General features: G+C 35.1%; 4 protein-coding genes across 8 annotated transcripts; 2 read left to right on the top strand and 2 right to left on the bottom strand.

Moving 5' to 3' along the window:
- Positions 1 to 13,630: 13,630 nt before the first annotated feature.
- Positions 13,631 to 20,800, bottom strand: LOC132645491 (transcriptional activator TAF-1). Of its 5 annotated transcripts, none has more exons than XM_060362500.1 (13): positions 20,585 to 20,798; positions 17,743 to 17,892; positions 17,504 to 17,548; positions 17,324 to 17,416; positions 17,125 to 17,205; positions 16,310 to 16,366; positions 16,008 to 16,168; positions 15,730 to 15,796; positions 15,572 to 15,620; positions 14,825 to 15,060; positions 14,606 to 14,683; positions 14,353 to 14,478; positions 13,631 to 14,246 (listed from the first exon to the last, which is right to left on the bottom strand). In XM_060362500.1, the coding sequence occupies exons 2-13, from the start codon at positions 17,800 to 17,802 to the stop codon at positions 14,013 to 14,015; spliced, it is 1,287 nt and encodes a 428-aa protein (XP_060218483.1). In that variant the 5' UTR covers positions 17,803 to 17,892; positions 20,585 to 20,798; the 3' UTR covers positions 13,631 to 14,012. The 5 variants fall into 5 exon arrangements, with proteins under 5 accessions (XP_060218483.1, XP_060218482.1, XP_060218484.1 ...); XM_060362499.1 differs by having other exon boundaries at positions 17,743 to 17,909; XM_060362501.1 differs by having other exon boundaries at positions 15,730 to 15,778; positions 17,743 to 17,909; positions 20,585 to 20,794.
- An 11,446-nt stretch (positions 20,801 to 32,246) lies between these two features.
- On the top strand, positions 32,247 to 33,017 carry LOC132599978 (uncharacterized). Its single transcript, XM_060313121.1, has 2 exons — positions 32,247 to 32,659; positions 32,750 to 33,017. Exons 1-2 carry the CDS (start codon positions 32,351 to 32,353, stop codon positions 32,867 to 32,869), a joined length of 429 nt encoding a protein of 142 aa, XP_060169104.1. The 5' UTR covers positions 32,247 to 32,350; the 3' UTR covers positions 32,870 to 33,017.
- Positions 33,018 to 63,424: 30,407 nt separating this feature from the next.
- On the top strand, positions 63,425 to 68,366 carry LOC132645492 (GDSL esterase/lipase At4g01130). The gene is made up of 5 exons (XM_060362505.1): positions 63,425 to 64,503; positions 66,163 to 66,372; positions 66,456 to 66,613; positions 67,100 to 67,370; positions 67,997 to 68,366. Exons 1-5 carry the CDS (start codon positions 64,260 to 64,262, stop codon positions 68,263 to 68,265), a joined length of 1,152 nt encoding a protein of 383 aa, XP_060218488.1. The 5' UTR covers positions 63,425 to 64,259; the 3' UTR covers positions 68,266 to 68,366.
- Positions 68,367 to 69,538: 1,172 nt separating this feature from the next.
- On the bottom strand, positions 69,539 to 70,885 carry LOC132645494 (uncharacterized). The gene has a single exon (XM_060362508.1). The coding sequence runs from the start codon at positions 70,521 to 70,523 to the stop codon at positions 69,606 to 69,608; it is 918 nt and encodes a 305-aa protein (XP_060218491.1). The 5' UTR covers positions 70,524 to 70,885; the 3' UTR covers positions 69,539 to 69,605.
- Between the last annotated feature and the right edge of the window lie 1,204 nt (positions 70,886 to 72,089).

Here is a 72,089-nt window from a genome sequence, read left to right on the forward strand (position 1 = left end):
ATATAATTCCCACAGAGAGTACAATGAAGAAATATACTTGTCAAGTGTAACGCCCGACTATTAATCTATATTTCAAGGGAGAAGGGGAGATAATCGTAGGTTAGTTGTTGTTTGTTCATTAAAGACTAAGAATGGTTACGAGATGTAAACTATTGGTGAATGGGACAAAGGTTGTGGTTCCAATGGAAAGTAATGCGCTTGGGTATCAATTCAACTTATTCATATGCCTAGATGCATTAAACCAAGGGTCACGCGAATCTTGCTAAACGTTTTCCAACCAAATTAGCTAATTTCATCGTAGGCTTTTCCAAGCCCTAGAATGTTTTATATGAGAACACCCATTTAGCCTCAACTAGCTTTCTTATTCCTAGCTCAAGCTATTAGATGGATTTGATCACAAGACATTAATGCTTGAATAGTTAATAGAAAACACCATTAGCATATAAATGAGGTATGAATATGAAACTCAATCACATAACTAACACATTTGGTCTCACAACCTTAGCTAAAGAGATTAGCTACTAATATACATTAAAGGTAAAGCAATAGTGTAAAGTGTATTCATAAAGTTTACAAAAGTATTGAATGGAGAAGATGACAAAAGCAAAGAATCTCCTAAAATTTCACCAACCAATAATAAATGAGCTCCACAAAAAGACAACTTAAAATCTGTAGAATAATGAGTCCAAAAACCTAGAAAATCTATTTATAGAATATCCAAAACGGGAACAATTTCCAGACAAAAATACCCCATGCGCATCTGGTGCGAATCGCACTTGGTGTTGCATGTGCAACCTGCGAGTCGAAGGTTGCACATAATTTTCGCAGGTATTGCATCTTCAAGAAGCTCTGGTATAGCATCTGCTGCATTAGGTGCGACTCGCATGTACCACATGCTACTCGCATGTGGTGCTCGCATGTGTTGCACCACTGTCTTCCGTTATAGCCATCTCTGTCACTTGATGCTGCAGCACCTGCGACTCGCATGCAGTACATGCGATTCACAGGTGATGTTCTGGTTCATTTCAGCTGGTTTTTCCAACACATGTTATTCTACAAATTAACACAAAAACATGAGAAACGACATCAAAAGTACTTGGAGATTTACAAAAGACTAAACAGTTGGCGTCGAATGCGCCGTAATTTCACGACACATCAACAACCCAATGGCATATAGTGAAATTAGAGAATTCTCATAATTTTCTACTGAATGAACTCAACTGGCAAGGTAATTATTACACATGGACAAATAAACAGACTGGTATTGATAAAGTATGTAGCAGATTGGACAGAGAATTTGCAAACCATGAATGGATGATGAAATGGGGACATATCAAACTGGTTTATGATTTACCAAATTTCTCTGATCATACACTTATGCTACTAACACTTCAGGATGATCAAACAATAAATGTGCCATTCAGGTTTTTTTAAAATGTATGGGCTGACCATAAAGACTTTCTTCCAAAAATTACTACCATATGCCACAAACACGATCAGGGAAATGGAATGAGAAGTATCTGGTTGAAACTGAAGGCAATCAAACCACTCCTTAAGAAGCTCAATCATGAAGAATTCAAAGCTACATCACAGAGGATCCTGAAAACTAGAACAGATCTCAAGAAAATACAGGAGAAATTTATCATCATGGGTTCTCAGACTTTGATTGAGCAAGAGAAGATATTGTTAGGGGAATTGGATAAATTGCTAGAGGTGGAAGAGAGTATCATGAGGCAAAAATCTAGGGCTCAATGGATGAAGTTAGAAGATGCAAACACAAAGTATTTTCTGCAGTTGTAAAGGAAAGAAGCCACATGATAGGAATAGCACATCTGAAGACTGCAGCAGGTATCCAACTAACTGAACCGAATAAAATCAGAGATGAATTTGCTGCATTCTATAAAAGTCTCATGGGTTCATCAGCTACATCATTACCTGTTGTTAACAAGATCATCACGAAAAGGTGACCAGTCTTGAACCAAGCTCAAAAAATAGATCTTTGTGCTCCCATAACAGATCAAGAAGTTGAGAAGACTTTGAAATCAATAGAGGATGACAAGGCACATGGTATAGATGGGTATAATGCTATGTTTTTCAAGAAGTCATGGAGCATAATCAAAGATGAGGTAACAAAAGCTGTTTAAGAATTTTTTCAAACTGGCAAATAATTTAAAGCTATCAATTGTACTGCTCTAACAGTGATTCCAAAGATAGATAATCCCCAAAGTGCCAAATATTATAGACCTATAGCTTGTTGTACAATGTTGAATAAATTGATCTCCAAAATCCTAGCCTCAAGAATGCAAAATATAATTCCTACCATCATTTGTGACACTCAAGCTGGTTTTGTTCCTGGAAGGAAAATAAGGGATAATATCCTTATGGCACACGAATTAGTTCAGTTTTATTCAAGATAACACGTATCCTCTAGATGTATGATTAAGATAAATTTATAGAATAGATGCATGATTAAGATAAATTTACAGAAGGCTTATGATTCTGTAGAATGGATCTTTTTAGAACAGATGTTGACTGAGTTGGGATTCCCCGAACTATTTACCAGATGGATACCTGAATGTGTCCAAACATTGAACTATATAATTCTAATCAATGGAGAGTCTAGAATTCCATTCAGTGCAGCTAAAGGCTTGAGGTAAGGTGATCCTGTGTCATATTTCCTCTTTTCCATAACCATGGAGTATCTTAGCACGTGTCTAGCAGGACTGAAAGACAATGCTGATTTTCAATACCACCCTAAGTGTGCAAAAGTCAATCCCACACACCTGTGCTTTGCGGATGACTTGCTTTTATTTGCCAAAGGGAAACTGAAATCTGTCCAGGCCCTATACCAATACTTCACTCGCTTTTCTCAAGTATCAAGTTTGCAAGCAAAACTGACTAAAAGCTCCATTTACTTTGGATGGGTGAATCAAACAATCAAAGATAGTATCTTGCAACATATAGGCTTTACTATTGGAACCTTGCCATTCAAATACCCAGGGATCCCTCTGTCAACAAAGAAAGTGACCCTCATACAGTGGCAACCCCTAGTGGAGAAGATAGTGGATAAAATATCTTCATGGACTGCTAAAAAACTATCCTATGCAGGTAGGAAACAACTTGTTCAATCAGTGCTCTTTGGGATTCAAGCATATTGGGCATAAATTTTTCTCATCCCATCCCAGCCAAGATCATGAAGATGATAGAGGGGTACTACAGAAGCTACTTGTGGTCTGGTACAAATGTTATAACTAAGAAGACATTGGTAGCATGGAGTAGAGTATGCACTCCTAAATCAGTAGGGGGCATTAATCTTCTCAATTTATAGGTATGGAACCAAGCTGCTATTCTCAAAACTTGTTGGGATGTTACACACAAGACAAATAAATTATGGACTAGATAGGTTCATGCATATTATATCAAGGATCAACAGTACATGGATATGACAGTGCCTAAACAGGCTTGCTGGATGCTTAGAAAGATTTTTGAAGCTAGATTACATTGGGACAACTGCATAGTTCCTAGATAATTAGAAAAAGTACTATAGGCCAGTTTTATAAGCAATTGTTGGGTGATCTACCTAGAGTACCTTGGAAGTGCCTAATGTTTAACAATTATGCAAGACAAAAAGCCATTTTCACTGTTTGGCTCCAAGTCCAACATAGACTGATGACTGTTGACAGACTTACTAAATGGGGAATGCGAGTGGATACAAAATGTGTGTTATGTAACAACCAGGATGAGTCAACTGATCACTTATTCAGGCAATGTAAATTTGCTCAAAGAGTTTGGAGTAGATTGATGGGATGGATACAAAGGAAAGCTCAAATAGACACATACCGAAACCAGTTTCTGCATAGAACTATTGCCAATGCCAAGGGGAAATCACAGGCTGCCTAGATATACAAACTTGTTTATACTGAATTTGTGCATAACTTGTGGTTAGAGAGGAACAATCGTATATTTGAGAAACATAAGAGAAGCTGGTAGAGTATTAGCTAGAGAGACTGATATAGTCTGTAATGTTAGAGCATCTCCATGATTTCGGAATTTACTGCAAAGTTATCAATTCTAGGATAGCTTGAGTTGGATGAGTTCTTATTTAAGATACTAGTCTGTGATGTAGTCTGGTATGAAGCTGTACATATTCTTACTTGGTGATTAATAATAGGGAAAAAAACGTATATATACATAGTAAGAGGGTATGTTTATAGAGCATGACGAAACTTTTCAGTTTACAAAATATATCAATAGATTTCTTACAAAATTTATACGAATCAGGTAAATTAAAAATAAGCAAATAAAGCACAGTAAATAACGTAAGGAAACTGCTTCCCTTATTTTATCCACTTTTCTCTCCGCATTCAAAATTAAGAGATATTGTTCCTTGATTTTCTTCAACTTTTTCTCCCTTATTTTATCCACTTTTCTCTCCCCATTCAAAATAAAGAGATATTATTTCCTAATTTTCTCCAACTTTTGCTCGAAAAGTCCATTCTAATCAGTAATTCTCTCATTCAAAATTCATACACAATCAATTTCTCGGTATAAATCAGATTCCATACAAAGTTCGTTATAATTTTTGTAATTGATACAAATCAGATTCCATACAAAGTTCATACACTAAAAACCAAATATGTATAACTGTATAAATTCGTTATAATTTGTAGGCTTAATGCATATGCGTCCCCCTAATTCGTTATAATTTTTATGTATGAAATATATATATAAAAGTTCTATGTATATTTTGATTATGATAAAGTACATATAAATTGTATAAAATCTAGTCAAAGTATGTATAAATTACGAGAGAAATATACATAATAAATTTGCAATTGATACAATCAGATTCCATACAAAGTTCATACTCTAGAAAATAAATATGTATAACTTTTTGTATGCAGTATGTATAACTGTATAAATTTTTATAATTTTTATGTATGAAATATGTATAAAAGTTGTATCTATATTTTGATTATGAATTGTATAAAATCTGATCAAAGTATATATAGTTTATGAGAAAGTATATATGTATAATAAATTCTCTAATTGATACAAACGAGATTCGATACACATTTCATACACATCAGTTTTCAACATTTTAAAGACTAATTTATATCGAATTTATTCGCATTTCATATACACTGTGCCACATATGTCTCACAAATGATATATAGCGGATTCCATACACATTTCATACAAATATTAGTTTTCAACAGTTTTAAAAACTACAATATATATAATTTATACAGATTTTATATACACAGGGATCACACATATCTCAAAATGATACAAACCAATTTTTATATACAATTAATACACAAATTAGTAATCAAAATGTTTCTATTATTAATGTATAAATAACTTATACACATTTCATACACGCAATTACAACACACATCTCATACACACATTTCAACTTTTTTATATGCTGCATTAAAGATTTTTTTTTCTTTTTTCATTAAACATATCATCACTCTCAATATCCCGTTGCTTAAATTCACAAGATTTTCTATTCATTATTTCCCACAAATAAAAGCCGAAGCACAATTGAAGTCTAACAATGTAGGATCGGAAAACAGTGTTGATATACAAAAATGACGATGGACAATAAAAATGGTGAAAGATTGGTTTGAAAATTGTGAGTTGAAAATACAGAATTGCTATCAGGCAAAAAACGTTAAAATTGGTGGAGAACTGTTCGTCGATGAAGATGAAATTGTATCATACTAGGAGAGAAGATGAACCAATCGCAAGGCTAGATCCAGATCCCCCATAGGCTGTTCAGCATGAGGAATGGCTGGCGGACATCAGTACGTTTAGTCCTTCTAAATTACCTAAATTCTACGTCAACTGCACCTGAAAAGGATGCCCGAATTGTATTTATGTAGGAGCCGTTGTTTTTGCTTTGTTTGCCGGATTGGTATGCATTCTTTTCTAAAAACCCTTCTCTCATAGATCGTTACATTTCAGGTTTTAGGTCTGGAAATAGTGTCTATCAACAGCTGTAGAGAGAGAGAGAGAGAGAGAGAGAGAGAGAGAGAGAGAGAGAGAGAGAGAGAGATCTTTTTGAAGAAAAAAAAAAGATGATTGGTAACTATCCTAAAATTAAGCCTACATTTAAAAATCAGATTCTCTTCCTAAAAATAAGCCTAAAATCGTGGGCATCCCATTAAGCTCAAATCTTGTATACTTTTTAATTTTGTTGGTATATTTTGTAAATAAGAAAAAGTATCTTTATGTTTTGTAATATAGAGTCTTAAGTAGTATTATCAGGTCATTTTTCCTTAATAAAATCTGATTAGTTACAAAAAACAAAAAGGGGACATCTGATTGATAGTATTAAAATAATAATCTCTTTATTAGTCACTACGTAACTATCCTCTCACTATTAATCACGATATAAATAGCTGTATAGTATAATCTTGGCCAGACGTGAACAAAAAGTAATAATTGAATGATTGAATATAATCCTCAAAGAGATCAGAGCTGCGCTCATAAATACGTACAGCTTGCCAGTTTTCATTTGGCACCATGAATGACTCATTCCGACAGCTTCATTTTTCAATTCTTACGTCTTAAAACACTTACACATGCACGGATCAAACACATGATATTTGCACACTTCACGACTGGATTGGGATAAGAAACTGGAAAAGGAAATAAAGTTTAATCATTCTTTTGGATTTTCGTACATAATACTTCTCGCTATGAAAAACAAAAGAAAATAAAAAAGGGAGGACAAATCAAAGGGTGGATCTTTCCTATTTTGGACTTATGGTTGTAATGACATTTTAATTCCACGGAAAATAATAAGACTTGTAGGGAGTCTCATCTTCTTATCATCGATTGGGATTTTTTGGTAAAGAAAAGACTTAAGATTCTCAAAATTAAATGCAGAATTAACTACGAACGGAACATGATGGTTACAAACAATGCTGAAGCAGAATTCTTCACTAAAAATTCAGCATATAAACAGATAAGCACACGAAGAAGTCAAGCGAATTTTACATCTTATACATAATAAAAATAAAATTAAAAAAATTGACCTTTATATGCAAAGTAATATTCCGCTAAAAGGATCCGTATAAACCCCTTGCACCCCTAGCTTCCCCTGGCTACAAGGGACCACATAAGCTTTATCAAGTACTAGTTCAGACCAAGGTTTTCATTGCCACTTACATTAGATCCGTGTGTTTTTCAAGAGTTTTGTCAATCATGATTCATATGTTTTAATCAAAATTCGGGGATGTAGTACTACTACATGAAATATATCTGGATAGAGCGAAATGAATACGTGTTCAATTCATATACCCAAGTCTCATTCAATTTGATTGATTAATTAATCATACAGAAAGAACATAGTCTATCTGGGTCATATGAAGGTCAAAATCAGAGTAAAAGAAGTTGGAAAAGGTACGGAAGTTTGAGGTTCACACATATCTTAAGACAGATATTTAAATAATTGCTACGTCGTCTTCTGCATGGGAGAGTCTTATAGTCTACCAGGTGCTTGTCTAACTTTGGCCCATGACATATAAACATGATTGTCTCTGGTTGTAATAATTATAATAATTTCTTAGATCTGTCATGTTCAGAGACAGAGACTTGCTACGTAAATCATGTTCTCTGATGTCTTCTAACTTTTATTGTAGTACCCCCTTAACTTGTGTTTGGACATTGAATGAATTTTCATCAAACTTGAGTTAGACTACTAGTACTATCCAACCAACAAAAGTTTTGTGCACGAGTCTTTCTGGTAAGCGTGTACGATAAAAAAAATGTTAAAAAGATCATCCCAAAAGTAGAGTTACTTAATATTTGAATCCTCTTTAAATCTTTAGGGATAGTTACTAATAGTAATTAAGTACTAATTACTCTTCAGTAACTTCATTTTTCTCTCTGAGAGGCTCAATAGGTTGTAGATTCTCCTTTCAATTCTCTCTTTTTCACTGGTCCTTTCAATTCTTATATCTTCCAAAACGCGAGTTTTGTCCCATACGAAATTGTACATTTTTGGGTAGCTATCTTCTCATCAATGACTCGTGTTTTTTCGACTTTTGGAGAGCACATGATGTTTGCGCCACTTCACCGCTGTATACTAATGAAGTATGGATAAACAACACCGAAACAGATTGGATCACACAAAATGTAATCATAGGCTTTATTCAAATTCAGTTAGGTAATGTCATACACGCTACAATGTAGGTGTCATATATAAGATTTTGCACTTTAGGGGTTACGCAGGTCAAAACGAAATTCTATTCCATCGTACTTCTCATTAGGAACCAGGGGTGAATTTGGAATTAAGGGTGTGCTTGGTACGAAGGAAAATGTTCTCTACCAAAAATATTTTCTTAGAAAACATTTTTCAAGAAAATAAGTAAGTTTCTGATTTATTTTCTTTTGTTCGGTATCCGAGTAAAATATATAATTCTAAAAATATTTGTATATAATATCGACAAATACTAAGGAAGGTAGTGGAGGTAGGGGTCTGAGGATGGAAGCTACGAGGGTGGGGGTAGAGATGAGGAGTGATGGAGCGCGGGAATGACACAATCAATGTGGAATAACACTTGTGAAATTTGTTTTCCCAATTGCTTAAACCCGTCAACCGGTTCGGTTTTACCGGTTCAAACCGGTAACCGGATCGGTAAAACCGGAACCGGAACTGGTTGAACCGGTTAACTGGTTCCGGTTAACCGTTTATTTTGTACCGGTCCGGTTTCAATTTTTTTGAAACCGGAACCTGCAAACCGGTAAACCGGTAGAATTTTAAAAAAAAAATCTAGTTTGTAGCCATTGCGGATTGAGCCCAAATTGGACCGTTGGGCAACGGTCCATTTGCAAAAATGGCCGTTGCCAAACGGTCCCCAACTCTTTTTTTCCCCCCAAACCCCCCAAACTTTTTTTTTAACACTTTAACCCATCCCCCACCCATAAATAAACCCCTCTCCATTTCCATTTTAATCCACACCAATTCACTCTTGTCTTTCTCTCAAATCTCAATTATAGTTACTTTGCAACAATTAGCTACTTTAAATTTCTCTCAAATAAATATTATAAAGTCTTATTATAGTTTCAATTATTAATTTTGCAATTATAATATTGTTGGTGGAGTTGGTGATTTTGCAACAATCCGAATTAGCTTTGTTGGATTTGCAATTATAGCCGCCTTCACTTTGTTGGAAATTAGTCCGGCAATTTGGTACCTTCGTTCCAACTCTATCTTTATTTTTCGCAATTTAATTCTAGCAATTTAATTTGTTGCAATTCATTTTCTTGTGATTTATCTGAGTGTGATTTAAATTAATTCTGTTTAATAATGGCGAAGAGATTTAGACGTGGTGCCGGTAGTAGTGGTATTGTTAGGCGTGGGCTTAATGAGGAAACATTTGTGGAAGAAACACCTAATTTAGGTATTGATATTGGTGGAAATAATCCACTTTTAGGTCATGAGGCAATGCAACAACATTATACCGATACTTTTAATGAAATTGATGATGATGATGATGATGATGAAACACAACCCCCCAAAAATCCCATAGGAGATACATGTCCTGCACAATCACATACACAAGACAAACCGCCTAGAACTCGTAAGCCAACCGCTAAAATTTGGAAATTTATGACTTAGGATAGGGAAAGTCAAACAGCTAAATGTACCCTATGTGGACAAATATTTACTTTTAAGCAAGAAACTAGTAAGGATGGTGGAACGGGTACACTAAATGGTCATATGAGAAAGAAACATATGGATGTTTGGAGAGAGCAAACGGGTTCAAATGTGGGGGATATTCAAATGACGATAGACCCACGAACCAGTAAAATTTTTAAGTATGACAAGAAAAAAGAGCGTGTAGAAATAGCTAAAATGGTAGCTTATGATTGTTTACCATTTTTCTTTCCTTCGGGTTTGGGGTTTGTTACTTACATTCAACGTTGTTATAATCCGTTATTTGAGGGTATTCCTAGAAGTACTTGTAGAGAGGATGTTATAGATTTGTATAAAAAATATAGATTTTATTTGCGCCATGTATTTATTTCTTTAAATTGTAATGTTTCTCTTACGCTGATTTGGGTCTTAGTCTTAACAAGTTAGATTTTTTTGCTATTACATGTCATTGGGTTGATGACAACTGGGTTATGCAAAAAAGAATTATAATTTTTTTATATGATGAAAGAAAAGGTCGTCACGATGAAAAAAATTTAGCAGATTCAATGTCTACTATTATGAGATTTTTTAACATTTATAGAAAAACACTTTGTATTGCTTTAGATAATGCTTCTAATAATACAAAGGCGATTGGTCTTTTAAAAAGATAACTAAACCCTCCGCTAAGAAATATTTTTCATGTAAGATGTAGTTGTCACATTTTAAACTTAATTGTTAAAGATGGTTTTATGCGTTTTGACGATTCTATTCAAAAAGTTAGAGACGCGGTTGCGTTTCTTTTTGGTAATGCTAATAGGGGAATAATTAGAGATTTTAAGAATGCTTGTGTGAAAAATAACCTTAGACCTAGAAAAATTCAAGTAGAAATTGAGACTAGGGGGAACTACACTTACATTATGCTACAACAAGCATATGAGTATAGGATTCCCATACAACAAGTTCACAACAAATATAATATTAATAGTGATGATTGGTTAAATTTTAAAGATTGGGAAGATGTTAAGGAATGTGTTGAACTCTTAGAAATTTTTTATAATGCAACTCTTGCTTTTTCTAGACAATTCTATCCCACGGTAACTGAAATTTTAGCCTAGTTAGCAGAAATAGCTAGAGTTTTACAAGAATATAAATATAAACCCGGTTATCAAGCGGCTATTTTTGATATGACAACAAAATTTAAGAAGTATTTTTTTCCCATCCAACTTTATTTATATTAGGTTCTCTTTTAAATCCTTGTTTAAAAGTGTCTTATACTAAAGCATTGGTTGGTCAAATTTATACATTTTTAGAAATTGAAGAGGGAGTGCAACCATCTTTAGCTGAAGCCGAAACCGCTATTGATGATGAGTTTAGAATTTTTTTTACTCATTATTCTAGTTTGGAAGAACATGCTACACCTGTTGCTCCACGCCCTACTACTTCTCAAAGTAGCAAAAAGGGTGTTTAAAAATTTTACATTCACATCCAACTCCTTGTAATGTAAACTTTGATGAATATCACTTTTATTTGATGCAGTCAAATGTGGATATCAAGGAACTAGATGAGTTGGACGTCTTAGCATGGTGGAAGAAATACAAGGCAAGTCATCCGATACTCTCAAGAATGGCTCGAGATATCCTTACGGTTCAAGTATCAACCGTGGCTTCGGAGAGTGCATTTAGCCAGGGAAGACAATAAATTGGAGACCATAGACACTCATTATCCGGCTTTAGCTTGCAAGTACTAGTGTGCATTCGCGATTGGATTAGATCGGAGCGACACAACCAAAACTTAAAAGCGGAGGAAGGCGAAGAGGAAGAGATTGAAGATCTGATAGCAAGTGGACCGGACCAAATGGAAGACTTTGAAGATATCTCCATGGCCGAATATGATATGGGGGAAATTAACCAAATGATTGAGAATTGGTGATTTTATTATTCTACTATTTCTTTGCAACTCATGTATTATTTGCAAGTTAAAAAAAACTACAACTTGCAAATAAATGTTATCCAAGAATGAATAAAATATATGCTCATTGAGCTTTCTTCTATTTACTTGTGTTCATATTTTTACTTATATTAAATTAGGAATATACCTAAAACATACTAAGAATATACTTATAATATACATCTACTTAAATTAAAAACTAGAAAGTTATATACTTGAAAAATAACTAAAATATACTAAGAATATACTTATAATATATATTATACATATAACTTAAACATATATGTACTTAATATATACATGATACATCTACTTAAATTAAAAACTAGAAAGTTATATACTTGAAAAATAACTAAAATATACTAAGAATATACTTATAATTTATATTATACATATAACTTAAATATATATATATATAAGTTATATAACCTAAGTATATTGATATATATAAGTATATTCTTACTATATTTTAGGTATATGTAGTATAACTTAAGCATATAACTTAATATATATATATATATATATATATATATATATATATATATATATACACACGTATATGCTGTATTGCTGACTTGCTGTTAGCCTGTTAGTCAGTAAATATATAAACTTTACTTATAAACTTATATAACATATGTAAATATATCTACAATATACTAATAAATACTATAATATATATATACTATACAAAAAAACAAAAAAAAAAAAAGAGGTTTTGGACGTTTTGAACCGGACCGGTTCCGATTTGGAGTTTCAAACCGGTAAACCGGAACCGGTGTCAGGTTCCGGTTTTTAGACCGGAAACCGGCCGGTTTTATAACCGGTTGCCGGTCCGGTTCCGGTTCAAACCAGTTGACACCCTTACAATTGCTACTAGAAATGTCATTTTCCTCATTTTTAAGGAACTTGCATTCCTAAAGAAAATGTCTTCCAAGAATTTTGCCCAACCAAAAAGGAAAAATGGAAAACATTTGTGCTGTAGCGACTGCAAATTCACTTGTCACCAAAAACAAAAAATTGAAAATCATTTTCTGAAAAACCTCCACAGAACACCTAACAGTACATATGAATACTAAGCAAGACTAAGGCAGAAGGTCCTCCTTCTTCTTTTTACGTTTAAAACAGTCTGTCGGACGATTGCATTTGAATTCCGAATGACATCTGCATAGACTAGAATTTTGGAGGAACAGAAGCAGAACGGGATTTACGGACCAAAAACAAGAAGATCTATGTGCTTCACTCGGGCAATAGGAGATGCAGCATAAATTTTTAATATAGAGGCATTACAGATGGCAAAGGGTTGAGATGGGGCAAATCATAAAACAAGACGGAACAGGAATGCTTCACGATACGAGTTAAAACAAAAAAACAAAGAAAAGATTGGCAGATAGAACAAGAATTAACAAGTTTTACAGTTTTAAACTCACCACGTTCAGCAAAAGAAAACTTAAAGGAGGCAAGGTAACTCTACAGCATAAAGCGAGTAAAAGATAAAGAGGAAAAGGAGCGAGGTGCTGTGGCTTAAAACTTCTGCAGGCAAGCATTCACATGGCCCGTCCGGCTCCACTAACCATTCCCAGATAGATGAAATCCTAAAGTATAGTAAGTATTGTTAGGGTTTTGCCCCGATTATAATTAGAATTCATTTCTTGGTGGAAAGGTTTCCTAGGTATAAAAGATATCTTTCATATCTGACTAATATTTTTTTGGAAGAAAAATATAAACTGAGAGTTTTTCCTTCACACAAAATAACATAGTAGTAGCCACAATGTAGTCCTCAAATAAAATCTTGTTTAGGAGGAAATTTTTCTCTCAATAATTTTTTATGATTTTCTTTTATATTAGTTTTCATATGCAGGTCAATTGACCAAACCCATTTATAGTTTTCCAATGTTGCTTGATTCATTGTCGTTTGAGGTTTGCAATTATAAGCTTTCGCATGACGTCCTGATTATTTCGATCCAACAAGTATCTCCCAGTGGTTCATGCTTCGAAAACAAGAATGGTTTGAACCAACTGAGACAGTAGGAAGTAACATCATAAACATTACATTATTTATCAATTATCAGATTCACTTTTATCATCCAAACCAAAACATTTTGGTTCGATAGCATTCCTCAATCAAGTCTTTAGTATGTCAAATATTAAATTCACACTATTATAGCCACATCCAACTCAGAAGTGAAAAGGAAAAAAAGAACAAAGGAAACAGAAGAAAGCACATGTCAGTTCTCCCAGCACGTAAACTACAATTAGGTAAAATTAGAATCCTTTTAAGTTCCATAATCCTATTCAGCTGTCCCTTTGTGTTCCTCTCCCGCAGTTAGCAGTAATTTTGGACTTATAATTACGCCAAAATTACACAATCAGACTAAACTTTAAGATCTCAAAGTAAGTGTTGTACCATTGATCACCCAGCTGCCACTGCATCAGTTCTAGGGCTGGTATCAAGTAGTTGATGAAGCTTTGCTCCAGAGCTATTGTTCTCATAAACTTCACCCTCCTCATTTGTTCTATCCAAGGAACCGGAGTTGTTGACTCTAGCTAGCAGGTTTACTGTACCTACAGGTTGCAGCCTCTTATCATCAATCTTACCTAAACTCACTTGTTCCTTCTGTCCTAACTGTTCATTTTTCAGTCTCTCCTGTATAAACAAAACAACGATTATCATTCCAAACAAAACTGACAGAAAATTGATTCAACAATAATCAAACAACTGGAACAGAATCTGAAATGGGACAAGCTTATACCATTAAAGCAGCATTGTCTAGCTTCAGTTTCTCCGAGTTCTCCATTAGTTTGTTTATCTCGGATTTGAGTGTCATGTTTTCCGCTGTTAAAGACTGCACTCGCATTGCCAATTCTTCAGCTTCAGCCTGAAGGAAAGGAGAAATGATGAACATTTAGAGAACCAGAATGGTATTTAGCCAAATTTAGACGTAGGCCACATAAGTTTATCAATAACCATAGCTTCTATATACCATTTGCACACTACCCTCTTACCTGTTTTCTCAATCTTGATCGCCTTGCAGATTCCCGATTAGACTGTTTCCTTTTCTCCCGTTTCAGCTCACGCTCATTCTGAACATAGTTGCATATGGCAAGAATTAGGTTCAGATGTAAAAACATTTTCCCATCAAATTGAGGAAGAACTCTATAGACACCGGGAGGTCGCTATGAAATTAAAAAAATCAAAGTTCACCTGGTAGTTGTGCTATATACCTGTAACCAGGTTTCATTCGGAAGTGCAGGGCTTAGTGGTGAACTAGATGGGCTAACTTTCACATGTGCACTTGCAGGATTTCTCATTTCCAAAGGTGTCATGCTGGGAGAAAGTACTGTTCCCATCACTTTCTCTGCAACCTTACCCGAACTAACAGCCACGATTGACTTCTCATCATCATCATTTACTTCCCTAGTAGGTTGACATCTTTGTGAGTGACTCTTATCATTACCAGCTGTTTAAAAACAAAGAACTGACAGATCAGCAAATGAAATCAAGCAAATTACTCTGTTATAATCCAGAAAAAGATAACACTGATCAAAAGATCAAGTATCTATAGCGCAATGTGGAAAAACAATGTTGATAAATACACCATACGTCCCCAACATAACCAATGGAAGCTAAAACCAGAAGTGGTGAAAATATCTACAAGTAAAAAGTCTAGAAGTATGATCAATATCACTTCCAGACATCTCTTTTAGATGTTAAAAGCTGAATTTATCAAAGCTAGAAACCTTTAATTAAGAATGCCTTATGCCATTCTGCAATGTAACGCGAGTAAATAAGTACTCTTTTTGCATGTCATATATGGAAATGATCAAAAGCCTAATGCTACAGAATACTCAATAAGAAACAATTGGAAATATGGAAAGAAATTTCAATCCGAGGAGTTGTTCTTTTACTATATCTGCTTTCTCTTTTAAACTGTCAATCAAATCAAAAACTGAGAGAGATCAATCTCTTACAGTTATCAGGAGTTGTCCCACGGCTCCTTTTCTTGCTTCTCTCACTGACCTAGAATACAAGAAGAATAGTATCAGCATCCACTGCTTTCATTCAATGCAAACAAATCTGCTAAATTGATACGCATAGATTTATCATCACTCATCAGAAAAGAACATACCCCAGCTCCATTTGTGTCACTTCCATCAGTTGAACCTTCAGTTTCCCCACTGGTCACAACATGAAAACTAAAAGTTAGTTTAGCTCCTTGTCCGAGAAGAATTACAAAATGTTGTCCATAACGCAGAACAAGAATTGGAAAATAATCAGATTCTGCGAGAGTTGAGCGTTCTACTGAAATAACTGAACATGACCTTTTACCAATTGGTAAAAGAAAATGATCTTCAACTTTTTATGTGTAACAAAAATGATCATTAATGCTACTGATAACCAACAGACCTTTGTGAATGTCCATTGTCTGTTCCACCCTCAACATTGTCAGCGCTGCCATTTCGAAGTGACATAGACAGCCCCTCAAATTCCTTCAGCTTATTCATCATGCCTCGATCAGTATTCCCTGAGGACTTAGCGGATGCATCTAAACTCAAAGAAGCACCATCCTACACAATGTGGAGTGATTTAGTCTTTATTGAATTCCTGGGTCATACATTGAGCTAACAGCAACAGATCAGACAGTAATGCCATTCTGGAAACAAATAAGTTCATATATACTTAAAAGGTTTTAGAACTGGCATATATACCATGGCTTGGCTGACAGCTGCAGATGTCGCCATCACATGACCAGGAGGATGAGATCCCTGGAATTCAAATTAAATAAAAAGGAAAAATTGCAATCTGTAAGATAGGTGGGTCTATTCTTGCTACTTAGCCATCACACTGTCATGACTGTAACATTATGCAGATATGCAGTAGTATGCTGAATACATGCATTGTCAAAAGTAATATCTGGTACAAATGTAACACTTAAAGGAGTCTAACCAAAAAATCCCATTTTCCCCAAAGACAAATGGGAACAAATAAAGGTGGTTCAAATGTTTATACGAGAACTTGAATAAATGATAAACACGAAGTCACAGAACCAAGATGTGTTAATTTTCAGCTGACTAAAAGAACCAAAACGGGATCCTGTTGCATCATTGTCTTAAGGAACATAGCAAATACCCCAACTTCCATTCCAGTACATGAATAGTGCACTTATAATTAGGCAGATACTGGGACAAGATTATTATTCAATATCAAGGGTTAATTCCTGAATCAGCTAGCTATACAACTGTAAAACTGTTTACTTTGTCCTACATCTTACTTGTCCACAGTTCATACAAGAAATCAGTCTGTCCAAGTAGCTAGTCAATGCCCTGAAGTCTAAACTAAATCTGATATCATATCTAAGCGTCAGGTTCAGCAACATTGACACATATCAGTGCTCTAAATATGCTTCCACCAGTGTCCTAATCATAAATTCCAGGTTAAAGAACTTCAACCAAAACAACAGAAATCAAGGAGCATATGTTATATCTAATCTAAGAACAGAAATTAGTACTGAATGCAAACTCACAATTGGAACTCCAGGATGTGCGTAAACCCCGCCATGAGCATATATTGCTGCATAAGGGGTGCCATAAGGTGGTACCATAGGCTGTGGGGGTAAAGGAACAAATTTAGTCTGAAGTACTTGAAGTGCGACGATAAGTTACCTTGCAAAGCAATTCATATGGTTCAACAACAAAAACAGAAACATTCTGCCTAGAAAATACCTGTGGACCCCACATATAAGGGTGAGGGGTATGACCAGGTGCAACGGCTGAATTGAAATATGCAGGTACAGCTACTCGAGGACCATAATATGCCTGAAGCGTTAACTAGTTAAACCCTTGCGACAATTCATAGAACATTAAAATTCTCAACATCATTAACAAAATGAAAAAATTATTGACCTGCATGGCTGCCCAATCAGGATAGACATGGAGATTGCTCTGGTCCTGTCAATGTGAACAAAGACCAACTAGTCAGATATGAAATTCTAAAATATTTCACAACATAAAAGGAATAATAGCATATAACCGTCATATGTATGCACAAATCTAGGCTAAACAGGTTCATATGGAACCAAAGACCGTATTAACATGGGTCAAGAAAGTCAACTAAACCAATAATTGTCATCAAATTTGCTCACCGGTGCAGGCGAAGATGGTTTCTCAGGCTTACAGGATTTCCCATCCTCACTGTTTCCCATGTATTAGAAACCAAGAAGATGTTGTACTAAAGATGCAATCAGAATTTCCTTTTGTAGTCACTGATAGAGAGTGCTGTGTCAACTAATTAACTACAGAAAAGCAAACCCTGTCAAAAAGAGAGAAATTGAATTTCACAACATGAACAAACCATATAAAATCCATGTATTAATTCGAAAACAAATTAAGGTATAGAGCATATAGGCGAGAAAACTCAGAAAGCAAATGGATCTCTGAAATTTCTCTAATCCATTCCAAGTTATCATGCTAAAAAGAGAAAATGATATATTAGATAGATCCCAACACAGCAAACATATTCACGGCATCACCATCAGAAACCCGTGGGGCAACCCGTGGGGCAACACACACTAGTGTGAAACTATTTATGTCATGAAAAACACATCTGGAGACTGGACTTAACTTATTACCTGCAGGCGTACTAGTTATGTTATTGCAAATCATTCTTCACATGTGATCTATCCCGTTGCATGGGAGTCAACAGAGATGGTTTTCTATAACTAACACTGACAAAAGAAATGAACAGCTTAAATAAGCAGTAGTACAAGATATCCTATTAAATTATCTGACTTTGTTATCATAGCCTAAATTGAAGAGACTAGGAGAGCTTTATCCTCCTGAACCTAAAATCCAACTCTTGCAGTGCATGTTATCTTATAAAATTAGTCTTATTCAAGAATTAAAACATGTTCTTCATGGTTTTCCCCATTATCCTTTTAAATTATTAACTTCATTTTTATCAGAAAAAATGTCATACATGAATTATGTATATATTGATGTTGTTGTCCATGATTAATACTTTTAACACCTAGGAGGATATTCTCAAGGATACTTAAAAGATTATTCAAATACAGAACATCGGTTACTTATTTGTAGCTGATACTTCTATCGGTTACTTATTTGTAGCTGATACTTCTAACTTCAAAAAAGCTTGAAATTATATGAAGGGTTAATTCGTATACACATGATAGTGTAAAGTTCATTGACTTAAAAATTAACTACCTATAATTTTATTTTATTTTTTTGATAAGGTAATTAACTACCTATAATTGTCTATGTCATCTATAGGTTGTAACCTGAAAAACAAGGAAAGGGCAAGCTATAACATGCTAAACCACACTACTAGACCAACAACAACATACCCAGTATAATCGCTCCCGTTGGGGTCTGAGGATGGTAGAGTTTATGCAGTATAAACCACACTACTAGATAGTGTTAAATACTTCGAACATTCTTTTTTTGAATAATTCATCCATTTCATTTTACCAAGTTCAATGTTAGCCAGATCCGTCAAAACCCAATCATTCATTAATTATATGTATATGTGTGAGTGTAAGGAAAAGGAAGTTGAGATCAAAATCCAGTCAATTATGTTCCATTCTATCCCTCTTGCATGGCTATGTAACTTTCCTCAAAGGAATGAGAAATCCTTATCGGAGAGAAAAAAAAAAAAAGTTGAATCTTTATCTTGTTCACACATTCTCGTGATTTATATCCAAAGGCCACTCTCTTCCCCCCCCAACCAAAGAAAACTTCTAACCTCTTAATACTCTTACATGATTGGCTCCATGTAGCAAAAGCCCCCATCCCAAAGCCAGGCAAAACACACGGCAAAGGTTGAAATACCATGTCTACACTAAATTTTTTAAACTTGCCCTTTTAATCAATGGTTATGGGAAATCTATCAACTATCATCCCCTACATCTGCTTTCAATACATCTTTCGAAAAATAGTCTGTCTATTATTTCTAGCCTGTTCAGAACATAATCTTGCATCACCTCCCCGCACCCCCAAACAAAGCCCTAATTTTTTTCCTGACAGAGCATCTATCTGTGATACAATAATAGGCTGTCACAAAATTAACTTCAATTTGTTTGTCTTACTTTCCTTTTTTTAGTCCGTTTAAAAAAGAATGTCTCTTTCCCTTTTTTTAGGGACTCTTTTATTCCAATTTTTCAAGTGGCATATTTAAGATTACAAGATTAAAGAGCATTTTAATACATTGTACATGTCTTTAATTTAAGACCATATTATTCAAAAATCTTCTTAACTTCCTTAAACGCCAGACAAACAAATTGAAACACAGGGAGTAATTCTCTTGGTAAATTAACTTGCTTTCAGATTCAGGGATAACCCCAAATAGGATCTACACGCATAGTCTCAACTCAATACCACCATAGAGCAAGATACAGATTTTCTCAAATGTGTGTGTGTGTGAAAAGAGAGAAAAATGAAACAGGCAAAGTCCACGCACATCCCACACCCAGGGGCCAAGGAGCAAGGAAAAAGGTAAAACAGAAAGGAAAGGGGCATAACCGTAACCTCACAGTCCCCACCTAGAAAACAAAGTAAAGACGCAAACATTACAAAACTTTGAATCTACAGTACACTTATGATGTAATGACAACTTTATCCTCGTCAGCACACCTAAATCACAACCAGTAACCATAAAACAAAATAAAAAATAAAAAACTACTGTATAAAAAAGCTTCAAAAACAAAAAAGAAAAAAGAACTGGAATTCGTAATTACGTTTGGAAATTCAACATTCCCCATAACTAGTCTAAATTCAATAGTAACATTCTCTTAAACACAAACTCTAACTTCTCACAGCTACATATGAGCCCAAAAAATAAAACGAAAATTAACAAGTGGCAAAAGAAGATAGCACAGAAAAATTCAGGACAATTTAAAGAGAGATCAAACTCTACTCAACTCCACGTAGACAAAAAGATAAAAACTTATGACAAAGTCAAATTGGACATACCTTAAACTCTACAAACAACAAATTTCTGTAGAAAGCGAATTTTTAGTAGTAAGAAGTTTCAGTGTTTGTGCATTCTTTTGTGTATGGTTTTCTCTCTCTAAAAAGAAGTTGAAGAAAAAAGAGAGGAGAAGAGAAGAGAAAGGGCGTGTGGCGTGAGCAAAAGAATGTAGAGAGAGTAGAAGAAAGAAAGAGGAGCGCCAAGGCAACATTCCACGTCACCAAACACGTGTCCGTACTTTAAATAAAGTTCATCTTATACATATATATATATATATATATATATACGGTATGCTTGGATCGTGTATATATACGGCTACGGGTAGGGCATAAAAGGGTTTTATGTTTACATGGCTCTTGGACTCTCGAGCGAAATTACAATATTTATTTGAACAATTTAGAAAGAAAAATAAATTAATGAACACTCACCAAGTAGAAGGCGTTTGGAATATATTTGATTACAACAATTACATCTCAATTTTAAATATATTTGAGGGTAGATTATATTTTCTTATTTAAATTCACCTCAAATCAATAATAAACAAATAGTCGATAACTTCAGAAATCATCCATAAAGTTTCGCACAGTATCCTATTACTTAATCTAATACTTATTTTTCCTTTGGTATCGATAAGGGGGTTGATAAGCGCTTCTCAATTAGACTTCTTTCTCTTCTTTGGACACTGAATAAAGGAAACCTTGTTTCACTTAGTAATATCATCTCTCTATTAACTTGTATCATTAATGTCTCCTCAATTCTATAAAATGACGCTTATCTTCCTTATTTAGATTTGTTTATAATAATTGTTTTAACATATTCATCGTTTGTTTGTGATATGACTAGTTTGTTCTTTCTCTATTTCATTTATCATCTACTAGATGATGCCAAGCCTGTGCAAGCACGGGTCCAACACGAAAAATGAGTCAATTTACAATTTTTTTTTACATAAATATAATTACAATTCAATCAATTTAAATAACATTTATTAAAGTCCTATATTTTTAGGTACTTACTAACAGATTGGCGTTAGCTTTAGCGAGCTCCCTATTTTCCACGACTGAAGTGAAGAGTTCAAGTTCCATTACTTGTGTATAATTCATTTTCCTTATTTCCTCTATCTCCAAATGTAATAGAAAGAAAAAATTTATATAAAAAAAGAAAGTACAAGTCAATTATATCTTAATTCTTTTTAAAGAAATACGTGTACACCCATCTTAGTGTTTTTGGGTTCAATCGAAATCATTCTTTTTCTTTTAATTTATTCTATTAATTTTCTCCAAATTAGCTTTACTATTTCATGAACTTATTGAACCCTATACTATGAAAATTCAATACATGCACCCCCTATGAGGTATATCTAAGTATATTAGAATATAATTATTAAAAAGTAAATTAAAATTAAAAATACGAGGTTTTTATATTTTTATTTTAATGAAATTTAATAAATAATATATATATATATATATATATATATATATATATATATATATATATATATATATATATATATATCTTTTTTGAATATATTTATTCGCGTATTTGATTAAATAGAGAATAAACATTTTTTATACATGTATCTTTTGAAACTTGTTAATGAGAAAGCGAAAATACATAAAAATAAAAAAAAATAAAAAAAACCCAACGTATAGCCAGATTAATTATGACGCATCAAACCTTTGCGGGCGACCTATTACCCCCCCCCCCCCCCCCCCCCCCCGTCTTAATTTTTCAGTATTTTAGTACCATTTTTTGACTGACGTGGCAAAAAAAAAATGAAGCCCAGTTGCACAGTAGAGAGTGTTGCAAACTCTCCGCCACATTGATGCCACACTGCTGCCACGTCACTGACAATTTTCCTTTTATTTTCATTTGATTTTTCTTTTATTAATTATATTTACACTAATTAACCTCTAATTAACAATTAAACCATTAATTTTGTCTTCTTCATCACTAAACCCTTCTTCTTCTTCTTCATTTCAAGAAATCCATCAACCCATTTTCTTCCTCCATTAGCACACACACATTCAACCCATTTTCTTCCTCCATTAACACACACATACATTCAATCCATTTTCTTCCTCCATTAACAACACACATTCAACCCATTTTCTTTCTCCATTAACACACACACATTCAACCCATTTTTTTCCTCCATTAACACACACATTCAATTTAATCATCAATCATAAAGAGCTTATTTTCAAGAAACATTCGACCCATTTTCTTCCTCCATTAAAACCCATTTTCTTCAATCCATTTTCTTCCTCCATTAACACACACACATTCAACCCATTTTATTCCTCCATTAACACACACATTCATTTGAAGGCAAATCAAACACCAAAATATCTCCTCCACTGAAATGGCATTATGTTTTAATGGGTCAGACCCATTTTCATATTGGTGTTGTTGTTGTTGTTGCTGCGGTGTTGCTGTTGTTGCTGCGGTGTTGCTGCTGCTGCTGCGGCGGTGTGGCGGCGGCGGCAATGGTTGAGGAGAAAGAAGAAGAAAGAGAAGAAGGAGAAAGAAGAAGAAAGAGAAAAATAAATTGCATTTAACAATTGAAATGTGGAAGAAAGGGAGGGTGGTGGTGGGTGAGAGGATAAAATATAAATAAATTTTTAAAAATTAATTTTTATTAAAATATAAAAAAAAATTACTGCTTTCACTTGCCATAATTTTTTTTTTGCCACGTCAGTCGAAAATGGTACTAAAATACTGAAAAATTAAGACTGGGGGGTAATAGGTCGCCCGCAAAGATTAAGTGCGTCATAATTAATCTGGCTATACGTTGGGGGGTTTTTATGTATTTTCCCAATAAGAAATGAATACAATTTACTTAATGAATACTGACTATTAGTATAGTTTCCTACAATTTAAACATAAATTTATTTGTATTTTATTAATAGATATAAAAGTCTTTTATATATTTATGAACACATTTTTTTGTTATTCTATTAATTTTGAACCATAACCAAATGGAGAATATTAGTGCATCATAGAGGACCTCATGCATGACTTCTCATTGAAATGGCAAAGATGCCCTCAATATAAATTTTAATCGGGAAAAGGGTCAAATTTATCCTCCAAGTATGGTTTATAGTTTAAATTTGCTCTCCGTCAAAGTTTGGGATCAAATTTGCCCTCGCCGTCAAAGTTTGAGATCAAATTTGCCCTCCCCGTTAGGATACTTGGTAAATTTGCCCTTATATGGATGGAAGTCTGACTTGGAATCCACAACACAAAAACATTAGCCACGTTGGAAATCCACATAGGCTCCACGTAGACTCCCAATCCCAACTCTCTTAACCCAATTCTCTTTTGAAAATGCCCCCGCAGCATTTGTTTTGTCATAGTGAAGGTTTCTTCATGAACTCTTCAGAGCATTTCTGAACAGAGGAAAACATTTTTTCTCAGAATACATTCCTAAACGTATACCGAAAGTAAGATCAGAAAATCTATGATCCTGCAAAAGTGATAACAAAACAACAAAATAAATTTGTGCAGTTCAGCTTTGAAAATCCATTTTCAGTTCTCTAGAATAGTTTTTGAGAGCTTCTGACAAGGAGGCGACAACAATGAGTTAAGTTAGCTCCGTCAAAGTTCACCTAAGATAGATGTCATGTTCAAGAAAGCTTTGCTAGTCAGATAAATTCTATATTTCTGGAGAGAACAACGAATCATTGGTCGTATTAAACATTTGTTGTTGCTGCTGCAGAAATTTTTCTTACATGCCTCATATTTTATCACATGCATTCGTGTGTACCTCGATGCGATTAAAACTCCGGTTTTTCACATTATTACATGGTGCCTTAGTGTCAGCGATAGTCTAGACGGGTTAAGAGATTTGGGATTGGGAAACGGGTTAAAAAGATAATTGGCTTTGGGAGTCTACGTGGAGCCTATGTGGATCCGACGTGACTAATTTTTTTGTGTTGTGGAGTCCAAGTCAGACTTCCATCCATATAAGGGAAAATTTATCAAGTATCCTACTTTGACGGAGAGGGTAAATTTGATCCCAAACTTTGACGGAGAGAGCAAATTTGATCCCAAACTTTGACGGAGGACAAATTTAAACTATAAACCATACTTCGAGGGTAAATTTGATCCTTTTTCCCAATTTTAATCTAAAATAAAGAAAATGTCGATCCTTTGAGTCTCACTGGCTTTTCTACATAGTTAAAACTAGCATAAGAATCTCAGATATGACTTTAAAAAATCCTAGCAAACGTGGAATATATAGTAATTGTACTAACATGATTAAAACGTATTCCAGTCACATATATAATTATTTTTCATTTTTTTGTGTGGATTGCCTTCAAAGGTGCTAGTCTTTAATTTTTGCCCCTCGAATTGGTGGTATTTGATTTTTGCCCTTCGCCTAATATCCCGAGGTTCTGAGTTCGAACCCCAGCTCAGTTAAAAAAAAAAAAAAACAATTTCGCAAGGCAAAGGTTTGTAACAAAGTTAGGCCTTAAGGCAAACTTTTACCCAAAATTAGGCCTTAATTCAAATTTCTAGCTGTCACACCCCGAACCATGGCCTGAGCGTAACACAGCACTCGGTGCCTTGCTGCATGTGACCAAGCGAACCACATGGCTTGCTGAATCAACATGGACATGAACTAATACGGAAGACACTTTAAAACATGGATAATATGAATAATCATGGAATCTCATAATGGTAATGAAAATGCTTGTTTTAAAACAAGAAGTGGAAATAGTCTGAATAAACATGATAATACTGAGCCAAAATGGCTATACGACTTTGAATATCTGACATAACATAACTGACTAATCTGCGAACCTCTAAGATGAGTCTGACTGCTAAACTGTTTACCGAGACAAGGCCCCCAGCATACCTTTAAAGCATAACTGAAATAAGCATAAATAGAGATAACACCCCGAATAGAATGGGGCTCACCAGTAGCCGATATGTGCTCAGTCATAACGAGCTGATATGTCGTCCTGTAAATCTGCATCGTGAAATGCAAGCCCCCAGGCAAATAAAAGAGGACGTCAGTACATTCGAATTGTACTGGTATGTAAAGCAAATGAATGAAATAAGCATGGCACATAGAAATAACAGAACTGAAACTGTATCTGTAAGCTGAACATGAAACATGAGTATCATCTGACATGAGTATATATATATATAACATGAGTAAAGGCATTTTTAGTTGGGATATCATTAATATAACCGACAACATGAATCACCACGTGGGTACGTAGAGTATGGTACCTGGCCCGACCAGCAGAGCACTCTCATACCTTGCTAAGGGTATGAGATAATAACATGACATGAAAGGATTCAATCGATAAAACATGAAGGAATCGTTCTAACTGGGCTGAGCGATCCTTAGTAACTTTAACAGTTTATCTGAGCCTTCTTGGTAATTTGTGCAACTCTAAAAAACATGAACAAGAAAATAAGTGGCATCTGAGCCCATGATTTTCTTAAATACAATTTGTAGACGTGAATTGTAAGTATAATATAACATGAATATATAATTACATATACTTGTATGAAAACATGTAGGATTTTCATGAAAATAAGCATAGTGATTCATATCTTGGATTTAAGAACCCATGGAATGTAAAGTATGAATTTTCATGGATTATGGACAGATTCTCAATAACCAAAATGGAATATCAAGAACACAATAACGAATTATTAATACAAACATGGTATATCATGGTACATATACTTAGTGTTAGCATGAACATGTCTAAAATCTTAATTTTTTATGAGCTTTCATATAATCATGGAATAACATGGCGTCAGGAAGAACAATGACGTTCCCACACGTATATAGAAATCCTACATACCTTAATCGCTCCAAAAACTTAAGAAGAGTCTGAATCTTTGAATCTGAATCTTTGAAGAAGAATTCCAAAATCTTGAGTCTTGAACCTTGCGATGGGTTTTCTTGAAAACCGTAGGTTGTTAAGTTACGATTTCGCTTAGGATTCATGTATAATCATTAAAATTCACTAAGGAATACATGGAGGGACTTACCTTGATGTATGAGGATGAGGAGAAGAGAGAATGGCGGTTCTAGGGCTTGGGGAAGTGAAGAATGAAGTGAAAAAAACCTTAAAACGAAGTTTTAAAGTTGCTGTCGGACTTGTTTTACGCTCACTTTAGGCCCATTTTACGGCCTGTAAATTAGATTTACGGACTATAAATTAGTAACACTGTCTGTGATTTTTGACCAAAAATTTACGGCCCATAAAATAGTTACAGCCCGTAAATTCTGCCGTAAATTGGCAGAACACTGTTTTAGTAAAATGGACATAACTTTTTGTACATATGTCCATTTGACCTCCATAATATACCGTTGGAAAAGTATTTCAAATATCTACAACTCTCAAGAAGGAAGTTTTTCCAATGATGGGTCATGGGTAATAATGCGACTGGACATGGCTTGAATACATGAAACTGGACTGACATGACATGGTTTCATGAAAACATAAACGCTGAAACATGAGACATGAATAGAGAGTACATGAACATGAATGTGAAATGTGAGGTATGAATACATAAGGGACATAACATGAATACTGAATGTATTTACCTTGAACTTTATCGGGTTGCTCTTCAAACAAGTGAGGATATCTGGATTTCATATGTTATTCGGCTTCTCATGTAGCCTCTTCGACTTTCTGACTCCTTCATAAGACCTTTATTGAGGCTACTCAGTTCTCAACTTGCGAACTTGACGATCAAGAATTGCCACAGGGATCTCCTCATAGGTTAGGCCATCCTTAACTGTAATAGTGTCAGCAGGAACAACAACCGACGGGTCTACTACACACTTCCTCAACATAGATACACGAAACACTGGGTATACAAATCTTGTGGCTACTCAAGTTCATAAGCCACTTGACCAATCCTTCGCAGGATTCTGTAAGGTCCAATATATCTGGGACTAAGTTTCCCTTTCTGGTCAAATCTCATCACAACTTTCATAGGTGAAACTTTAAGAACACCTAATCCTCAACTTGAAACTCTAAGTCCCTTCTCCTCACATTTGTATAGGACTTCTGGCAACTCTGAGCTGTTTTCAAATGCTCTTGAATTAACTTGACTTTTTCCATAGCCTGATAGACCAAATCTGGTTCTAGCAGTTCTGCTTCACTAACTTCGAACCAACCAATGGGTGATATACATCTTCGCCCATAAAGAGCTTCAAACGGTGCAATCGTGAGACTAGCATGATAACTATTGTTATAAGAAAATTCAATGAGAGTCAAATGCTTATCCCAATTACCTTTAAAATCTAGGACATATGCTCTCAACATGTACTCAAGATTCTAAATAGTACACTTTTCCTGGCCATCTATCTGCGGATGGAAAGCTGTACTGAGGTTAACCTTGGTTCCCAATCCTTTCTGAAAGGATTTCCAAAAGTTTGCTGTGAATTGAGCACCACGATCTGAAATAATGAACACTGGGGTCCCATGAAATATGATAATCTCATGAATATACAACTTGGCATAATCTTCTGCTGAATCTATGGTCTTGACCGGCAAAAAGCGCGCTTACTTAGTAAGTCGGTCCACAATCACCCAAATCGAGTCATGTCTGCTGGATGAGTGAGGTAGACTGGTTATGAAGTCCATACTTATCATCTTCCATTTCCAAACAGGAATATCAATATTCTGAGCCAACCCACCAAGCCTCAGGTGCTTAGCTTTCACTTGCTGACAATTCGAATACTTAGCCACAAAATTCGCTACATTCTTTTTCTTATCGTTCCACTAATAAATTTACTTAAGGTCATGATACATCTTTGTGAAACCAGGATGAATGGAATACCTGAAATTGTGAGCTTCTGACATAATTCTCTCTTTATGCTCATCAACATGTGGGACACGTAATCTGCCTCGGTACCTTAAATACCATCATTTCCCCTTGCTCAAATGTCGTCGTCTTATGCTCGTAAATCCCCTCTTTCAGCTGTAACAAGTAAGGATCACTAAACTGTTTCTCTTTAACTGTAACCACTAAGGAGGAATGAGCTCTGTTTTGAACAACAACGCCACCATCTTCGGAGTCCAAGAGTCGAACTCCTAGATTAGCTAAGCGGTGAACTTCCTTTGTAATAACTCTCTTATTTTCTTCAACGCGAGCTAAAGCTACAACCTTACCATGCCGCATTAAGACACATCCGAGACCAATTCCCAAAGCATCACAATAAACTACTAACCCTTAGATTCCCTCTGACAGCGTCAAAACTGTAGCAGAAGTCAACCTCTTTTTCACCTCTTCAAAGCTTTGGTCATATGCATCTGACCACTGAAACTTAACCTTTTTATGAGTCAACTTAGTCAATGGAGCTGAAATAGAGGAGAATCCCGCCACAAAATGTCTATAATAACCCGCCAGACCCAAGAAACTTCGTATATTGGATGCTGATGTGGGTCTGAGCCAATTCTTTACGGCATCTATCTTCTGAGAATCAACCTTCACACCTTCACCTGAAATTACATGGCCTAGAAATGCCACTCACTTAAGCCAAAATTCATACTTAGAAAATTTAGCATAAAGCTCGCGATTCTCAAGTGTCTGCAACACTATTTTGATATGTTCTGCATGATCAGCCTCACTACGGGAATACACCAAAATATCATCAATAAATACAATGACGAATAAGTCAAGATACGGCTTGAAGACCAAAAAGAATGATACGTTTTTATATTTAGAGATGATTTAGCTTAAAAGTTCTCTTTTTACCCTTAATGAAATTATTTACAGCTAAACAAGTATCTATGACTTATTTTAGACATTTCTTAACTCATAAACAAAAATTTAATTATACTTTTAGTATGTCAATTACTAAAATTCAGTGTATTTAAATTATAATAATGATTAAGTCATTATTTTTAAAAGTATTAGTTTGTAAAAAATAAACTTTTAGAATGATAAAATCTTGACTAAAAATGTCTTTTTCTAATAGGTCCTCAGAACAAGTACGAAATACCGAATGACAAAAACGATTGTTGATTGAGCCTAGTCACCTGCATAGAACACCAAAAGATATGGGCAAGAGAAAGGGAGTCCGGAACTAAAATAGCTCAAAAAAAACATTTTGAACCAAAATGCCCCAATAAAAAAAAAGTTACTAAAGTACCTATAGTACTAACGGAGACGGACCCGTTAAGTCCTATAACGCAGTAAAATAATGCGCTATATGGAATACGAAGCACCGTATAACGCATGATTTTACTGCGTTATAGGACTTTGTCTCTCTCCTATAACGCAGTAAAATCATGCGTTATAGTCTACCACTATAACCCGATCGGGTTCCACCACTGCCCCCTCTAGTGGCAATTTTGTTTCAAAAACGCCATTAGAGGGCAGGTTTTCGTGGTCCCCACCCATTAAAAACGACGTTTTCTAGTAAATTTCATCCGGAAAGTTTAGATTCTCGGTATATTCAAGTCAAGGAGCAAGATTCTAAGTTTGAATTTTGAGAAAAAGCGGCGTACAACTCGATTAAAATATCTACAAAAAATCTTCGATTAAGGTTTTCTACTATGAACTTTTGTTATTATTTTGTTATATACATTATATTGCATGCATGTTTAACATTTAATCATCATTAATAAAAAAAAAAATCATTATTTTTTTTGGGTTTGATCGGCTGGGGGCAGTGGCTTAGGCCACTGTTCCGTTTTTTTTTTTTTTTTTTGGTTTAATTCATTATTTGTTAAATGTTTATGAATTGTTAATTGTTAAATGTTTATGCATTGTTAATTCGTTAGATGTTTATGAGTTGTTAATTTGGTTAATTATTTATGAATTGTTAACATTGTTAATTTGTTATATGTTTATAAGTTGAATTTGGTTAATTATTTATGAATTGTTAATGAATTATTATTTTGTTAATTGAGTATTTATTAAATATTCTTTATGAATTGAAAGAAGTTGATTGGTAATGAATTATTATATTGTTAACATTTTGTTTGGATGATTGTTATGTATTGTTTTGACATTTATCGTATTATGTTGTATTATATAGGACCAAATCAGTGGTTACATAAAATAGAACCTCTCGTCGTTACATAACAATAAAATTAAAGTAGCAATTAAACCAAACATTTTATTTATACTATCAACATAATATAATACAATAGGTAACAACCATCCAAACAAGTTGTAAACGATTATGAAATGTTAATCTATACAATTTTAAAAGCATGAATATATATGTTAAATAAAAAAAAATATCTTAAAAAGAATAGTTAAAGTTCTTCTTTTCATAAATACATAAGCTAACGAAAAAAATATAAAGTTTATAGGAAAATATGTGGTCGACGAATATGAACTCTTAGTTTAATTTTATCGTAGTTGTGTTGGCTATTTGGTCAACTAAAAATATATCACATATTCAAAATATAGTTCCAAACAAATATTGCTGCTAAATTTCGATTAGTTAATATAATTTATCTTTCATTTCAAGAATAATGACTAATTTAGTTTGTACAGACCGGACTCTTTCATGGATCCGAATGTTCCCCCTGGGGCCGATGATCACACGGGGCCCGTTGTTCACCCGGGGCCCGCTGATAGATCAGTATTATCTTTGAAAGACAATCATAGGTCAGAGTTATTATGGGCCGGTAGTATAGGGATATCTACTAGGCTGCAGAGAGCGTGGACTCTTTTACGCGAGCACCCCTCACATCCTCGCGTGTTGGAGATATTATTTCGGGGCGGCATCTACCGTTGCGTGTCCGTTAGTCGGGTACAGCATGATTGGGCGCTCATCACGGCCATGGTTGAGCGGTGGAGGCCAGAGACACATACCTTCCATCTTCGCACTGGTGAGGCCACGATTACACTTGAGGATGTAGAGGTCCTCTTTGGATTGTGGGTTGATGGAGAGCCACTGTACACTCGGTACGAGCCTCCTCCTGGTCGGACGTGGGTGACAGAGTTGACTAGGCTCACCCACTTCGTGCCTGATGCCGCGGCCCAGATATCCGGACAGAGTCGGGTTCAGCTTAGTGCACTCTGCACTTATTTGAAGGGTCTGGATCCGGTTGGCGACGACACCCCGCAGGACGATGTTGATCGTCATGCCCGTTTGTACCTGCTTATTATATTCGGGGGCATCTTATTCCCGAATTCATCGGGTGCCTTTGTCAGTTTACGTTACTTGGTTTTTTTGGAGCATCTGGACCGCTTGGGAGACTACAGCTGGGGCGGTGCTGTTTTGGCGTATCTTTACAGATGCCTGTGCCGAGCGTCTATTGGTGCTGTCAGAGATGTGTGTGGATTTTTTGCTCTTCTCCAGGTAATATTTAAGTTGCGTTCCTGTAATGTCAACAAACCTCTTGAAAGGAAGGGCGACTAAAAAATCGTATTTTCTAATATCGCTTACAGTTATGGGCGTGGGAGAGGATGCTGCCTTTTCAGCCCGTACCTAGACATCACCTCGAGATTCACATGCCTTATGCGAGGAGGTGGACAGCAGGTTTTGACCGGGATGTTGATACGCACCACAGTATTCTTCCATTCCGGGACCAGCTTGATCACATGACGGATGATGCGGTAAAACTATTTAAATTTACATTAATAATTTAATTAAACGTCTTTTCTACATGGTGATCACTGATTTGTATTTATATGTTATGCAGCTATTTATATGGACGCCGTACGCTGCTATATTAGATGGTTTGCCCCCCTTCTGTAGGGCAGGTCAGGGGGTTTGGAGGTCGCGGTGTCCATTGATACACCTGGACATCGTAGAGGATCACATGCCCGAGCGTGTCTTACGACAGTTTGGCCATACACAGAGTATACCCCCTGATGTCCGTCATGAGCTCCGACACTACCAGCGGGACGATCGGGCTGCCATTGATGATAATTTTTTGGCTTTCATGGATGTCCAGCTCCACCGTTGGGAGAACAGGTTGGGCACTTTAGCGGTGGTCGGCCATTTGACTCCCGTTGAGCATTACATGCGCTGGTACCATCAGATCACACGCCGATTGATTGGCAACCCAGCTTTGCGTCCCCCTAGGGATGTAGGATATTCAGCACTCGCGGGGCAGTACGAGGCATTGGTAAGTTTATCGTATTTAGATTTATCTAATTTCATTAATTGTTACGTTTTAAATATAAACTTTTTTTGTTTCTGTTAAACACAAATGCAGCTGGTGGCCGTACAGCGTTTACGCATCTTGGGGTTAGAGCATATGCCTTACCCTGGGCTTGCGGGGCTTGCCGCGGAGATGGTTAGGATTTCCGAGGATGGTATTCGCCAGGCAGGCTAGATTAGGCGCATGGCGGAGCCTGTTCCGGAGGCTGAGTATCAGGCAGCACCGGGGGCTCCCAGAGGAGGAGGTCGTGCTGCCGGAAGACGCCGTGCGCGTAGAGGACGCGGCGCTGCTGCCGGAGGACCTGGTGGTGGAGGACTGGTAGATGAGGCGGATGAGGTTGGTCCCATTCAAGAGGGCGTTCACGGTCTAGTCCATCCGCAGCCCTTCCAGGCCGGTGGCAGCTCACCTGGAGACTCACCTACGTTTACGCCGGCGGTCTTACTTGTTGAGATACCCGATTCTTCATTACAGCCGAGCCATAATGCATACATGGAGGAGCGTGATAACGTTGATTGGGCGGCGTTACGCGCTTCATTAGCTGATGAGCGGCCTGTGAGGAATTCAGAGGGAGCCCGGATTCTTGACTTTGATGAGTTTTTTATCCCGGTTAGTATTTAAAATACATATTTGTTCATTTAAATTATTTATTTTATATATATATATATATATATATATATATATATGTTATCCATTATTTAGTAATATTTTATATTTTAGGATTCGGCGCCAGCGAGTCCATCAGAGCCACCCACTCAGCCTGCCGAGGCAGAGGTGTCTTCTCATGAGACTACCGAGGCGCATGTAAGTTTTTTACTTAAAACTAATTTTATTCAATATAAGGTCAATATTTAATAGACATATTTGATCATTTAAAGTACTTATTATTTCATTTTTTTCATATTTTAGGATTCGGCGCCAGTGGGTCCATCAGAGCCACCCACTCAAGCATTTTCTCATGGGTCTGCCGAGCCAGCAGTGTCTTCCCATATGACTACCAAGCCACAGGTAAGCTTTTTATTAAAATTTATTTTATTCAATATAAGGTCAATATTTAATATACATATTTGATCATTTAAAGTACTTATTATTTCATTTTTTTTCATATGTTAGGATTCGGCGCCAGTGGGTCTACAGGAGCTACCCATTCCGGAGCATTCTCATCAGCCTGCCGAGGCAGAGGTGTCTTCTCATGAGACTACCGAGACCTATGTATGTTTTTTACTTAAACTAATTTTATTCAATATAAGATAAATGTTTATTTAATTTTTATAACCTTTACTTGGACTTCGAACAGCATCTCATCCAGGAGACTACCTCATATTCACCATCACACCCATCTCAGGAGGCTACAGACCCATCTCAGGAGCCTTCTCAGGCGCCCGTTGACACACAGGTTTGATTAAATAAATAACGTTAATGTATTCAACATAAATAAGAAATGGTACTAATATTTATATATTTTTCAGGTTCATCCTTCGGCGCCTGCGGTGGCGACTCCCGACGAGGAAGAGGTCCAGTTTCCAGACCCAGCTCAGCCTGAGGTTCTGAGCGTGCCAGCGGGACAAGATCCCAAGAAGAAGCACGTTCTAGTTAAGGGCACAAGGGCTAGGGGAAGAGGAGATGATCATGACTTGGAGCGCCCGGTTATTAAGAGGAAAAAGGGCGACGGAGACGATGGCGAGGGCAGTGGGGATGGTATGAGCCTTAGGCCTAGGGATAGTCTCCGTCATACTACATGTGGGACCCATCCTCGATAGTGTATATACATTAGTGTTGTACAATTTATCGTAAATATTATATATTTTTTGCATATTTATAAATATTATCATTAGTCTTTATTATTGATAATAAAAAAAAACGTGACACATTCGAAATAAAGTTAAGCATTAATTTAAAAATAAGACGAAACCCTAAAAGATAAATAACTTAAAGCTAATGACTACAAGTCTTCAAACAAAAAAGGATTTCGAGCACTTTTCAACTATTAAAACGATAATTTAAAGTATCACGTATTCTTGATGTGTTGAGCCTATTTTATTAATTGTACAAATATAACTAGAGTTCTATATAAAATATTGAAGTTTCGGAGTCTTAAAGCATGATTAATATACGGCTAAATTACGTAAAAAAAATAAAATTACGTAATAAGGGAAGAATGGAAAGGGGGACTTGTGATTTTATGGTCTCCTATAACACAGTAAAATCAGGCGTTATACGTTGGACCGTATTCCGTATAGCGCATTATTTTACTGCGTTATAAGAGTTAACGGGACCGTCTCTGTTAGTGCTATAGCACATTATTTTACTGCGCTATAGATACTTTACTAACTGTTTTTTTTATTGGAGCATTTTGGTTCAAAATGTTTTTTTTTTTAGCCATTTTGATTCCGGGCTAAGAGAAAGGAAGGATCCCTCCTAGAGGGGTGACTGTAAGTGGAGTGAGCTGGCGCATTGATAATCGTGTTTCAAATATTATATTATTTCCGACGTATTGTATTGGCTAATACGTGTCGATGAAACAGAAACAGTCGATTCACGCGTCCCTGACCCGGGGTCTTATTGGCCAACTAATAACACCAGTCATGTGGCTGACGTGGTCCTTTTTATCCGCAAATTAATTTAATGGTATATATTATTTATATAATAATGCAAAAGAAGAAAGATTAACCAGATTGGATGCCTCATTTCAAGTCCGCTATGCCTGTAGGCCTAGCTAATATAATCTGTTTGGTACCAGATATTTTTTCCCCTTCACTTTTTCACTATTCCCATTTTAAAAGTGAGTGATTCATGTTGCAAAGTCAAAGCTGCCTTCCTTCTTTTTCCACCTCATATTATTAACTTTGTCGTTGGTTAAAAATCAACAATAAAATACACGTATAAATATTCTTCCAAATAACATTGTACTTTTTTTTTTCATTTTAACAAATAAAATTCTAATTAATTCCACGAAGGATGACTAAAAACACATTTTTAAATCAATTTAGTCAAAGAAAATCAAATCCAATAACATTAAACGCAAAATACCCAACTAATAATTATGATAGATGATTCTATTTTTAAAAGGAATAGGACCTTCGGTGAGTTTGAATTGCGTCTAAAAAGCACGTAAATAATTTCATTATGATTTAATTCACCGTCTCATGAGTTTGAATTTGATAATCGTTGTATTTAATCAAGCCTTTCTCACACCCTTATGGAATATGTGAAAAAAGAAAGAGAAAATAATTGCGGCAAATTGCATGAGTTAGTTAGGTTATTACCGACAAAATGTTGGGCTAAGTAAACGAATTAGTGGGTTGAAAACATGAAATGTACGTTTGAATTTTCCCTACGACGGCCATAAAATGACAAACTACTCTTCAAACTTTATAAGGTCTTTTTGCCCTTTAGATTAATGGGGTGTTTGTCAGATTAGACCAACTCATTGCAGCATAAACGAAATCGGAAACAGACTTTTGACATTTGAATTTTAAGTGTTCTAAGAACAAATAAAGCAAAACTTCCGGTAGAGATATTTTAAGTCAAATTGACCTGAGACTTGAGAGACTTTCCACAAGGAAAATCACACCTTGAGATTGTCCTCACACAATTTTTTTTTTCAAAATAAAAATAAAAAATCAATTACACCTATTGTGTGAATATTATCATCAGTACTGTTAGATTATAAACATCGATAATGCACTTATCCAAAAAAATTGGGCAAATTAATAAGTAGGATTGAGAATATGTCTTGTGGTCGTGACAAATGTACCATTAGGGGTCGTTTGGTTGGAATCAAGTTATCTCAGAATAATTCATTCCGGAATTAGTTATTCCACCCTTCTCCCGAGATAACTTATACTAGGATTATTTATCCTTATTCCATGTACCAAACGAGCCATAGTATAAGTTTAGCTCACTTAATGAGCTTCCTAGCTTCTGAGTTCCACATTTGATGGAGGGTTCAAAACTTATGAATATGCAGTAGCATCGTCCTCTCTCCTCTTTTCTCCCTTATATAACAAAAAAAAAAAGAACTTTTAAAAAAACATCTACCTCTTAAGTGAGTAATTACTGAAAAAAATACTTGCAACCGATACATATAAATAATAAAAGTTTTCACATGTATCCATTCAAACATTATAGTTAGATTCAATAAATTGCTAAAATGGAATTCACTTTTTGTTCTTGATTGTTCGAGTGTTCGACTCATTGGGTTAAATATTAACCTTTAAAAATACACATTTTAGTTAATTAAAAATTAAATATATTTACTATATATTACTCTCTCCGTCCTAATTTGTTTGACATTTTTCGCTTTTCGAGAGTTAAACGAGTTGTTCTTTGACCATAATTTTTTCACCTGCCTTTTAAATATTTTAAAATATTAATTATGGTGACTTTTAGTATTTTTTACGTAGTTTCTATATATGTAAATTTTATTGCAAAAAGTTTAAAGATTTTATGTTCAAACACACGATCAGAATTGAAAAGTTTAACTCTCAAAAAGCGAAAAATGTCAAACAAATTATGCCAAAAAAAAGTATAAAATAAAATCAAAATTTATTAATAATTAAAAAATCAACAATACAATTATCCCCAAGATATAAAGATAAAGTAACATCTTTAACAGAAAAGAAGGAAGTCAACATATGCGGCACCTGATCATAGATGATTCAGTGAGATATGGCGCCCCCCTCAAGTGTATGTGGTTACTAAGTCTAGTCAGTTATTCTCTGACTTAATACTTCCTCCTATTACACTATTGAATTTTGTATGATTTTCTTCGTTCGGTCTTACACAATTAAGAATATTAATATATCTTATATGAAAAAAAAAAAAAAATCTCAATATGAGACTTTATTTACACACTTAATAATTTCTCTGTCAAATTAAGTTCCACGTGACCAACCAAAGCGTATTAACTTTAATTTGTGCATGCATATATAAAACTACGAATAAAAGCAGTAAATCAATTCTAAAGGGACAAAGATATTAAAGCGAGCTCCACATCAATACTCTTGCCATCTTTTTTACACTCATCTTGCCAAACCTGGCTCTGACAGTGGTTCTAAGATCAAGATTGTAGTATTACTTTTCAATATAGAAGAAGGATATATTTAAGGAAAGCAAGTAGGGAAATTTAATATTTAAAACAAAATGCAAAGGATTTTCAATCCTATAAACATATCATTAAGAATAAAATGTAACATTTAATAATATATTATTATAAATATAAAATAATATTATTAATATTAAAACAAATTAAAAAAAATATCACATAAAACATCTATTTTTCTTAACAGTAAAACATAATGAATATATTATTTCTATATATTGTGATTTGTGAGATACCCTTTTTGGCCCACGAGAGCACTTAAATGCAAAACTAATCGTAACCGTCCACTATGGGATTCTGAACTATGAACATATTTCCTAGTCATATCAAAAAGACGTCCCACGCGTTGGCCCAGGGCTACTTTGAAAGTTCAACCAAAAAAAATCACAATGTGCGATCCACGCTTAATTTGAAATACTCTCCGCCATTCTTTTTCTGCTCCTATTATTCTTCTCTGGTAAAATGAATGTACCACTAACGCAAAGATGATTGTGAGGTGAATAGTACCTTCTTAATTAGGAGTGGACGGTAGGTATTTTGTAAAAGCTCAGGCCACCGCCCGTAGAAATTGTCCGCTTTAGAGTCTTTGTCTATCACGGTTTTAAAACGTGTCCATAAGGGAGAGGTATTCAAGCACTTATAAAGCACTCTTCGTTCTCCTCCACAACCTATGTGGGATTCGCCTAAAACGATGTGGGATTCGTCTAAGGCAAGCGTTACACTTACCCCCTTGGGACTCAGCGTCCTCACTAAGGTTTGCCCCACCACCGGCCCGGCACCGGCTCTGATACCAACTGTAACAGCCCAGGCCACCGCTTGTAGAAATTGTCCGCTTTGGAGCCTTTGCCCCTCACGGTTTTAAAACGCGTCTACAAGGGAGAGGTATCCAAGCACTTATAAAGCACTCTTCGTTCTCCTCCCCAATCGATGTGGGATTCGCCTAAGGCAAGCCTTACACTCACCCGCGGTGGCCTGGGCTGTTACAGTTGGTATCAGAGCCAGTGTCGGGCCGGTGGTGGGGCAAACTTCAGTGAGGACGCTGAGTCCCAAGGAGGGGGGGGGGGGGGGGGGAGGGGAGTGTAAGGCTTGCCTTAGGCGAATCCCACATCGGTTGGGGAGGAGAATGAAGAGTGCTTTATAAGTGCTTGGATATCTCTCCCTTGTAGACGCATTTTAAAACCGTGAGGGGCAAAGGCTCCAAAGCGGACAATTTCTACAAGTGGTGGCCTGGGCTGTTACAGTTGGTATCAGAGCCGGTACCGAGCCGGTGGTGGGGCAAACCTCAGCGAGGACGCTGAGTCCCAAGGGGGGAGGGGGAGTGTAAGGCTTGCCTTAGGCGAATCCTACATCGGTTGGGGAGGAGAACGAAGAGTGCTTTATAAGTGCTTGAATACCTCTCCCTTGTAGACGCGTTTTAAAACCGTGAGGGGCAAAGGCTCCAAAGCGGGACAATTTCTATAAGCGGTGGCCTGGGCTGTTACATATTTGGTTCGGTATTTTTTAAAATTCGAGTTCGATAATTGATAATTGAAAATAAATGTTAAATAGCAAATTAAAATAATTCGGTTCGGTTCGGTTCGGTTCGATAATTCAAACTTTTAGTTTGGTAAATCCTACTATTGATTCCGCCTTTAATACATAATTCGGTATTCGAGAAATACTGAATACTACACGGTACTAATATCTCGTACTGAATTCAAACTTGAATACCGTAATTTTAAAATTTTACTCCCAAATACCATACCGAGTTACGGAAATTTCCGGTTCAATTCGATAGTTCGGATTCCGGTCATTTATGCTCAGCCTTATTCTTAATTAGATTTGTCCGTTCGAGTATTAGAAATGAAATCAAATTTAATAAAAAGTACTTTACACTCAAAATAGTATTTTTGGTGCAACTTTAAATTAGTCAATTCAAAAAGTGGAGTATAGCATCTATATATAATATAAAGCTAGGCATAGACAAGGTGATGTGACACCTCTCTAACTTAGCTCTTTTTTCTCCATTTTTTGGCTTTTCCTATCATTCTTTTCAAATTTTTCCTATTTATTATCCATTCATTTATGTGTTACCATTAATTACACATTATTCTTTCTTAACCATTTCTATAAAACTGAAAGGCCACGCCTTACAATCTCTTAATTATACCATACTCTCTTTAGTGTCTAATGTCTAATAAATCATTCCATTCTAACATTTGTAGCAGCACTCAAACGGATACTTCAAGGTGATATTTATTGGCTTTAGCAATTTTCCATACTCATCGAAATGCATAAAGGAAATCACAAAAAATCCATGACTTATGTGGGACATTATTTTTCACTTTTAGTATATTTTTTTAAGGGGATACTCTCGTGCAGAAATTATTACCGCATCAATCATCTATGAACATATGAATTTGTCTAGGCATAGAAGAGGTGAGATAGCATTTCTATTTGATTAGCATTGGTATTTATCTTTTTTGTCAAGTTTTTGACCTTTTTCTCTTATTTTAAGCTTAAAATACTGCTTAAATTTAATTTAAATAACATCACCCTAATAATTTCTTCCATTAATTTCTTCATTATTAGATTTTACATGTATGAACGTTACATTTAGCACAACCAACGAACACTAAGAGCAGCCATTTACATTCAACATATTTGAAAACCTCTCATAATTTCCATTAAAAGAAAAGGTAACGGCAGCATCTTTGTGTTCTACTAGAATTCATGTATAAAATGTAAAAAGGTCCAACACGAAGATCACAGACCAAAACCCCAACATTTCTTAGGCTTTCAATCCTTCTCTTTTTTGATATCATTAGGTAATGCATCCATTGACAGTCATATCTTCTGCTACTCTCTGTGATGGATAGACTTTTTTGAAATATTAAGTCTCCAATTTTATTTTATTTTTTATCAAGTCTCCAACGCTTTGTTTAATAAAGTGCTGCTGAGTTTGGTATGATAAATTTATCTGTTTCTTCTTATATTGGCTTGATGGGATGATATCATGTTAGATTTGTATTATGTATGTAAACTGTTAAGTAGTTCTTTTGCTATTGATGATGACAAGTTTTTTCTGTGATGTTGTTTAAATTTGTGTTAATTGTAGCCATTTTTTGTAGCTTCCCTTTTATCGAATACTGTGTATTTCATCCACCCTCTCTTTTTTTCTGTATAGTTGTTTGTTTAATTTATTGGGTTGGCCATACAAAAAGTATTATGAAATAGTAGGAGGAGCTATGAGAAGAAAAAGTGATTTCTTATAGCAGAAAATTAAGAGGACAAAAAAGAGATTAAAATGATAGCAATTTCTGAAATTTTCGGAGTTAAGTAAAGATTAGGGGGCAGAAACAGAAGGAAAGAAGAAAAATAAAGGAAAAGAAGGAAAGAGGTGTGGGGAGGGAGAAAAGGTAAATTTAAAATCAAAATAAACTTTTCATGATAATTGTTTCGGTCAATGAAGGCAACAGTTTGGCATTAATTTTTTTCTTTTCTATTTTGATTGAATTATTTTTTCTTATGTTTAAATTTCAACAAGTAGAAAAAAATCATGTGTTCAAAATATATTTATATACGCATATATTAAAAAAAAAAAAAAAACTACTCTATAAATAACTATACATATAACCAAATATATCTACTAAACAAAGTTTCTATGCTAAATAAATTGTTTATCATAAGAATCTCTTGCTTTTTATATATTTTTTTGTTGTACCTTTTTTATGTATTCAGAAAAAGTTTTCAGTTAACAAGAAATTTCATAGGATATGAAGTAATTTTTTTGTTCTCTTCACCGCGCAAAGCGCGACAAATTCACTAGTTATTTATAGAGTAGAACTCTGCTCTTGCGCCCTCAATTTCATATTTACTACCCAATCAAATCCTTAACTATTTCTATATATCAGAACAATCTTGCTCTTTAAGACGTTTTATAGTGTTCATATCTATAGAAAGAGGATCCTAAAATAATTTTATCGATCAGATGTCCAGTTTGAAAAAAAAAAAAAAAAAGTGAGTGTTGTGCTCCTTACAGATTTTTTAATAGTTTAAGTATAAAATTATAGGACACTACAGTATATTTTGTAATAGTTTCTAAATTGCATTCGGAAATCGGAGGTATTTGAACTTGTGTTGTCATTGTGAATTTTTGATTGACTTTGCTAGTACCTAATTAAATAAGGTTAATTACCTAATTTTTGAATCGATCAGCTTATTATTTATTGATAGAAAAAGCACAATTCATAAGTCAGAGCTCAGCAAACTGATGCTTCACCTGTGCTGAGCTTGTTTTGGATGTAAATACTATCTCAATATCAAAATACTGATATTCACTAATCACTATCATCAAATACTTATTTGGTAGTATCAAATTTGATATTTAAAAAATTATTAATGAAGCTTTAACATATCAGTTTGGAGGTATAATTCAGGTGAAATGTTATTTTCCCTCGAAAACTTCAACCTTCATTAAAAGAGATTCAAATGAATTTTGTAATTTTAACACAGATTCGACTTCTCCAAAACATTTTTATTTCATATTCAAATACTATTCTGTTTTCCAACTGTAACTCAAATATTATCATCATTGTGTAAGGAGAAACAGGGGATAAATTTCCGGACTAGATTGATGAGATCGGACGGCAGAACATAAGCCACGGCAGGGGATTCTGATATGAATCTTTGCCAACGAGGACTGCGAAGCATCTTAGCACGTACTTGCAAAGTGGGTCCCAATTTCAAACTTTTGCTGATTGTGTCGGTCTGTGTACGTTTAGGTCCACGAAATGACGTGTACCACCCACAAACTGTAGTGAATAAGTGGACCCCACCTCTTTAGGCCAGCTCACGATCACGACCTTCTAGATAGATGTTGTCGTGGCCCACGTGTCATCTCTATGGCTCCACGTGTCTATGTGAACGTGGTTCTCCATTATTGGCTAAAGCCGTACGACTTTTATTTTAGAAAATATTTAATGCCTCTTGTGACAGGTGGCTTTAGTTGGATGTGACGTCACCCCTGGCGTTCTTTTTTCCTTCTCTCTTTGCACATCTGATTGGATTTTTTTCCGCTAAGTAAAGAAATTGACCTTGAACTACCAATAGATGTGGTCGAATGGGACTGCTTTTTTAATTTCGGGTTCGAATTTTGGGTATGAAAAAACTCTCTGATAGGGAGCGCTTCGTCTCGAATATATAGGTATTAGTAACACATAAATTAGTTATGAGTTAATTTATGTATTATTTTATGCAAGTTATGCGGAGTTTAGTTATTCATGTATTAGTTATTTTATTTTTTGTCCTGCATAAAATAATACATAGATTCACTCATAACTTATATATATATTAGTTATGCGAGTTTCTAAATTGCAAACCAAACACTATACTAATTTTATATAAATAATTCATCTCATAACTAGCTACTAAACACCAGGGGTGTATCCAGCATTATGGATGGAAAATCAACCCCTAACTTTCGATGCGGATTGGAGCATAAATTTATGTGTAAAAAATTATTAAAATTGTGATATATAGTAGATATGAACCCATAAATTTAAAAATATAATAAATTCAATACTAAAAGCCTTAAGATTGAATACATAAAATTAAAAATTTGAATCTACCTCTGCTTCACACAGGTACATACAGTAAACGCGGGAATGATTCATCACTTTGAAGAGAAACCTGTACTCACTCATCATTCCCTCCCAGAGGCGGATCCAGAATTTGGAGGTTTCGGGTGCCACTCTGATATAAATGTAGACGTATTGTAACTTACATGGTCCAAATAAAGTAAGCATTTGATCGGTTTGATGACTTGATCAACTTTGAATTGCGGTTCGGATTATTTATTTGAGTTAAATAGACAAATATTATTCCAAACATTATATAGAAAAAATCATGCTCAGATAGGTACATCAACTCAAGCTTACAAGTTGTCCAAATTTATGTGGCTCAGTTTAGATTTCGAGAATCAAATCTTTTAGTTTTGACCATGAACTCGGAAAAAGTACTATAGTCAATATAATTGATAATTCAAAATATTTAAAAGATATATGAAAAAATTGCAGTCAAAGTAAGACTGGTTGAATCTCGAAATCCGAAAGATGCCACATAAATTGAGATGAAGGGAGCGCAACATAAAGAAAATGTCTCTTTTAAATCACCGTGAACCAAGACTCAACATAGCCTTTTCTTTTGCATTGTGTTAAACCATTTAAATAAAATAAATTAAAATGAAAATTAAAGATAAGAACAGCAACGGAAGAGAAGTTGGGCTGCAGGGAAAAATTTTACTAAAATTTTGACGAAGAGAGAGGAGAAGATTTTAGGTGATTTATTATGGTTAAAATAAAAAGGAAGAAAGATGATACAAGTTGAGAGAAGATAAATAAAAAGCCTTTTTCACCTGTTAGGGATATCACATTACATGTCAGAAAAAGAAAAAAAAAAAAAAAAAGGAAGAAAAGGAAAGACACCAGCAGGATTCGAACTGACATCCCTTAGGGCGGAAAAGGTGGTGCCCAACCACTGGAACCACGAGCTACATTTTTACTCTGGGTGGCATACTTGTTATTTATACCTTTTCTTATAGATATGTACATACACATACATAGTTTCCACCGAGGCGACCGGGTGGCGTGTCACTCCCACGCCACTACATAGATCCGCCCCTGTTCCCTCCGTCTCAAACCTTTGTGGCTTTGTATAAATAACAACATTTTAAGAGTGAGCATATCACTCATGGAATTAGCATAGTTCTATGAAATTTGTTGAGGAAAGATAATATAGTGAAATATTATAAAAAGGTAAAAAGTCAAGATGTTATTTTTATTAATGCTTTTTAAGTGACATGTAAATAAAAAACACGATAATTATTTTGGGAAAAAGAATGTAATATGAATCAAATGCAATATATTACCAAGTGATTAGTTTATCTCAACGTGCCTAGTAGTATCTTCCATACTTTATGGATATAAAGATTACCACATAAATATACGTACTTTGTTATATCTCATATATTTTCATGAATTCTAAACTTTTTTATATATATGTTCAATAAATTATTTAATTTTATTACTTATGTTGTTCTCCATGACACATTAAAATATACATTAAGATGACATGTTGAACATCAAAACATACTAAAATGTACTTGTTGTATGCTTTTATATTTATATATTATATTATGTTTTATATATTACTTTAATCATTGGATTCTTATCCAATCAAATATTGCTATATTAACGAGGATAAATTGATCTGCTTGTACTACCATAAAATATAATGGCGAGGCAAAAAAAGAAGCCTGCATCATAAGTTTATGCTGGATTTTTCTACAATAACTGTATATAAAATGACCATTATTCACGAATGATGGTGAGTTATATCTATTTTATATTTTACTTTACTTGACATTAACCGTTGTCGTAAATTCTAATCTATTTTATCCTAACATTTAGAGTTTGTGGATTTTCATAATTGCATAAGTGATACATGATGTTACTATAGACGTTATATTTTACTTTACTTTGATTGACCGTTGTCGTAAATTCTAATCTATTTTATCCTAACATAAGTGTTGGTTTGTGTTTTTGAAGTTGAATTTAAAAATCTCCATAAAAATTCACTTTTTCCCTAAAGAAAAAAAGAAGTCAAACAAACACTTTTACAAGGATTCAAACTCAATTTCTAAAAATTCAAACAAATGGGTCCTGAGATATTCAATTTATTTTTTACGTTAACCGGTCAATATCTCCATCAGATTTTTTTTGATTCATGCTCAATATTTAAACTAAACAAATATTTAATCATACTACGTGTGATGAATTAAAGTGTAAAACTATTATTAAACTGGATGCTCATAAAGAATTTCTCATTGGTTGAACAAGTTAATTCGCTGAATTAAAATCCTAGGGTTGTTTGGTTTATGAGAGAATTCGGACAAAATTTATATTTTCTTTAGTTGAAGATATTACAGTAAAATTGATATCTTCAACCAAATAAAATACAAATTTTATCCCAAATTTAGTTCTGAAATATCCAATCTTATCTCGTGAAATTAAGTTTATTCTATTCTATCTTCTAAATGGGATAACTTAATTAAAAAATTATAATCTCGACATGATGTAGTACGCGCACGTAAGACGCCTTAATCCATGAGTGACAGTGATATATGATTCACGGCCGAGAGAGAGAGAGACTTGACTTAAGGAATCTGACGTGGGAGGCCTTTTGCCGTTAGCCGACATGGTGACGTGTCCAGCAGGCACATGGTTTTACCAATTTCCTAATGGGTCCAGCTGACGTGGTCCATAGCAAAATTTTGAGATCCGATCTCTGGATATATTTTGTTGACGCAGCATATATTTTAGGGAAAGGAGTCAAAAATATGTAGTTACTTTATTTTAATGATTAAAAATATCATCCAAATTAATTTTGGGTTATTTATGTCCCTGCGATTACAAAAGTTAACAAATATATTTTTCATTTAATGAAAATTTTCAAATTGACTCAAATAACCCGATTTCATAAAAAATAACTCATTCTCCTATTTTACGCGCTTGACCCACCTCCTAAAATTTCACATTCTTCCTTCGCTCTCATATTTTCTCCTTCAGCTATCAAGCCCGTCGATGGAGACTCACTTTCTCTTTAGCCGTTGACTGATTCAAAAGTTAGTGTCATGTTTTAGGAGCTATAATTTTTATGTTTCAGTTAAGTCATCTTAGGAGTCCTAATTATGTTGAAATTAGCTAGGTAATGGGTCAACTCTTTTAGCCATTACTTCAGGTCATTGGTTAGTGATTAGTTAATGATCTATTTATCTGCTTAGTTGATTGCTTTGCAGTACTAATTATTTAAAGGTATGTACTGGTTGTTTCCAAAATAACTGTCAACTTTTTCCTTCTTTCTTTGTGTTCCTTTCTAAGGGAAGAGCTTGAACAGAATTTCTATTCAAATAATAAATAACAGGTTTATAAATTATAGATATTTGACAAAGATGAAATTTAAAATCTTTTCTAGTTTCAAAAACTACTTCTTAATCTTTCTTCTGGTTATAATTGATGAAATCGACGGCTTGAGAGTTGTAGGAGAAAATATGAGAGAGAAGGAAGAATTAATTATTTTAGGAGGTGTGTCTGGGCAGGTGAAATAGGAGAATGAGTTATTTTTTATGAAATCGGATTATTGGAATCAATTTGGGAATTTTCGTCAAATGAAGGGTATATTTGTTAACTTTCGTAACGACAGGACTCAAAATTAATTCGAAGGATATTTTTAGCCATTAAAAAAATAAAGTAAAGGAATATTTTGATCCTTTTTCTATATTTTATTCATTACTTGAAGGTTGAAACTAGAGATTTCCTCCATTTGTTATCTGGCCCCTCAAGAATTAAAAAGCTCAAAAACTTTACGTACCAAGACAAATTTCCTCTGGACATTTTTTAATTAATATTGGATTTATCACTTAATTTGTTCGAGAGCAATATTAAACTTTATCTATATCAATTCTCTTCATATATTTTAGGGTCATTTGCACTTTTGTCGCTATTTTGTGCTTGTCTTTAACTTTTGTCCCTCAAGGCAAATAATTTTTTATTGGGTATAAATTTATATTTTTGCATCATAATATTCAATAAGTTATGCTTGTGTCCTTAAAAAACTTATGCAGCTATAAGTAAGTTTAATTTTAAAAGACAAAAATTAAAGACCAGCCCATTTAAAGGGCAAATTGCAATTTCTTCTATATTTTATATATTACTATCTAAGAAGAGGGAATAGCAGGCAGGCAGCACTCCGTCAACATGCCTGCATGTTATTCCCAAGGCTATTTTCGTAAATTTGGACTAAATGGAGCAATGTGATTGGGTCATATGGAATCGTACTGTAGCTGCTCGACAATTGTTTTTATCCCTTTGACCAAATTGCCATTTTGCTTCTCTCATCTTCCATCAGCCACAACTTTTTTATGTTGTACGTGGCAAGAAGAGAGCGGATCTTCTTTTTACTTTTTATTTTTCCCTTGTGTCTGTTAGCATTTTTCATTGACCAACTTCTACACATTCTCTCTCTTTAGCTTTACACACAGAAAACTCTTCCATCCTTCAACTTGGTGCTTTCACTTATTTATTTTTAAACATAATTTTAAGTTTAACAATTTACAATTAATAATAATAATGTAACTAATTAATCAACTAACAACAAATAATCTACAAATACACATCAGTCATCATTTGAAATTGTAAAAGACTAATACGATATATTCGATGTTAATAGCTACAACCACTATTCTAGCAAATATAATAGTACATTATTAATGCACTAATAAAGCTTATTTTTGACAAAATCTATGTTTATATCAACGGAGAAACACAGATGAACAGTGGAAAATGAAGATCAAACATGGAGGGAAAAGTCTAAGCTAAGAATACGAAAATGTGGGAATGAAAACTTACCTTCATTCATTGAGTTAACCAGTATATATGTAAGTGAAGGAATCTAATTATCATCTAGCTAATGACGAGTCCGGAACCAAAATGGCTCCAAAAAAACATTTTGAACCAAAATGCCCCAACAAAAAAAAAAGTCACTAAAGTACTTATAGCGCAGTATTTAACTGCGCTATAGCACTAACGGAGACGGACCCGTTAAGTCCTATAACGCAGTAAAATAATGCGCTATACGGAATACGATGCAGCGTATAACGCATGATTTTACTGCGTTATAAGACTTTGCCTCTCTCCTATAACACAGTAAAATCATGCGTTATAGTCTTCCACTATAACCCGATCGGGTTCCACCACTGCCCCCTCCAGTGGCAAAAAAATTTCAAAAACGCCATTGGAGGGAAGGCTTCAGTGGTCCCCACGCATTAAAAACGTCGTTTTCTAGTAAATTTCATCCGGAAAGTTTAGATTCTCAGTATATTCAAGTCAAGGAGCAAGATTCTAAGTTTGAATTTTGAGAAAAAGCGTACAACTCGATTAAAATATCTACAAAAAATCTTCGATTAAGGTTTTCTACTATGAACTTTTGTTATTATTTTGTTATATACATTATATTGCATGCATGTTTAATATTTAATCGTCATTAATTAAAAAAAAATCAAATTTCATTTTTTTTTTTGGGTTTGATCGGCTGGGGGCAGTGGCTTAGGCCACTGTTCCGTTTTTTTTTTAATTCATTATTTGTTAAATGTTTATGAATTGTTAATTGTTAAATGTTTATGCATTGTTAATTCGTTATATGTTTATGAGTTGTTAATTTGGTTAATTATTTATGAATTGTTAACATTGTTAATTTGTTATATGTTTATGAGTTGTTAATTTGGTTAATTATTTATGAATTGTTAATGAATTATTATTTTGTTAATTGAGTATTTGTTAAATATTCTTTATGAATTGAAAGAAGTTGATTGGTAATGAATTATTATATTGTTAACATTTTGTTTGGATGATTGTTATGTATTGTTTTGACATTTATCGTATTATGTTGTATTATATAGGACCAAATCAGTGGTTACATAAAATAGAACCTCTCGTCGTTACATAACAATAAAATTAAAGTAGCAATCAAAGCAAACATTTTATTTATACTAATAACATAATATAATACAATAGGTAACAACCATCCAAACAAGTTGTAAACGATTATGAAATGTTAATCTATACAATTTTAAAAGCATGAATATATATGTTAAATAAAAAAAATTATCTTAAAAAGAATAGTTAAAGTTCTTCTTTTCATAAATACATAAGCTAACGAAAAAAATGTAAAGTTTATAGGAAAATATGTGGTCGACGAATATGAACTCTTAGTTTAATTTTATCGTAGTTGTGTTGGCTATTTGGTCAACAAAAAATATATCACATATTCAAAATATAGTTCCAAATAAATATTACTGCTAAATTTCGATTAGTTAATATAATTTATCTTTCATTTCAAGAATAATGACTAATTTAGTTTGTACAGACCGGACTCTTTTATGGATCCGAATGTTCCTCCTGGGGCCGATGATCACCCGGGGCCCGCTATTCACCCGGGGCCCGCTATTCACCCGGGGCCCGCTGATAGATTAGTATTGTCTTTGCAAGACAATCATAGGTCAGAGTTATTATGGGCCGGTACTATAGAGATATCTACTAGGCTCCGTCCCCGTAGGCTGCAGAGAGCGTGGACTCTTTTACGCGAGCACCCCCCACACCCTCGCGTGTTGGAGATATTGTTTCGGGGTGACATCTACCGTTGCGTGTCCGTTGGTCGGGCACAGCATGATTGGGCGCTCATCACGGCCATGGTTGAACGGTGGAGGCCAGAGACACATACCTTCCATCTTCGCACTGGTGAGGCCACGATTACACTTGAGAATGTAGAGGTCCTCTTTGGATTGCGGGTTGATGGAGAGCCACTGTACACTCGGTACGAGCCTCTTCCTGGTCGGACGTGGGTGACAGAGTTGACTAGGCTCACCCACTTCGTGCCTGATGCCGCGGCCCAAATATCCGGACAGAGTCGGGTTTAGCTTAGTGCACTCTGCACTTATTTGGAGGGTCTGGATCCGGTTGGTGACGGCACCCCGCAGGACGATGTTGATCGTCATGCCCATTTGCACCTGCTTATTATATTCGGGGGCATCTTGTTCTCGAATTCATCGGGTGCCTTTGTCAGTTTACGTTACTTGGTTTTTTTGGAGCATCTGGACCGCTTGGGAGACTACAGCTGGGGCGGTGCTGTTTTGGCGTATCTTTACAGATGCCTGTGCCAAGCGTCTATTAGTGCTGTCAGAGATGTGTGTGGATTTTTTGCTCTTCTCCAGGTAATATTTAAGTGTGCGTTCCTGTAATGTCAACAAACCTCTTGAAAGGGCGACTAAAAAATCGTATTTTCTAATATCGCTTACAGTTATGGGCGTGGGAGAGGATGCTGCCTTTTCAGCCTGTACCTAGACATCACCTCGAGATTGACATGCCTTATGCGAGGAGGTGGACAGCGGGTTTTGACCGGGATGTTGATACGCACCACAGTATTCTTCCATTCCGGGACCAGCTTGATCACATGACGGATGATGCGGTAAAACTATTTAAATTTACATTAATAATTTAATTAAACGTCTTTTCTACATGGTGATCATTGATTTGTATTTATATGTTATGCAGCTATTTATATGGACGCCGTACGCTGCTATATTAGATGGTTTGCCCCCCTTCTGTAGGGCAGGTCAGGGGGTTTGGAGGTCGCGGTGTCCATTGATACACCTGGACATCGTAGAGGATGCCCGAGCGTGTCTTACGACAGTTTGGGCATACACAGAGTATACCCCCTGATGTCCGTCATGAGCTCCGACATTACCAGCGGGGCGATCGGGCTGCCATTGATGATAATGTTTTGGCTTTCATGGATGTCCAGCTCCACCATTGGGAGAACAGGTTGGGCACTTTAGCGGTGGTCGGCCATTTGACTCCCATTGAGCATTACATGCGCTGGTATCATCAAATCACACGCCGATTGATTGGCAACCCAACTTTGCGTCCCCCTAGGGATGCAGGATATTCAGCACTCGCGGGGCAGTACGAGACATTGGTAAGTTTATCGTATTTAGATTTATCTAATTTCATCAATTGTTACGTTTTAAAAATAAACTTTTTTTTTGTTTTTGTTAAACACAAATGCAGTTGGTGGCTGTACAGCGTTTACGCATCTTGGGGTTAGAGCATATGCCTTACCCTGGGCTTGCGGGGCTTGCCGCTGAGATGGTTAGGATTTCCGAGGATGGTATCCGCCAGGCAGGCGAGATTAGGCGCATGGCGGAGCCTGTTCCGGAGGCTGAGTATAAGGCAGCACCGGGGGATCCCAGAGGAGGAGGCCGTGCTGGCAGAGGACGCCGTGCTGCCGGAAGACGCCGTGCGCGTAGAGGACGCGGCGCTGCTGCCGGAGGACCTGGTGGTGGAGGACTGGTAGATGAGGCGGATGAGGCCGATCCCATTCCAGAGGGCGTTCACGGTCTAGTCCATCCGCAGCCCTTCCAGGCCGGTGGCAGCTCACCTGGAGACTCACCTACGTTTACGCCGGCGCTCTTACTTGCTGAGATACCCGGGTCTTCATCACAGTCGAGCCATAATGCATACATGGAAGAGCGTGATAACGTTGATTGGGCGGCGTTACGCTCTTCATTAGCTGATGAGCGGCCTGTGAGGAATTTAGAGGGAGCCCAGATTCTTGACTTTGATGAGTTTTTGATCCCGGTTAGTATTTAAAATACATATTTGTTCATTTAAATTATTTATTTTAAATATATATATATATATATATATATATATATATATATATATATATATATATATATATATATAGATAAAATTCATTATTTAGTACTTATTATTTCATTTTTTTCATATTTTAGGATTCGGCCCCAGCGGGTCCATCAGAGCCACCCACTCAGCCATTTTCTCATGGGTCTGGCGAGCCACCAGTGTCTTCCCATATGACTACCGAGCCACAAGTAAGCTTTTTATTAAAATTTATTTTATTCAATATACGGTCAATATTTAATATACATATTTGATCATTTGAAGTACTTATTATTTCATTTTTTTCATATTTTAGGATGCGGAGCCAGTGGGTCCACAGGAGCTGCCCATTCCGGAGCATTCTCATCAGCCTGCCGAGGCAGAGGTGTATTCTCATGAGACTACCGAGGCGCATGTAAGTTTTTTACTTAAAATAATTTTATTCAATATAAGGTAAATGTTTATTTAATTTTTATAACCTTTACTTGGACTTCGAACAGCATCTCGTCCAGGAGACTACCTCATATTCACCATCACACCCATCTCAGGAGGCTACAGACCCATCTCGGGAGCCTTCTCAGGCGCCCGTTGACACACAGGTTTGATTAAATAAATAACGTTAATGTATTCAACATAAATAAGAAATGGTACTAATATTTATATATTTTTCAGGTTCATCCTTCGGCGCCTGCGGTGGCGACTCCCGACGAGGAAGAGGTCCGGTTTCCAGACCCAGCTCAGCCTGAGGTTCTGAGCGTGCCAGCGGGACAAGATCCCAAGAAGAAGCACGTTCTAGTTAAGGGCGCAAGAGCTAGGGAAAGAGGAGATGATCATGACTTGGAGCGCCCGGTTATTAAGAGGAAAAAGGGCGACGGAGACGATGGCGAGGGCGGTGGGGATGGTATGAGCCTTAGGCCTAGGGATAGTCTCCGGCATACTACATGTGGGACCCATCCTCGATAGTGTATATACATTAGTGTTGTACAATTTATCGTAAATATTATACATTTTTTGCATATTTATAAATATTATCATTAGTCTTTATTATTGATAATAATAATTAAAAAAAACGTGACACATTCGAAATAAAGTTAAGCATTAATTTAAAAATAAGACGAAACCATAAAAGATAAATAACTTAAAGCAAATGACTACAAGTCTTCAAACAAAAAAGGACTTCGAACACTTTTCAACTATTAAAACGACAATTCAAAGTATCACATATTCTTGATGTGTTGAGCCTATTTTATTAATTGTACAAATATAACTAGAGTTCTATATAAAATATTGAAGTTTCGGAGTCTTAAAGCATGATTAATATACGGCTAAAGTACGTAAAAAAGATAAAATTACGTAATAAGGGAAGAATGGAAAGGGGAACTTGTGATTCTATGGAGTCCTATAACGCAGTAAAATCATGCGTTATATGTTGCAGCGTATGCCGTATAGCGCATTATTTTACTGCGTTATAGGACTTAACGGGGCTGTCTCCGTTAGTGCTATAGCGCAGTAAAATACTGCGCTATAGGTACTTTAGTAACTTTTGTTTTTGTTGGGGCATTTTGGTTCAAAATGTTTTTTTTGCAGCCATTTTGGTTCCGGACTCGCTAATGACAGCTAGCAACAGCTAAGAAACTAAGCTAATGACTCCACTAACTCTAACTAACTGACTCCGACATCGTAACTAACTTGTGCTGACTCAGCATTACAATAGATATACATATACACTGTAGGTATACGGATATATAGTTTTGCAGTGTAGCATAGTAGTTGTAGTATAGTTGTAGTGTAGTATTTCTCAATAATTTTATATCTAAAATTCATAAAATTAAACTTATCCACCAATTTCAATATATAAAACAATAGTTCAAAGTTACACTGTAATAAATATTTAGCATAGTACTATTGGGCCCGTGCGCAACACGCGTATCCTTACTAGTAAAGTATATATGAGCTTTGTTGTAAGAAACTGGCCTCTATTGTTGACGGAAAAGGAGTATCTATTGTTGACGGAATAGGAATATGAGCCCATTTAGGAGCCGTTTGGATATGATTTGAAATCATAAGATTATCATGTTTGGACATGCAATTTAGATTTCTTAAGTTGTGTTTTTCTTATAGATATAAAAACCCTACAAGTTGTGAAAACTATCAAAACTTTCTCAATTATTATATAATCTTACCAAATGAGCAAGCCATAGTTCATAACAAAACTAATACGCTACTAGAAAGCCTTTCTAAAAAATACAAAATTAATTGATCAAACTTTAGTTCAATAAAAAGAAATTTTTTACACGAATAGTAATGTAACTAGTCTTTAATATAATCCTTTCACATGATACGAACATAAATAAACGGTTGGTAGAAGTTAATGAGGTTGGTCAATGGTTTGTGGGAGTAATTGTTAAAAATATCTACCAACTTATGGGTCTTTTTTTGCAAAATATAAATTTATGGATCCAGTTTTACATTTAAAATTTTTGAAATCCCAAATCATGCCTTTTTGGATGATTTAAGATTTTATTTCATGAGATGAAATCGCATGTCTAAACGGCTACTAAAAGTTTGACAAGTAGGTAGAACCGATCTATTAATCCAATAAGCTTAGCCCACTAAAACAGGCTTTGGGTCAGCCCATGGAGGGTAATGTGATCTGGAAATTTGCAGGAATAGGCTTATTTTGGGGTGGTCTTTAATTTTTGTCCATTAAATTAGTGGTCTTTAATTATTGTCCTTCGTTAGAACCTCTTGGTTCCTAGTTCGAACACCTGCTCAGTCAAAAATTAAAAAAAAAAATCGTAAGGCAGAGGTCTGCATGCAAAACTCTGCCTTAAAATTCTACCTCAAGGCAGTGTTTTGAAGGAAAAATTCTTCCTTGCGAATCCAAACCTTTGCCTTGTAAAATTTCTTTTTTTTTCTTTTAAACTAAATGCAGGTCCACATCTGGCTATTTATGCAAAGAAGCGCCTCAGCCTCAACACGGATGGGGTACTTGGCCATTGATAAAATAGACCTTGTGTGTCATGCTAATTAGAGGGCGGTTTACAAGAATGACCTTGGAGGTGGGTGGTCTTGGACGGTTGACCTTGCTTGTCTCATGGATTGAAAACTTCAATTTTAACAAGTTTTGATTTTTGATTTTAAAGGTTTGCCTACAGGGTGCACCGGGGTCAAAAATTCAAGGCCACTCATTTCTAAGGTCATTGACTACAATATCCTGTGAGTTGAGTGGTTAAGAAGCGGGAAAAAATAATGATTATGCTTTTGTCAAACCAACAAATGTATAATAAAATTTTACTAATTGGTTATCTTTAATAAACTAGACGGCCTACGCCCGTGCTGCGCACGGGCCCAATACTTTAGATTATAGTGTATATATGTGTATGTAGTTATGTTTGGATAGTGATAATATGTATATATACATACTATGTTCAAAACACGATTAATATAACATTGTAGTTTATGCTCCGTATCTAAAACTTTATTATATTAGTGTTTGCTACGAATACAAAATCGGCAAAAATTTATTAATATTTTTTAAAAGAGAAGACTTGTTTAAAAGGAAACTATTTTCCTCTCTTTGAGATAAAACAATAGCAATATTTAAGCATCAGTTGATACTTTCAATTTTAATTCGATTAATTTAAAGGTGTAAAATACTTATTATTTTTTATCAAATTTTGATTTGGATAATTCTAATTCAAATTATTAAATTAATTTTACATGTTTAAAACGAAACAAAGTAAAAATTAATTTTTCTATTTAAACGAAGAAATACTATTTTTTAATTTTTGGTAAATATTCTCGGTTTAACTCATTTTACTTGTCATGTTGTCTTTTGCATGGTTTTTTAAGAAAACGTCGATTAGAATTATAATATGACTAATTTACCTTATTCATTATTTGATCTCCATTTGATATATTTTTTTTTACGACATTAATCTCTTTTCACATTTATTAGAGTAAGAATAAAAATAAAAAAAGTAATTAAATTCTATCTTATTTTAAATATAAATATTGTAAGTATATTTATTTTAGTAAACATAACAAATAAATGACATGGCGGAATAGCAAATACAACAGTTCAATATTTAGATTAGATCTCAGGCTAATATAAAAAAAATAAAAAATTATATAGTTTGACTACTTAACCTTTTGAAGAAAAGCAATAATATGGGGTCCATGTTTTTTGCTGTACAATAATTTCATTTGCTTTCACTAATGGATTGATACGCATGTGGCAATGAATCCATCATTATTGACTTAATGGGATACTTTAAAAATTACATCAATATTGTTTGACTTTTTAATATGAGGTGCACTTTTTTTTTTTGGATATTATTAGTTTGCACTGTTTTTATGCATATATATATATATATATATATACTATGTTCAAAACACGATTAATATAACATTGTGGTTTGTGCTCTGTATCTAAAACTTTATTATATTAGTGTTTGCTACGAATACAAAGTCTGCACTTTTTTTTTTTGACATTATTTTTTTTTAATATGGGGTCATTTTTTTTTTTTTTTGCCGTGAGTTTGGAGATGGTGGGTTTCATTTTTTTTTTTTAATTACTTGGTGTTGTGTAGTATGGGGCCCACCTTTTTTTGTTTTTTTCATAAAATTAAGAATTCTTGTCTTCCCTGATTTAGTGATCACATACACAATTTCACTTAGTTTCAAAATAACTCCCCAGTCTCTATGCGAAAGAGTAAAAGATCATAAAGGGTGGTTCTGAACTTATGGCCTCGCTTTTAATCAGCAATTATTATGTGGAAAAATTAAACAAGTGAATGGAACCACAGTGGGAGGAACATACTGTGAGGATCAACAAAATTATCTAAGTTTTAATCCTCCTTTTCCACTCCACCACTACTGTGATCTCCAGCCTATTGGTTGACGTTGTTTCTCGTGCGGTAGCAATAATAAACCATCATTGAGTCATAACTAGCAAAAGAATAAAAATTAAAATTTCTTGATGCTTAAATGATTTAATATTTATTTTAATAATATATATAGTGGTATTTTGCGCCAACTAATATGTATCATAGCTATTTCACTGATGTTTGCCTCCAACAAGTACAAATATTGAGTAATCTGCCCATCAAATATCATTTAGATGAGAAGAAATACCTTTGCGCCAACTAATATGTATCATAGCTATTTCACGGATACTTGCTACCTCCAACAAGTACAAATATTGAGTAATTTTCCCATCAAATATTAGTCACAGGAGAAGAAATTACCTAAATTTTCTCGTCTCTGCTCATAAGAATTGTTTTGATATCTGATTATTATCGTCAGGCTCATCGATCCAGAACTACAAATCTATTTTGTATTTTCAGTGATTTATCATATAATATATAGTATAATAGAAGGCTTATCCTTGAATGTGAATATGTGATAGTAAATGGAAAGTTTAAAGAGTTACTTTGATAATTGAAAGGCCATAACAACGAACTTCATGTATGAGTTGGGATCCATATCCGAATGTGATTTCCTTTTACTTGTTTTTTTGAATAAAAGTTGATTCTACCTAGTGTAGATATGAATACAACTCTCATTGAATGTCAAAAAAGTAAAGGCACCTTATTGATATTTTGGGCTTAAGCCCAAAGGCCGTATATCATCAAGCCCAAAGCCCAGGGTTGTTTCGTATCTAGGAAGAATATTCACCATTGTCATCTTTAATTAAATCATGGATTTTATTACTGTAGTAGAAAAACAAACAATCGTTAAGGGTGTGTTCGGTATGGAGGAAAACATTTTCCAATTTTCTCATGTTTGTTTGGTCACAAATTTTGGAAAATATTTTTTTCAAAATAGGGGAAAATGCCTTCCCTAATAAAAGTAGGGAAAATAAGTTCACAAGTTCATTCCACCAACCACCACCCAACCCAACCTCAACCACTACCAACCCCCACCACCTCCTACCCCACCCCCACGCATCACCCCATCCCTCGCCCAAAAATAATTTTTTTTTTGGAAAAAAAGTCTTGACATTACTTTTGGTTTTTTGCACCCCCCACGCAAACCCCGCATCCTCCCCCCCCTCCCCCCCAACACACACACAAATTGCACCCCCACCCCCCTCCCCGGCAAAAAAAATTAATATTTTTGGAAAAAAGTTTTGACATAATTTTTGGTTTTTTGCACCCCGCACCCTACCCCCACCACCACCACCAAAAAAATTATTTTTTTTGAAAAAAAAAAGTTTTGACTTTCTTTTTTTTTGCACCTCGAACCTACCCATCACCCCCCCCCCCCCCGCGGCAAAAAAATTTAATATTTTTGAAAAAAAAGTTTTGACATTTGTTTTGATTATGACATTTGGTGTGGTATGGGTTCCACGCAAGGGGAGAGGGGGGTGATGGGGGATGTGGTCGTGTAGAAAATTCAGAAAAAAATTAAAAACTTCAAAAAAAATGTTGAGGGGTGGGTGGGAGGTAGGGTGCGGGGGGAGGGGGTAGTGTTACATCCCGTATTTTTGAACGTCGGATTAATTGTAAGTTACGGTGGGTCCCACACATCAAGATTTTTTTTTTGGGACATGTGACAAATTATATGAATCACATATGTGAAGTTAAACACAACTCATGAAGTACCCTTGGTCCAAATCAAAGTGGAAGCCCTCCAAACGAATATTTTTAAGAAAACGTTTTCGGATGACCTGACTTGGAGGGGCAAAAACGGTATTATAAGTTTGGAATTGGGAAATATACCAAGAAATAGAAGTTGTAGATAATTGAATTAGCTTTCCATCCATAGGTCGTGGGTTCCAAGGTGACGTCGGTACAAGCAGATATGAACGTTTTAAGGTCGAAAGGTCAGTGGGCTAGGCCCAACTCGGGACCAACCGAATTGGCCCAAAAAAATGAAAAGAAAAATTCAGGCCCAAGTGAGGAGGTGGCCGGCCATGGTCCTTAATAAAGGACCCAAGCCCATTTAAATTAGTCATGTGATTAATAATAAAAAGGGGCTAAGTCTTCATTTTCAACCAAGAACATTCATGAAGCAAAGAAGAGAAAAACAAACACAAAGAAGAGCAAAAATAAGGCCATTTCGGGTTTGGCCATAGAAAAATCACCCCTCAAAATCTTGCCTCTAAAATTATTTTCTTGTTGAATTCCTACTAAATTAAGTGTCCTCTACAACTTGGTGTAGTTGTTTTGGAAGAAGGAGCACTTATTTCTTCAAGTTGACAACTTGTTCAAGTGAAGAAGTTTGTAGAAAAAGGTAAGAATCAATTCCTTTTTCTTATGTTATGAAGGTTTGTTTATGTTGTGGTATGTGGAAATGAGTAGAAATTATGGAAATATGGAAGTTTGCAAAGTGGGTATGTATATATGTATGTAGCCGTGTGTGTATATTGTTGTATATATGATATGAGTTGAATTTTATGTTGTATTCTAGTTGTGGTTATGGTGAAAATTATATTGGAAATGAAAGTTGAATGAATTTTGGTTGAAGTTGGAATGTAGAAGATTATGTCACCTTAGAATAATTTTGAGATATTATGGAAATGAAGTTGTTAAGATGTAAATTATGATTATGGTTGATGAAATTGGAAGGTGGAAATATGTTATGAATATGTAGGTTGAAGATTTGAAGTTTTGGGTGAATTATGTTTTGGTGGAAAGTTTGTATATTTTGTATATCTTGTGAATATTTCGTAGGAATGATATGAAATATTTCCAAATTATATTGTGATGATCTAGATTAATGATGAATGTGAAACCATTGAGATTAGTTTGGAAATTGAAGTTGAAATGAAGGTTATGACATTATGTTGGAAAGATAGCTAGTTAAGTTATATTGTGTTTATGGTGACTATTGTTGTTGTTGATGTTGTTGTTGGGTTGTTGTTGATTGTTTTGGCCGAGTTAAATTCTCGGGGATGCTATATGTATAGGGGAGATGCTGCCCAAATTTCTGTAGGCAATTATGAATAAAGATTGAATACTTAAAGATTGGAAATTGAGAATTGGTAAATGTGACCAATTACAGATTTTGGGCGAAACGGGAATTGAATTTGGAAAGGCGTAAAGAGCATACAAGGTATGTAAAGCTATCCCGATTCTTCTTTTGGCATGCCCTAGGTGTACTAGGATCGGATTTGAGCCTCGAAAAGCGTTCTGCTCATCGGAATCCGCATTTGAAAATACCCCTTTTTCATTCAATGGAATTGAACCCTATAAGTATGCTTTATTGAAAGAATTGTGCAAACTTCCGCAAATTGTTTAGAAAATTATGGAATGCCCCTAGAACCTCCGTAGGTGACTTTATAAGCTTTAAATACGCAATTTGAGCCCACCGCTTCGTTTGTCCCGAGGTGGGTCCACTATTTCCAATTTTACCCTTTTAGTGGTTATGACTTGTCTTCGAGCATTTTTTTTAAGAAATGTTTTAACTACTCTTGTAACTACTAAATAAAACTTGTTTTAAATATTCTATTAAGTCTTGTAAACTATTTTGGAACTTGGAAACGAACTTAGAAAGATTATGCTTTCGTAATCCATTATGACATTCGAAATTCACTCATTATGATTCCGTCCGATTTTATTGATTTGATTCGTCATTTGATATGCCTCATTGAGTCTCTGGAAATATATAAGGTATTTTATTGCATTTAGTTTCTCACTACTCCATTCGTGGATGCCTCAACGTTTCCCACACTGAGCCCGGGCCAGGATATGTTCTCAAGCGTCTTCCACTGCATTGTTCGCCGTGCCTCGATGTGAGGGGGCAGGTATACATGTACATGGGTTGTGGAGTATGTTGTGCCATGTACACTATTCTGATATGATATGATCTGATATGATATGCTATGTTACGGGGTTATTCCCCTTTTCTGATCCTTATGTGTTGTGGCACCAGTGTCGGGGGGTGACCACGTTCTGTCTGCCGAGTCCCCTGGAAGGGGCCGGATATGATATGGCATATGTTTCTGTACACACTCTTCATGTTTTGAAAATATGCATTTGATACTCTGGACATCTCACTCACATTTTTGTACGTTCTGTTCCGGTTATGATTTTGTTCCGTAATGGGACCAGGTATGACATACGTTTCCTGTAAGTACTATTTATGCTTTATGATCAGCATTTTGCTAATCTGGATATTCCGTTCATTTTCTGTATCTCCTGTTCCGATTATGACTTTGTTTACTACGTTCCATGCTTTACATACTCAGTACATATTTCGTACTGACCCCCTTTCTTCGGGGGCTGCGTTTTCATGTCGCGCAGGTACAGACTACAGATTTGCTGACCCACCTGCCTAGGACACCTATTCTGCTATTCTGGAGCGCTCTTTTGTCCAGAGCCTATACTCTGGTACAGTCTGCTGCTGTTGTATATATGTACGCTATTCAGGGGTACGACGGGGCCCTGTCCCGTCTTATGATTCTGTTATGTTCTGTAGAGGTCTGTAGACATACATGTGGGTTCTGTATATGTTTTGGGTTGCTATGATTTGTGATAGCCTTATCGGCTTCCATGTGCTATATATGTTCCTCTGTGACACTAGTAACGTCGACTGACTTTTATATTTATATAATCTGCTAGTCTGCTGGTTTGGGTTATTGGGTACGTTTGGGTGTCCAGCACGGACACTAGTCACGGCCTACGGGGTTGGGTCGTGACAGGTAGTGTATGGTTACAGGAGTAGTTAGAGGTGGGGGTGCAAAACACAAAAAAAATAAAAAATAAAATAAAATGGAGGGGTGTGGAGGCGTAGGTGGGTAGGTGGGAGTAGGTTGGGGGTGGGGGTATGGAGTTGGTGAGGCTTGGATTAGTATTTTCCGGAAAACGTTTTCTATCAACCAAACGAATATAAGAAAATAAATAAGAAATTCACTTATTTTTTTACTACCCAAACGAACATGAAAAATAAGTGGAAATTCACTTATTTTCTAGGAAAACATTTTCCTCCATACCGAACACACCCTAATAGTTTTCTCTTTTCTAGACTAAATCCAACGTATACGATCTTATGCATTGCATTTCATTCGCACTCTAAAGTATAAACCCAAGCTGATCTAGGGAAAATGGTGATGTATTTAATTGAGAAAAGACATCATTTGACCCTTAAACTTGGCACGAAAACTCAGTTTGACAACTAAACTTAACTTGTATTTATTTACCCCCTTTAACAACTTTCATTTCAATTATTTACCACCCTGAAAAAATAATATCACTTTCGCAATGGGAGTTATATTACACTCGCGCCACGTCATTGCCATATCGTTGTCACATCATTGCCATGTCAAATATTAGTAACCCTTCATTTTTTATTTTTTCTCTTTCTTCTTCTTTCCCCCTTTTCTCTTTCTTCTTCTTTCTCCTCAACCCCCTTCCCCCGCTGCCGCCGCCGTCGTCGCCGCCATGATTGAACAATCCACAGTTCGTCATTCTCACCACGTCATTGCCATGTCAAAACTTATCAACCCTTCATTTTTTATTTTTCTCTTTCTTCTTCTTTCTCCTCTTCCTACCATAACCAACCGTAAGAACAACACCCACATAACCCACACCTATCGCCACCACCAAATCACCTCACCAAATTTCATCCCATTCCTTCTCAAATTCATCCAAATTAGTTATTTTAGTTGTTATTGTTGGCTATTATTATTATTATTAGCAACCTCATTTCTTCCATAATCATTATTCCATAACTTTATTTTTGGAAGAAAACAAAAATCAAAATGATTGTTACCATTTGGTTCAGGGAGGGAGAAGGAGGTGCCCTGCTTATAGTCTTGGAGTTAAAATTGGAAGATCAAATTTGGCTAATTTGATACATGGATTCAATTGGAAGCTGCCTGAATATATGATGCCAGAGCATGTGAGTATGGAGGAACATTTTGGATTTGACTACTCATCCTAAGTTCCCACTTCCTGTGATTGTGGAACCTAGACTTGCTTCCCATCTTTATAATTAATTTTAAGTTCATCTAATAAGAGGTTAATTATCTTCCTAATTTGTTACCTCACTCACTGGTTTCTACTACTAGCTATGTTATGTGAAGAATGAAGTTCTTTTGCGACTCGATTACTTAAAAGGTGAATAAAGTTACTTCAATGGTAAGAAAAGAATGATGAGAATATATAGAAAAAGAGATATTTGTGAAGAAGAAGAAGGGGGAGGAAGGTGGTGGGGGCGGGACTGTGGCGTGGGGTGGGCGTTGTGAAGAAGACGAAGGTGGTGGGAGAGGGGCAGTGGCGTGGGGTGGGGGGCTGTGAAGAAGAAGAAGGTGATCGGGGCGGGGCTGTGGGGTGAAGAAGAGGGGGCGGGGCTGTGGAGTGGGGTGGGGGGGTTGTGAAGAAAGAGATGGTGGTGGGGGTGGGGTTGTTTGGTGAAGAAGAGGTTGCATTTTGATTTTATTTTTTAATTATATATTATTTTTATTTTATTTTTTAGCGAGTTTACTTTTTTATATTTTTCACTCTCTTAATTTTTTTTTTTTTTTTCACGTCAGCATTTAAGGTTGTATTTAATTAAGATGAAAGTTGTTAAGGAGGTAAATAAATACAAGTTAAGTTTAGTTGCCAAACTGAGTTTTCGTGTCAAGTTCATAGGTCAAATGATGTCTTTTCTCTATTTAATTTCGCACCTCAAATGATCTCCAATTAATTTTTTATGTTGCATCAATCAAAAAATGATGGTATCTTTAACTTTAGAGTTGCTAAGATTCACTTTAGAGTTGCTTATCTTTGGAACTACGCAAAACAAGTCTCATATAAACAAGTCTATACAAACAATTAACTACTGATATTTGGGGGAGCCAAATAATTACTCCTACATGATTATAAGAGTTTCAGTATTGTGTAATAATACCCTTTTTTCATTTCATTATGCTAATATTTTGAGGATTTTATAGAGTTTCTTGATTAAGAAAAGTACATTCCGAAATTTGTAAGTCCCATTTGATAGAATAGTTCAGAAAAAGAAAATAAATGAAGGGGAAAAAAATATCCGAGGTTAGTGATTGGAAAGCATTACTAACAACGTTTGTTTTGATGTGCACTTGATTGCGTCACCAATTGAGGTCTACATGCACAGCTTCTCTTCTCTGTCTACAAATAAGGAAAAGTGTTTTCACTCAATACCGCTACTGCTCCAATAATATCATATTCTATCCAAAAACCAATTCTTGTTTGAGAGAAAAACACACAGAAACATGAAGCCAAATAGATTATGGTCTTACTCAATGGTTCTTTTGGGAGCAATGTTGTTGTTTATGGTGGCTAAAACAGAGTGCAAAAAATGTGCATTTAAGGCAATATTTAACTTTGGAGATTCAAATACTGATACCGGTGGATTTTGGGCTGCTTTCCCAGCTCAGAGCCCTCCCCATGGAATGACTTATTTCAAGAAACCTGTTGGAAGGGCAACTGATGGCAGAGTTATCGTTGATTTTTTAGGTGAAATATATGATTCATCACTCTTTCATTTTCTTAGATCCATTCTTTAAGTTTTAATTTATCTACAGTAACAGTGTAACAAGACTTTACATTATCAATGCCGTTTAATTGGGTATAATATATCAGACTTGAGCATATTTAAGATTTAAACTCTATGAGTTCCAACCTTAAGGTTCTTAGTATTTAACCTATTATATATATAAATTTATACTAAATTCAGATGAACCGAGTGCTATAAGACTGCATCCACCTCTGGCTATGAGGAGTTAGCACTAGTTAGTTGTAGGTCAACTTAGTCTGACAGTGCACATAACGTTAGCTCTTTTAGTAAATGGATCATGCTATAAAATGATATGCCTGTTGCTGCTGCAGATTCTTTCATCTTGGAGAACAAGATGCCTTAAATTCTGTTCTTTTGTTTGTCCCATGATAAGGCGTTAAACTCTGTCAAGTTCTTAAATGATCTACAACTTCCCTGCATTAATTGGTTCTTGCGCTAGTTAGCTAGTTTCTAGCTAAAAGCCATAAAAATGGTTTGTCTTATATGTTAAATGTACGTTACAGAAACGGAGTAATGGTCTGTCTTAGCAGTTAAATGTTATACGTTACAGTCTTACAGAAATGGAGTTATCTGAATTCTGAAAAAGGCATGTGTATACAGACGCGTATCGGATTAAGTTTCTTAGCATTAAACCTATAATATTTTAAAGTTATGGGTTTATACCTATTGTTTGTTGCAATTTAAATGAAGTTATATATATATATATATATATATATATATATATATATAAATATATGCTCCGCGTAAAAAATAATGGGTTCATCTACGGATATGTTGCCTCCGCCTTTGTGTGTATGTGTCAAGAAGAATAATTAGCTATAAAACTGACCTTAAGAAGTTAGAAAGAAGATATCGAAGTGAAAAGTGTGACCATTTCTTTGTTAGTGTCTTGTCTTTAATTAAGGTCCTGTAAACTTTTGGACTGAGGATAGGAGATGGGATTACAGGAGTTTGCAAATACAAGAAAACCAAATAGCCTAAGCTGGAAAAAAGAAAGGCAAAGTTGAAATGGTCCATGTATGTTCTTATTATCATTGGAAGGTTTTGTTTGTCCATATAGGTTCTGTCCTAGATCCTTATCCTAACTATTGCATCCGTGACCTCTTCATGTGGCTTAATTTCGATTTACATTTAGCCCCTTTGAGTCTTATGGTCCCTAATTCTTGCCACCATATCATAGCACTGATGAATCACAAAATCTTGAATTAACTAAGTCTCCTTTTTTCAAGAAGTATAAGATGTAAGTAAATAAGAGCGTACCATCTCTAACAATAATCTTTTAGATGAGGTGGTCATACAGTTAAGCATTATATATGACGGCAAGTAGATGTCACTGTTTCAAGTCGCACCGTCACTCATTATAAATTAAATAATTTTCACGTGTTTGACTATAGTCTCTCATACAGCTTAAACTTTCAGATTGAGATGGACACACAGTTAAACAAGAAACATATACAAGAATGATTTTTTGGCTAATAATCTGGATACTTCACACAATTATATATGTACTTAGGAAAATATTAGTCCTTCTTCATCCTGCCTCTCCTCAAATGTAGTTTTACAGTTTTTTCTAAGTTCCGTTGTTCCCTCATGTGCAGCTCAAGCAATTGGCTTGCCATTTTTGAGTCCATATCTGCAATCAATTGGATCTGATTACAGACAGGGTGCTAATTTCGCAACATTAGCATCCACAGTTCGCTTGCCACAAACTTCCTTATTTGTAACTGGGGTTAGCCCTTTTTCTCTTGATATTCAGCTTCGACAGATGAAAGAATTTAAAGCTAAAGTCGATGAACTTCCCCATAAAGGTAATAGTACCATTTAATGTTTCATTCCACAATGAATAATACATTGTATTGTTAGCCATAACTGAAAATGTCTGAATCTTCAGGGAAAACTAGTCTGCCTTCCCCAGATATATTTGGAAAGTCACTCTATACATTCTACATAGGCCAAAATGACTTTACTGGAAATTTGGCAAGATTAGGAATAAGTGGAGTAAAAGAATTTCTACCTCAAGTGGTTTCCCAAATTGCTAGCACAATCAAGGTAACATCTTTGGCTTTCGATGTCCTAGTTCTCGATGAAAATTAGTTGCTCATGGACGTTTTTGTTTACTTAATTATATTTTCGATATATTTTTTTACGTGTGGCCTAGTTCTTTTTTCTTTAGTCAGACACGTGGTAATTCATAAATGAGTGAATGTGGGATTTGAACTTAGGATTTTTGTCCGTTTTAATATTATGTTGAAGCGTGTGACCATTTAATTGAAAATTTTCAGTTAGCTTTTAGATAGCATATATGTATCTACTTAAATATGTCTATTCATCATGACTTTAGAATATCTTAAAACTATAAATAACTTCTGTTTTCAATTTTAAGGAAGACTTTTAACTCGTTTAGAGCATTGAACCGCGAGACAGGGCTTTCAAGAAAGATAGTTGTTGAGGAAGCATCTGACTATGAGTCCGTTCTCAAACTAACTGACCGGCTAATACCTATTTGATGGTAGTTTTTTTTTGTTTTGTTTGCAGGAGATATATGCATTGGGTGGGAGAACATTTTGGGTGCTAAATTTAGCACCAATTGGATGTTACCCTGCATTTCTGGTGGAACTGCCTCATAACACTTCTGATATAGACCAGTTTGGTTGTTTAATATCATACAATAATGCAGTGGTGGATTATAACAATATGCTAAAAACAACATTGGCAAAAACCAGAAAGGAACTTGCTGATGCAAATGTGGTATATGTGGACACTCATGCTGTGCTCTTGGAGCTATTTCAACACCCCACTTCTCATGGTACTGTTTGTTTTCTTTTCCTTTTAAGATACTGAACAGTCCAACTTTTTTGTTTGAATGCCGCAAAATCTGACATACATCACTTTAACCGCTTTTTTACGGCTAAAAAAGATACTGGTTTTCTGCTCATATGGTTAGGCAAAGCTCCAAGCTTTTTAGGCCCCATTTGGTCATGAATAACAGTATCTTTAACTTTCATTCAAGCAAAATTCATATCCAAACACAATTCAAATGCTCTTTTTCAACTTCAACTTCAGCTTTAGATATCATTTTCTCACCTGAAGTTGTGAGATTTTCTAGATCTACTGTCCTGAAAATGCCAAAATACTTCTTGAATTGTGCAACAACTGGACCTATGTCACTTTTATAACACATGCCAGCCAACAAAGTAGATATTTCTTTTCTGCGAAACTAATTATCCAGTGGGAAACAATGTCAAAATGGTTGCTATCTGTCCCATTTTCAAGAGTAAAATGAAAAGTTACCTCTAGCTAAAAGATCTAGAGTTACCTTTCACAGTGCTGCCACTGTAAACCTCTACAAATTTCCAAAATGTTGAGTTAAAATTTAACGCTTTCGATGATGGAAGGAGTATATATTCTGTCGTAATCGTTTGTTTTTTGCAGGGCTAAGATATGGAACCAAAGGATGTTGTGGATATGGAGGTGGTGCATACAATTTTAATCAGCAATTGTACTGTGGAAATAGCAAACAGGTAAATGGAAAAACAGTAACAGCCAAAGCCTGTAAGGATCCACAAAATTATGTAAGCTGGGATGGAATACATGCTACTGATGCAGCAAACAAACTCACTACATATGCCATTCTTAATGGTTCTTATTTTGATCCTCCTTTTTCGCTTCATCACTATTGTAATATCCAGCCTATTGGTTGAATACTGTTTTGTTTCTGTGTTTAGAAATAATAATAAACCACAACTTATGTCTCATTACTAGACAAAGGAATGAAAAGTTTCTGGAGTATATGCTTTCATTATTATCGTCAAGTTCATCACACTTATCTGCACTCGGTGTTTACATCAGAACATGTAATGTTGCCTTTGTGTAAACACGAGGTGTTTTTCGGTAATTGATATGGCTTATCTTTAAAATATGACAGATAATGGAAACTTTGAACAAGGACATGATAATTGAAAGATAATTGATCATCCCATAACAGCAAAACATCATGTATGAGTTGTTAATCCATATCCTAATCTAATTTTCTTTAAAAAATACAATTCATCAATATCCATATGAGCTAATTTAATCATTAGGTATGGATTTAATTTGTGAATAGAAGTCCTTCTCCTTCTTAAACTGCGATTAAACTAATGCATCACCAGCAAAAGAGAAAAACAAAAGATACTCCTGATTACATCAGAAACGCCATTTTTCAAATGGCTTGAAGCATTTATAGCCGTAAGGATTCTGTTGACTTCTCTTAAGGGTTTTAATCAAATGTTATGAGTATAAAAGAAAATTCTTAGCTTACAGATCAATCTTTAGCACAAATGCAGACAGCTCAACAGAAGATTATTCTAAAATTTCAGGTTGGCCCATACATTTTAATTGAGGGGAAAAGGTCATATGTGCTGATCTTTATGTTTTATAAAATTTTGCTTTTACAAATTAAAGTTTTAGGTAATAGCCTTTTTACTGTCAAGATAAAGTTAATAATAGAAGAAAAAAAAAAGAGCCTGAAACCGCAGCTAAAACATAGTGAGGTGACTTCACTAGTTATTGTAAACTTCGGATGTTTCTTTCACTTTAGAACAGTCAACTTAATATTTAAATGGCATAGTAAATATTATAACATTATCAACTAATGAGCTTACTTTAGAAGATTCTAATCATTTTGGAGTTTCTTTATTGGACTAAATAATTATCTTCAACCAACCATAAAGTTTATTTGATGACAGTTTGTACACTCAAAAGGAATCTCACCTTTTATGCATAGTTTTCTTAAGAGAGAGCCTATTGCCTTTTATATTTTATTCATTTATTTGGAGGGTGTTTTGGGCTTGAATTATGACCTTGCCACCTATAAAATATTAAAATCCTATCTGACAAAAAATTCAAGGAACTATCCATGAGATTCTGTTTATGATTCATACTACATTGATTTCCTAAAAAATGAATTTGGTGACACATGAATGTATATACACCTTAAAATGGAAAGGACACAAAAAATGTGAAAACAACAAAGTGAAAAATAAAAATCAAGAAAATTGAATCAAGGAACATAACTATTTTCAAGAACTGGTTGAGTTCTAATACCTGAAGCAGAAGGCATTCTGCTATTCCCAACCCAAACAGTATCCAAAGCCTCACTTTTTTCAGATTGTCTCTCCATATTCCCTCTCTTTTTTAGCCTAATACATTTGCATATCAAAGTTCCAATCACAATCAACAATATTAATCCAACAATTCCTACTCCAAATCCTATTACCCACCATTTCCATTTCCCCCCTTTCTTCTCATCTGGCTTCAATGAAGGAATCACTATGGCGAAATGGCCTTGTCCCTGCGAAATACACATGTTGTTCATTGTTACGTTGCTGAATTCGATGGTGCCATTTGTGACAAATCTAACACATGTCATTGTCTCATTCTTCTTGTTGTTTTTGTCTTGTGGCAAAGATATTTGTGGAAAGTGAACCAAAATGTGATTTGCCATGATGTGGAGCTCAATCATTCCATAATTTTTTCTGCTTCTTGTTGCATCATATGCTAAAAAGCCTATGACAGGAGTAACAAATGTGTAATTTGGGACATCATAGTATTTGGACGACAAATTCCCAAGATTTTCATAGATGATGTCAAATCTCTTAACAAAAGGCCATGGTAATACACTTGATGGGATTTTGAAGAAGCTAAAATTGGCACCTCTTCTCCAAAAACTTCCACTTCTAAGGCGAACAATTGAACTTTCCATGCCTGAAAAATTTGAAGGAAGGGGAATATCATACAATTTACCCGTGTATCGTTTCGTCATATTCTTGATTGCATAATCATGAATGAATGAATCCAATGAGTCTCGATCTAACGTATGACTTGATCCTCGTACAACATTTAATGGGAGTAACAACAAAAACAATAACAACCAAGACATTAGTGGGATGACGTGACATATGTTGTTATTTGACCCCATCAAAAATCCCGAAATGACCTCTTCATCCTCATTTCTTCATAAACATTAAAATCTTGATCTTCATAAGCCTATGTGACAAGGAAGATAAGCATGGAGGATCACAACTAGATAAAAAATGAACCTGTCACAAATAAAAGGCAAGGGTTTTGGGGATATTAATCAAGAATTGACATTGCTAATCTCCTTGGCAATGCCCAAAATTTTGAGACTATGAGTTGTATGAGAGGTGCTGGACTCTTAAAGGTGGTGATTGATAAATGACACAAACAAAAGATTATTTAGGTGATGATTGATAAATGACACAAACAAAAGATTATTTAGGTATAATTAAAAAATGGGCTTTTAAAAATGTGGTACTAATATTCTTGTGGGTTGGCTAGAAGGAAGATTAGGGGCCTAACGTTAATCTGGCGCCTTAAAAAGAAATGTACTACACTAAAAAAGGGTCCCTTAGGAATTGTTCTATGTTGTTACTCAATTTGTTTAATCAAGTTTGTGACAATTGGGTTAGTTGGAAATAGAATATGTAATTATTTTTATTCTTCTAATCCATTACTTGATAAATTGTGCCAACTGGGCTTTTGTTGGGATCAATCTTCCAAGAAGGACAAAGCTACGTATATACAAGATTTGTCCAAAATGCTTATTTTAAGGAGGTGGGTTGAATGGTCCATTTTGCTGGTAAAATCTATCTGTATTCGAAGTTACCTTTTTGCATATTAGAAGAAAAAATCTATCCTTTTGTATATTAGAAGAAAAAATCTATCTGTATTCGAAGTTACCTTTTTGTATATTAGAAGAAAATCAATGCATAGAAGAAACCTTGGTGGAGAAAATAACAGCCGATATATAGTCCATTACCGTACATGTTCAGTTTTTTTCTTCTTGAAGTTTGGTTGAAACATAGTTTTGCGCAAAAAGAAAGGAAAATTATTTTTGCAAAAACTCTTTTCCAAAAATGAACTTCTTTCATATAACTATCTGGTATTCATAATGCATTAGCCGGAAAATTTAAATTCGTGCCACATCAAACACTTTAAAGTAGAAGCGCTCACTTACCAATATGTGCCTCTGATAATTTAGGCATATTGTTCTTGAGATAAGTGTGCAGATAGCCAGATATGGTATGTGAAGGAATTTTTTTTTTACTCTCACTACAAAAAAATTATCACTTAATTTATATTATTTTAACCTTGATTTATACTTAACTAAGCGAAATTTATGTGATTTAGGGTAAATATATAGTTGTATTAATTTTTTTTGGTACGAGGATACTAACTTTGGCCGGCAGAGGTGACACGTGGATGTTTATGCTGAGTCAACTTGGTGCATAGGTGGCTTTAGTGCGGCCAACTTAAGATACCATACGAGCCGAAAGCTCACATCCACAAGCCAGGCACTATGCATTAAGAATAGGTCTCTTAGTGCTAACACTGCAAAAATACAAATGTAAAATTCATCCTTTTTATTCTAAAAAACTATTGTTGACATACTTAACAAAAAAAAGAGGAATTCACCAATTATTTTTTGTGTGCATTTCTTTAATCATCACCATATGTGTTTGGT

The sequence above is a fragment of the Lycium barbarum genome, chromosome 6 (genome assembly GCF_019175385.1).
Source record: "Lycium barbarum isolate Lr01 chromosome 6, ASM1917538v2, whole genome shotgun sequence".
NCBI classification, from domain to species: Eukaryota; Viridiplantae; Streptophyta; class Magnoliopsida; order Solanales; family Solanaceae; genus Lycium; species Lycium barbarum.

Bases quoted from the DNA above. Each gene is read 5' to 3' on its own strand.
- LOC132645491 (XM_060362500.1), bottom strand. From the start codon at position 17,802: ATGGGAAACAGTGAGGATGGGAAATCCTGTAAGCCTGAGAAACCATCT. The intron at 17,549-17,742 runs GTGAGCAAATTT...TCACATTGACAG, and splicing joins AACCATCTTCGCCTGCACCG to GACCAGAGCAATCTCCATGT. The intron at 14,684-14,824 runs GTATATAGCACA...AACTATGTTCAG, and splicing joins CGAATGAAACCTGGTTACAG to AATGAGCGTGAGCTGAAACG.
- LOC132645492 (XM_060362505.1), top strand. From the start codon at position 64,260: ATGAAGCCAAATAGATTATGGTCTTACTCAATGGTTCTTTTGGGAGCA. The intron at 66,373-66,455 runs GTAATAGTACCA...CTGAATCTTCAG, and splicing joins CGATGAACTTCCCCATAAAG to GGAAAACTAGTCTGCCTTCC. The intron at 67,371-67,996 runs GTACTGTTTGTT...TGTTTTTTGCAG, and splicing joins TCAACACCCCACTTCTCATG to GGCTAAGATATGGAACCAAA.
- LOC132599978 (XM_060313121.1), top strand. From the start codon at position 32,351: ATGCCCGAGCGTGTCTTACGACAGTTTGGCCATACACAGAGTATACCC. The intron at 32,660-32,749 runs GTAAGTTTATCG...ACACAAATGCAG, and splicing joins CGGGGCAGTACGAGGCATTG to CTGGTGGCCGTACAGCGTTT.
- LOC132645494 (XM_060362508.1), bottom strand. From the start codon at position 70,523: ATGGGGTCAAATAACAACATATGTCACGTCATCCCACTAATGTCTTGG.